The 62,609-nt window shown below is 37.2% G+C and overlaps 5 protein-coding genes across 8 annotated transcripts; 3 read left to right on the top strand and 2 right to left on the bottom strand.

Moving 5' to 3' along the window:
- Window positions 1–12,551: 12,551 nt before the first annotated feature.
- On the top strand, window positions 12,552–34,296 carry LOC149015173 (alpha/beta-Hydrolases superfamily protein). 4 transcript variants are annotated; one of them, XR_016173388.1, is made up of 11 exons: window positions 12,554–13,364; window positions 16,226–16,293; window positions 19,398–19,468; window positions 19,682–19,951; window positions 28,262–28,422; window positions 28,548–28,603; window positions 29,128–29,180; window positions 29,390–29,519; window positions 32,133–32,230; window positions 33,454–33,589; window positions 33,822–34,293. XR_016173388.1 is itself a non-coding variant. In XM_089154913.1 (10 exons), the coding sequence occupies exons 1-10, from the start codon at window positions 12,859–12,861 to the stop codon at window positions 33,523–33,525; spliced, it is 1,485 nt and encodes a 494-aa protein (XP_089011039.1). In that variant the 5' UTR covers window positions 12,554–12,858; the 3' UTR covers window positions 33,526–34,295. The 4 variants fall into 4 exon arrangements, 2 of the variants coding, with proteins under 2 accessions (XP_089011040.1, XP_089011039.1); XR_016173387.1 differs by having other exon boundaries at window positions 33,814–34,293; XM_089154913.1 differs by having other exon boundaries at window positions 33,454–34,295.
- Window positions 34,297–40,112: 5,816 nt separating this feature from the next.
- Window positions 40,113–42,308, top strand: LOC149015172 (EPIDERMAL PATTERNING FACTOR-like protein 2). The gene is made up of 3 exons (XM_089156217.1): window positions 40,113–41,246; window positions 41,335–41,369; window positions 41,466–42,308. The coding sequence occupies exons 1-3, from the start codon at window positions 41,132–41,134 to the stop codon at window positions 41,712–41,714; spliced, it is 399 nt and encodes a 132-aa protein (XP_089012343.1). The 5' UTR covers window positions 40,113–41,131; the 3' UTR covers window positions 41,715–42,308.
- Window positions 42,309–48,059: 5,751 nt separating this feature from the next.
- LOC149015171 (cysteine desulfurase, mitochondrial-like) lies at window positions 48,060–50,104 on the bottom strand. The gene has a single exon (XM_089156230.1). It carries the CDS (start codon window positions 49,976–49,978, stop codon window positions 48,572–48,574), a length of 1,407 nt encoding a protein of 468 aa, XP_089012356.1. The 5' UTR covers window positions 49,979–50,104; the 3' UTR covers window positions 48,060–48,571.
- Window positions 50,105–51,688: 1,584 nt separating this feature from the next.
- LOC149015170 (uncharacterized) lies at window positions 51,689–54,850 on the top strand. The gene is made up of 2 exons (XM_089157069.1): window positions 51,689–52,131; window positions 53,102–54,850. The coding sequence occupies exon 2, from the start codon at window positions 53,141–53,143 to the stop codon at window positions 54,617–54,619; it is 1,479 nt and encodes a 492-aa protein (XP_089013195.1). The 5' UTR covers window positions 51,689–52,131; window positions 53,102–53,140; the 3' UTR covers window positions 54,620–54,850.
- Window positions 54,851–55,923: 1,073 nt separating this feature from the next.
- Window positions 55,924–60,906, bottom strand: LOC149015169 (cytochrome c oxidase subunit 6a, mitochondrial-like). Its single transcript, XM_089157130.1, has 5 exons — window positions 60,588–60,906; window positions 60,195–60,301; window positions 60,008–60,050; window positions 58,408–58,487; window positions 55,924–57,016 (listed from the first exon to the last, which is right to left on the bottom strand). Exons 1-4 carry the CDS (start codon window positions 60,694–60,696, stop codon window positions 58,447–58,449), a joined length of 300 nt encoding a protein of 99 aa, XP_089013256.1. The 5' UTR covers window positions 60,697–60,906; the 3' UTR covers window positions 55,924–57,016; window positions 58,408–58,446.
- Window positions 60,907–62,609: the final 1,703 nt, after the last annotated feature.

Raw genomic sequence — 62,609 nt, 5'->3', positions numbered from 1 at the left:
AACTGAAAAAGAAAAAGGAAAAAAAAAAAAAAAAATGAATCTCGTCTGAAATTCTCCTCTGTTTCTAAAAAAAAAAACAATGAATCTCATCTGAAATCCTCCTCTGTTTCTATCTCTCTTCGTCACGCACAAGTGAAGAACTAAAACTAAAAAAAAAAAGGAAAAAAATAAACAATGAATCTCATATGAAATCCTCCTCTGTTTCTATCTCTCTTCTTCACGCACAATTGAAGAATTGAAACTGAAAAAGAAAAAGGAAAAAAAAAACAATGAATCTCATATGAAATCCTCCTCTGTTTCTATCTCTCTTCTTCACGCACAATTGAAGAAGTGAAACTGAAAAAATAAAAAGGAAGAAAAAAACAATGAATCTCATATGAAATCCTCCTCTGTTTCTATCTCTCTTCTTCACGCACAATTGAAGAATTGAAAAAGAAAAAGAAAAAGGAAGAAAAAAACAGTGAATCTCATCTGATCTACCATCTGAAATCCTCTCTCTTTCTATCTCTCTTCTTCACGCACAATTGAAGAATTGAAACTGAAAAAAAAATCTTTTATTGATTTCAATTTTGGGCGGCCAGCGACAACGATTAATCTCCATCGCAGAAAAGAAATACCTAAACTAAAAGAGGAAAAGGGAAAGAAAAAAAGAAAAAAAAAAAGAAAAAAAAACAAAAAAAACAAGAAACGGGAAAGTTCGAATGATCAGAAGAAGAAACAGGAAAGTGCTACTGATTAGAATCGGAAGCTTAACAAATTTGGTCTCATCTTGTATCAATAGGATTTACAATGCAATTTTTTTTTCTTCTTACAACTTGCTTTGGATTCTCAAAGAGCTATGGTTTTGATTTTCAGTTCAGATTTTGAGAAGATGAATGGAGAGGTAAAAAGACATTGCAGGTTTTGAGAAGATGAATGGTTTTGATTTTTAGTTCAGAGTTTATTTTTCTTTCTCAGATTTTAGTAAGGACAATTTTGGAATTCAAAAAAAATAAACAGTGGGTTAACAGTTTACTAACCAGAATGGACTAATGTGTTTAATGAACTTGGGTGTCTGTGTTTTTTAAACATAAAGTGGGGTGTCAGTGCATTTAGGCTTCTATTTTGGGGTGTCAGTGCAATTTGCTCATTATTTTATGGTTTCAACTTCTCCTTGATTTGGGCTCTTAAATATGATTTTCCTAATATTTTCTTGGTAACCCAAGACGTTTTCAAATCTATGGGAAACAACCCCATGCTTATATTATATTTAGAGTCAATTGTATTAAAATAGAGGCCTTGCCCACTTTATATTTAAAAAGTACAGAAACCCCAAAATTAGATTTTTATGGGATATATTTGTCAAATTTATCACTGAAAACAATTAAATCACTAGACAATCTTGACCAATTTTAAGGACAAATTATCGTTTCTATGACCAATTGACCCTTAAATCTTCTTTTTTTGGGTAATTTTCATCTGGAACCCCCTAAGGTATGGTTCACGTCATGTTTAATAAAAAAAAAACAGAGACTTTGCATTTGTCTCCCCTGTACTATAGAAAATGTCAATTTAAGGACAAATTATCATTTTTATGACCAATTTGCTCTTTCTTTTTTTTTACATACACACCCCCACCTGCTATGAAACTCGTAACTCCTTTTTTAGTCCATAAATTATAGAAATGTCCTAGAATTCAAATAAAATTTAAAATATGACCAAAATAACCTTATGTGTTAAAATGACTCAATTACCACTTAGCTTAAACCTTATTTACAAAGATTAACCTTAAATGAAAATGGGTGTTTGCTCCTTGATTGAGTTGAACAAATGGAAAATGAAGATGGGTGAAGGGGGAATCTTCAACCATCTTGGCTAAAATTCTACTTTGCAAATATGGTTTAAGCTAATGGGTACTTGAGTCATTTTAACATATAAGGGTATTTTGATCATATTTTAAAGTTTATTTGAACTTTAGGACTTCTCTATAATTTTTGGATTAAAAAGGGAGTCACAAGTTTCAAGGCAGATGGGGGGTGTGTATGTAAAAAAAATTAAATGAAAAAATAAAGGGGCAAATTGGTCATAAAAGTAATAATTTATCTTTAAATTGACTTTTTTTATAGCACAGGAGAGACTAATGCAAAGTCTCAATTTTTTTGGATTAAAATTGACATAAACCAAACTTCAAGAGGTCCAGATGAAAATTACCCAAAAAAATAATAATAATAAGGGCAAATTGGTCATAGAAGTGATAATTTGTCTTTAAATTGACTTTTTCTATAGCACAAGGGAGGCAGATGCAAAGTCTCGATTTTTTTGGACTAAAAATGACATAGAACAAACCTCAGGGGATCTAGATGAAAATTACCCTTACTTTAAAAAAATCCCTGTAATAAACCATGTTTGAAATGTTTTAAATGACAAATTAGACAAATATATTCAATAAAAATTTAATTTTGGGATCTTGTACTTCTTAAACATAAAGTGGGGTGTCAATGCTTTAAGGCTTCCATTTTGAGGTGCCAATGCAATTTGCTCTTATATTTATTTATAAAATGCGTAGACATTAACATTAACACAATCAAAATATACATATTTCTTAACACCCCGAAAAAAAAATGTATGTCTTTCAACAAAAAAAAACACTATATACCTATAGGTACTCAGAAAAGATCCATTCTTAAACATTCCAGGCTTTGAAGTCACGATCAGGCTTGAACATTAGTTACTCTCAAAATACTCCATGGTATTGTTTCATGTTCTCATTATTCCTAAGTATCATTTACGTATTTAGATGATTTTTTTTACATGACATGAGTCCCTTTTATTTCCATTAGAAAAAAAAGCGTACCTCCCTCAATATCAAAAGACCTCTTCCAATTTTAATTTTAAATATGATTATACATTTATACCTTTACTTAATAAAATCATTTTAAAATCATGTGTTAAATTATCAATATACTTCATGAGAAGATTTAATATCCAAGATTAGATCAAGTGAATATTCTTCATAGTAAGGAACTTGATTACTACCAACGGGGATTGGTCCAAGTGGTAAGCAAGGTTCCGGTATTGAAACCTTGTGGATGCAAAAAATCCCTACTGTGAGACTCACCCACCACAGTCAGGTGTGCGACCCGGGTTGAACACTGGATTAGTCAGGGCAAAGCCTTGAAACTGGGGTTGGCGACCAAAATAGAAAAAAAGGAACTTGACTACTTAACCTAAAAAAGTTAAAATCATCTTTTGATGTACTCATCATCGACTACCGCTAATATTGCTCGCTTCAAATGCCTTGTGATCAGAGCACTTCTTGGAGACACACCCTAGTGAGCCACCCAGTGGCGGAGCCACGTAGGGACCGAAGGGGACCATGGCCCCCCCTGGATTTTTGAAAAATTAAAAATACCTACATATTTTCATAATTTTTCTCACCTTATGTGTGAAATACCACTATTTGGCCCCCCTCCAAAAATTAAAATAAAAATCTAAAATATAGATGATGGGTACAAATGCCATTCTTAATCATAATCAAATGGTTATCATTAAACCCCTAGTTTTAAGGAATAAAGGGTTAAATTCTAATTAAAAACTAACTCACGATCCATGAATTTCTCCCTATATCTCTCATATTTTCATTTCTATTTATTCTCTAATGAATCTCCTCTTTTATTCCTATTTCTTCTCTCTTTTTTTCTCACAGTCTCACAAAATATTGGAGTAGTTAGCAGACATTGGAATTTTTCGAAATCTCCTCCACAGTTATTAGTATTCACTCTCTCTTTCTCAAATTATTCCTCTCTCTCTCTCTCTCACATTCACCACGATTTTTCTAATATTCATTTAATAAATTATAATTTTTTTTTTTATTTAGTTGTTCTATCTTTCTCCTAAAATTTGATTCTACTAATAGCAATTTGAGTCTCGTTAAAATTCAGCCATAAATTTTATCAGATCTAATCATAATCATTGATTTTTTTTTTAATCCTTTAATTTTTTTCTAAAATTTCATTCATATTAATGGAAATTCAAATCTCACTTAGAATTTTAGCTTAATTTACCTAAATTTTTAATATAGGCCCCACATGTCAAAATATAATACAATTTTATGAGATGGGACCCACGGTGGGTCCCGCATTGGCCCAGGCATATTCGCCCCCCCCCAAATATTCAATCCTGGCTCCGCCCCTGGAGCCACCCAACTCAAAATTCTAACCATTGAACACTGGATCAATGTTGGCGAGAATCCCCCTAGTTAAGACCAAGGCTGAGTCAAGATTAAGTGTTTAACGAAGGCCAGTTCACCAAACCTGACTTGACCAGACCCTACCCTACCACCTTCTTTATTCCTGTAGGTAAAATTAGGGCAACACTATTAAATCATGCATTCTTTTTTTTTATTTTTCTTTTTCTTTTTTTCTACCATATATGATTTCAATTGCTTAGCCAATTAATTATATTAGCCCACATACGTAAGAAACAAAGTTTTCATCCAATCACAAACTCAAGATTATTTCTAAGTTCTATCTAATTTATTAAACTCGCTTTAACTAATTATAGATTCTTATACAAACTCAAACTCTTTAGATGATTTAAATTTTCAAATTTGAATTTAAACCTTGTTCAATTCTATAGAGTTGTACGTGATCGGAATAGTATGGATATCCCTATTAGATCTCTTCTCGCTTATTATTAGTCGTTGGATCCAAAAAATACCACGTGTCATGACTGAAAACTGCATAGATATATTGTAGGGTATTGAAATATTACCCGTTTGAATTTGAAATTCTCTCATTGAAACTAATTAGTAACAGACTTTAATACTACTTCTCTTAAACCCTACTCAGAAAATTCTGGATCTCGGTAGTTTACGAACAATTTGTGTTCTTCTCGACCACCCACTAGAGTTGAGGAGATTGAATGAAACTGGTCGAGAAGGAGGAATGGATCAGATCGGACAAGAAGGAGCGAAACAAGCAACAACTGCAACTGAAATTCATGAGGGATCAGTTTATGATAATGATGATAACATTACTATCTTCGACCTCATGCCTCCAGGTTTCAGGTTTTGCCCTCCTGATGAGAAGCTTCTCGATTCGTATCTCAAAAGGAAAATCATGAATCAACCACTACCCATGAACCAAATCCATGAGGTCGAACTCTACAAGTATAACCCTGATGATCTTACGGGTACGTTAATCTCACTTTGCATTATTATCAAGAATTGCTGAAGAAACAATTCGTGAATTATTTCAAATTGTTCATATGATTTTAAAGTTAAATTTCTGTTGTGATTGTGATTTTTCCTTTGTTCATATTGTTTTAATTATGATAACATATTCATTATTTTGTTTTTTCAATTCATTGATAGAGAAGTACACACCATATGATGGAGAGAACAACTGGTATTTCTTTAGTCCTAGAGATCGTAAGTATAAAAATGGAAGTCGACCAAATCGAGCAGCTGGAAATGGTTATTGGAAAGCCAGTGGAAAAGCTATAGAAATTAAAATCGATGAGGAAACTACTGGTTTTAGAACTACATTAGTTTTCTATATAGGAAAGGCTCCCAAAGGTGAAAAATCTATTTGGAGCATGCATGAATATCTGATCGGAAATTCATTAGCTACTTCCAGAACTAATAAAGAACCGAAAGATATGAAGGTAACAGAATTGCATTTTTTCCCTTTTTTTTGCTTTATTTTTTATTATAGCTGAAGTGTATTTTTTCCCTTAAAAAGATTGTTTTCAAGCACTAATACTTAATTGGTTCTTTTTTTTGGTTATTTTTTATTATAGCTGGATGATTGGGTTTTATGCCAACTGTACAAGCAACAAGAGAGAAGACAAGTTCATGATGCAAAAGCTCAAGTAGATGGTGTAATTGCTGAGGATTCTAAAAAGAGGAAGCTTCATCATACAGAAGCTCAGGTACAGGGTGGTGTAATTGCTGAAGATTCTAAAAAAAGGCGAGTTCATCATACAAAAGCTCAATTACAGAGTGGTGTAATTGCTGAAGATTCTATAAAAAGGCAAATTCTGGACCAAAGGATTCCACAGAAGATCAATGTTTGCTCTCCAACCTTACCTCAGGAATATCTGCAAGGAAACCATGTTGAGACTCCTAACAATCCCAATTCACCAGTGCAGGTAAATGGATCTGAAGACATTGGTCAGGTGAATAACTTCAAATGGATCAACTCATCTGGTGGGAGAAGTGTATTTTCATATGGCTATTCTCAGAACCCTAGCCTCATTCATGAATATAGAGATCCTAATTCAGTTGAAGCAGTTTCTACCAATTCTAACGAGCCTAGCACCATTTTTGATTATAGATATCCTACTTCAGTTCAGCCGGCTTCCATCAATTCATCTACACAATATTTTACAGACACTCTGCATCAACCAACTGGGTATAGAGATCCTACTTCAGTTAATTCAGCTCTCATCAATTCATCTATGAATTTTACAAACACTGTGCATCAACAAACTGGGTATAGAGATCCTACATCAGTTCAGCCGGCTTCCATCAATTCATCTACACAATATCTTACAAACACTGTGCATCAACAAACTGGGTATAGAGATCCTACTTCAGTTAATTCGGCTCTCATCAATTCATCTATGAATTTTACAAACACTGTGCATCAACAAACTGGGTATAGAGATCCTACTTCAGTTCAGCCGGCTTCCATCAATTCATCTACTCAATATCTTACAAACACTGTGCATCAACCAACTGGGTATAGAGATCCTACTTCAGGTAATTCTGCTTTCATCAATTCATCTATTCATTTTACAAACAATGTGCATCAACAAACTGGGTATAGAGATCCTACTTCAGTTCAGCCGGCTTCCATCAATTCATCTACCCAATATTTTACAAACACTCTGCATCAACCAACTGGGTATAGAGATCCTACTTCGGCTCTCATCAATTCATCTATGCATTTTACAAACACTGTGCATCAACAAACTGGGTATAGAGATCCTACTTCAGTTCAGCCGGCTTCCATCAATTCATCTACACAATATCTTACAAACACTCTGCATCAACCAACTGGGTATAGAGATCCTACTTCAGTTAATTCGGCTTTCGTCAATTCATCTATGCATTTTACAAACACTGCGCAACAACAAACTGGGCATAGAGATCCTACTTCAGTTCAGCCGGCTTCCACCAATTTACCTATGCATCAACAAAATGAGTATGCTTCTAATGATCCTTGGGACTTGAATTTAGAGATGTATTACAATCCCAACTGCAACTTTGGGCCACCATGAACCAGAGATAATCTGGCGAAGTGCAATAGAGAAACAAGTTACTCCTCTTTTTTCTAAAGAAGATTATGCACAACTGGATGTTAATCTGGCGGTAAGCCAAGATGTTTTGCAATTCTTTTAGTGTTTTTTTTTCCCTTCATAGAGTTGTAATTCTCTGAATTACAAATTTTGTTGTTTTCATTGAAAAAGAAATTATCATGAAAGTTTTTGTTATGGTAAAACATTTCGACAAATTTTGTTGAGTTAGGTGGATAGCAAAATAAAAGAGGGAGCCAAACACGACATTTGCCAAATATCGTCATTAGCAAACCGGAGAAATACAAGCTTGACCAAAATATCACGAAAATTGAGATCCATACATCCAGTCGCCTGAATCTTTGCCTTAATCACCAAATTCTTTCCTGATGCTCCTTCCTTTCTCTCTCCATGAGATATCTAGTGGATTTCCAAAGGGGTTGTTGCCTCTCTATGCATAAGAAGAATCCATTGAAACGCCCCTGAAGAAAACCTTACGAGGTTCACTTGCAATAGCAGATTTTGATTAGTAGCCTGAAAAGTGCAGTGATTGCCGTAGACAGAAAATTGCTGGAATAAAACTAGATGATAACTTCTGTGAGAGCAAAGAGAAGAAGCATGAAGAACTAGGCTGCCCAAAGTGGTTGTTGCCGCTGCTATTGTTGTTGCAGTTGTGCTCACCACTCTTGCTGCCCATGTCTTTGTTTTCATTCTCCTCCAAATGCTCAAAACCCCACTGCATCCCATTAAAAGCACCTTGGTTGAAATGTGGTTCGCCAAACTTTCATTAAAAAAAACTTGGTTGTTGTGTGTAAAAGATAGAGACCATTGTATCTTTTATATTTGTAAGCCCATAACATATATTGTTGTATACTTGGTTCTTGCTCTAATTTGGTTTGACTTTTGAATCTTTAATCTTAAAATTTTCCTTAAGATTAATAACGTGATCTTCAAGAGTCACAAAGACCCCTTGCCTGGAAGAAGGTTACTCTCGAAGGTCTACTGTTATGGTAGAGGCCCCACATGTTTAGGCATAGGTTTGACCTATAAAGGTGTGAGGATGGTAGATCTGAAATCTTTACCGAACTCAATTAACTGGATCAAAATCAACTCAAATTAATTCAGATTTTCTATTACAATCTTAATGGGTTTGGTCAAATCTCATTTAAAGATTAGAGAAGCTGGTTTTAATTGAAACCAGTTTGAATCATTGAATTAATTTAATAAATTCCTCAGTTTTTTTCTTTCTAGAAGTCTGCTTGATTCTTTTCATATTTTAATTAAAAAATAATAATTCAAAGACATCCTTAGATAATTGGTAGAAAACACAACACACTTTAAAATTATGTTAAATTGACTATTGCCCCTTTTTTTGTTAGAATGTTGGTTGATCAATTGCCTAAATCCTACTATTTGTGTCATCCATCGATCATCAACCTTTCGAAGCTAGAAACACCAGAAACTGTTTTTTGATAAATTATCAAACAGGTCATTTTGTTTACTTTACACTTATTACTGTAAAGGTTTTTGTCATTTTTTTCCCATGATCTTACTTTTAGGATAGGAAAAGTGTGACCATTCCAAGGAGTAGGCTAAGCGTGGCAAAACTATGGGAGTGAATGAACCGTCTTCTCGCCCTTTGTTCTGCTCTCAAGTCTCTGAACTTATAAAGTCTCATTTATGTAGTAAACCAGTTTGTTGACATATTATATATCGAGCCATTTTTTATTATAGTTTTTTACATGAGCCCCCTCCATTTCAATTGAAAACTCAATGCACTTCCTTAAAAATTGAAACCTTACAAAGCCTCCCTCCACATTTAACACTGTCAATTTTCCTTTTGTTTCAAATTTGCTTTTACAACTTTATCCTCACTTTTATAAATTTATTTGAAATCCTAAAAAAAAATATTTGTAATAATTCTTTTACATGAACCCCCTTCATTTCCATTGAAAACATGGTGCACCTCTTCCAAAATCAAAACCTTACAATGCACCTTCACACTTCACACCATTAGTGAAGGTACATAGTAAACTAATTAAAGTCAATTTAAGTTGTTTATATGACCATATTGGCCATAGAGTAATAAAATAATCATGCAAGAATTTATTTTTATTTTGAGGACAATTTTGGTCATATAATTTGGGGTAATATGGTGACATCAAAAATATAGTTTAGGATTTTAAAATAAAATATATTAAAAATATTATTTATGCTTTTATATGAATTTACTAAGTGTGGGTAAAAAAGTAAAACATATTACCGTTTAAAGAAAGGGCTTCTAATATTTTGATTTTGAGGAGGTGTTGAGTGTTTCAAATTGAAATGGAGGGGACTTGTAGAGAGGACTTGTATAAAAACATTTTAGGATTTTAAATAAATTTATTCAAATGAGGGAAAAATTGTCAAATTAAAGTTAAAATTAACAAATATCCTTTGTCCTTCATTAAATTAAGAAATCAGAGGCGAGGCTCCCCCATTTATAAAAACCAAATTAAATTCAATTTTACCCTAGCTTCATTTATTTTGAGTTAAAAAAATATTGGTTTTCCACCTTCATGGAACTTATGGATTTTGAATTCATGAAATTGACAAAATTCAATTCGATTTCCACTCTCCCTAACATAATGATATCGAACCTTTTTTTTTTGTGGGCTTTTTAAATATTGGAAACGAAACGTAACACCTCCCATGGGAGTTTAGACTTTTAACCGCTTTACTAACCCACCATTGACGAAACCACAAAATCTTGCCGCAGAAGGAATGCGAAGTAGGTGATATTCTTTCCAAATTTGAGTTGACTATATCTTCCTCCTCTTGGTTTCTATTTAATTTTACCAATTTATTATTTGGTTTAGATCAAAATTGATTACTTTTTTTAAGCCCCTTCTGCCCCATATGAAAAAAAAGAATTTTGATTTTAGAAACTCTGGAGATCCACATCTCTTAAATCACATCTTCTTCCTGGGGGCATTAGTATAGCAAAGAAAGGTGGATACCATTCTGGTAATTTCTCCAATCTATACATTAGTAATAATGATGAGCAATTTATCCCAATAAATTTATTCAAATGGGGTAAAATTGTCAAATTAAATTTAAAACTAACGGCTTGTTTGGTTTGATGCAAAGTGGGGTGGGAATAAGTGAAACATCTAGATATTTCAAATGTATAGAGTTTGAAAAGTGATGGGGTGGGTTATAATTTTCATAAAATTAGATGTTTGGTTTTGGAATGAAATTGACGCTGTGGATTTATCCTAAAAATCTATTGATCGACAAGCAACCAAACACTCTTGTGACCATTTTAGGTAAAGCAAATGTATAACTTTCTTTTTCAAGAGGGAGTGCACTAAGTTTCCAATGGAAATGGATGGAGTTCATTTAAAACATTCTTTTTATTAACATAATAATTGTGGGAAAAAAAAAAAATCTTCTGCTGTGCACATCTCTCTACTGTGCATGTGCACAGCAATGTGGCGCTAAAATGCAACACTTGTAAAATATCAATTTAAAGGTTGAGATCAAAATTGATAATTTTTTAAGTGTAAAAGCCCCTAGAAAAAACCCATTTAACCCCTTGCATGCCCCATATGAAAAAACCCGCATGATTAGAAACTCTGAAAATTCCACAAGTGAGAATCCGAGTTTACACCACTCTTCAACAAATGCCCATGAACTGCCATTCTATCAACAAGAAACCCTTTTAGAACACAATTATGTAGAAACCCATAATACCTTTTCAGCATCTGCTCATCTGAAACCACAACTTTGTTCTTAGGGAGCCCACCTAAAGTCCTTCCAGCTCCCCTGGTGAATCAGTTTCAATCACGACAGCAACTGGAATTATTCTTCCCCTTCTTTGAGGCCTCCTAGCAGTCTAAAGAAGCGAAACTTGACGATGGGCTAGTATGTACCAAAAGACTAGGAACTGCCATACCTTCTAAAGGGAAAAATGGGTTAATTGGGTTTGTCTTTGGTTTTCAGAGTTGTTAACAATATATCGGTTAGATTGGAGAAAGCCGAGAATGGAGAAAGGAAGAAGACGATTTCAGAGATGGGATTTGAGGTGGGATTTTCAGAGTTTTTAATCATTCGAGTTTTTTCATATGGGGCAAAGGTATGGATTAAATGGGTTTTTCTCAGGGGCTTTTACAATTAAAAATTATAAATTTTGATATCAACCATTAAACTAGTATTTTACACGTGTCGCAATTTAGTGCCACACTGTGCACAAGAGTGAGATTGGCACAATAGACGATTTTTTTCCCTAATTGTGGCCGATGCTACTAAATCAATTTTTTTTTAAAACCAACTATTAAGATTTTTATATTAGCTAATTCGGCAGATACAAACTACCATATACATGTATGTACCAACTGTTTTGCTTTTTTTTTTTTTTTTTGGTAAGACCAACCAAAGTATAAAGTATCGGTATCGAGTATTGTATCGTATCGGTCAAGTGATTTTAAGAGACGTATCGTTCTGTATCGAGTATTATATTATTCTAATTAATGTATTTTAGTGTAATTCAATAGAGAGACGTATCGAGATGTATTGTATCGGTTTGATCAAATATGGATATGTATTGGCTAGTATTGTATGGTATTATGGGATACTTTAAACATTGTGACCAGTTATTTTGCTTAAGTCTTTATAAAGTTGTTTTTTACTATTAAAAAAAAATATATTTTAGGCTATGTTTGTTTGCTGGAATATAGATGGGGTGGGAAAAAAGGGATGGGAAAATTCTTGAAAAAAATGTAGATTTATTATTTTTCCCTTAAATCCTAAAATGGTAGATTGTTTAGTTTCTTGGGGTGGGAAAGTGAGAGATAAGTTTATTTGAATCAAGTAAACTTGTCTGGTGATGTGGCACCCAACTTTTCCACCCCCAAACTATTTTAAAACCCCACATATTTGGTTGGACTTTGTAAGAAAGTTGAAAAAAATAAAAAGTGGGACCCACCACTATTATTTTTTCATAAAATCCTTTCATTTTTTTTTCATCTTTTTTAACCCCCAATACATATGGGTCTTACATGTTTAATTTTCCCACCCTTTGTTTTTCAATTATTAAGATTTTTTTTTTGTTAGATAAAAACTAAAATCTAACAACCTCGGAGATGTTTATAAGAGAAAACTAATACATGCTCACCGATTTTTTTTTTTTTTTAAAGGTAAAAACTAAACTCTAACAACGAGGTGCTTATCCAGAAAACTAATACCTCGGTTGTGAGGGTGGATGGTCACCGAACGTGGAAATCCTTCAAACCTTAGAAACGTCGGGTTTATGGAAATTTGAAAGCCTAAGAACGAAAAAAACCTTACAATTTGCAAAATCGAATCTATCGAAATTTAAAAAGTAGAAACTAAAAAACCTAAAAATGAAGAAATACTAAGATAGCATTTTTAAAGGAACTTGCACGCAGAGGCATTGACGGTAGCAGCCAAACAAAGAAAGAGATCCGAGTAAGAGTAAATAGATGGAAAGCCAAGGGCAAATGTTGAAGTTGCTTCACATAGCAGAAGCTAGTAGAAACAACGACGTTGAAGCCATCCATCGTGGTCGTTCACAGTATGCTGTTGGTCAATCAACCAACAGGAACTGCTGGAATACGACCTCAACTGGTTTTTGACTGCGAGAATCGTCGACACCATAGCCATAGCCATAGCTACAGACCAGAGCCAGACCCAGAGTCTCCCATTTCAAAATTCCCCACTTATCGTTGTCGCTTGCTCAGCGAAGAACACCCTAACCAGATCGTCTCGTCTGGTCAGAATTGTGATATATCACTCCTATTAAAAATGGCGTCCCTGGAAAAGCAGAGCACGCCCGTAACAATCAATGGAACCAAAACCGATGTATTGCCAGTTGATTCAAGCGAGAAGAATGCGAAGAAGAAGAAGAAGAAGAATAAAAGCAAGTTGTACGTCTGGAGAAGGGGTTGTTTCAGATCAGAACTTGACTACCCTACTGCCCATGAACAGTATGGAGATCAGGGCCCGGAGACCGAGCCTGGAACTACGGGAGACTTGAGCGGTCCGCCTCACCTTGTTGTCATGGTGAATGGCCTCATAGGAAGGTTTGTTCATCACATTCCTTTACTTTCTACTCACCTTTTCGTATTCTATTAATTATAGCCGAATTGCTGGTCCATGTTGTAAAACATTTGGATCGTAGATCAGTTCTGTCGTGTTACACGATTTTCGCATATATTCTTGAGAATTCAACTTCTTTAGACCTAGAATTTGTTCAGCCAAAGTTTAGAACACAAAATGCTTAGTGACAGTTGGACCTCGAATTTCCTGTTGCTTAGTGTCCACTTTGATTGTAGAAAAGTGAGCACTCCAAAAACAAGTTCTCCCGTGGGGATCACAAGAGCAAAAGATTAAACGGTCGAATTGTCATGGGGTTTATATTTGAGCTGTTATCACTTTAAACATGTTGAAACTTCGGAAAGGTTATTTTTTAATCATTTGGATCAATATCTTAAGTTTGGTCTTTTATTAGGTTTTCTTGGAACTTGGAAGTTTCATATTGTTTTCCGAGGTGGGTTGAACACTTGAACCATGTTGAAACGTGAGAATTTTCTCCTGCCCAAATTCGATAAGTAGTTTCAGCCCCAAATGATGTTTTTAGACCTGATTATTCGCTTACTGCTCCATTCCCTAATTCTATACACATTGAATGAGTTAGTTGCTCAAAAAATCAATGAAAATTGTAGTCTTGATCTGCACCCCATGTTTACAATGTAGGTTGGAATTTTCAATTATAGGATGTTGCTAACCAAGGGTAAAAATGCAAATCCAAGCAGGAGACCTGGCCTCTAGCATATATTAATAAATCCCTTCACTCAATGGGGAGACGCAGTTCAGATTATTGAGTAATAAAGTTGCCATTCGAGACTGTGTGTTTTAGTATTGAATTAGTCATTTAGTTTGAGGATTCAAGTAGTAGCAGGTCTGCTTCTATGAGTAAGCTTGAAGAATCAACTCTAAGAAGGTTATAAGTGAAGTCCATCTCAGATCCTTGACGGTAGCTGTAGGAGACAGCCTTCAACCACCATCTACAGTACCATTCCAAGCTTCAGCCAGGCTTCAATTAAGGTCCTAAACAGGTACTACTGGAAGCCTCCTTAGTCCCTTCCCAAGAGCTCTCAGTTGCCGTTATAAAACCCTAACACTTCCGCACTTTCTCCCTCCCACCTAAGCCGTGATTCTGTCCCATCTCCCTAATGTATCCCCTGTTTGGCACCATATTTTAACTCAGACCCCCATCATCCCTCTCACCTTCAATCCAAATTTCAGCCCTAATTGACCAAGTAAAACCTAGATCTGTCCATCCTTATTATTATCACCCTATTTTCCCTCCAAAATCAATAAACCAATGTCTTCCAATCCACCCATCCAAAATCATTAACACTAGAAGAGATTATCCTAAGGAACAAAGTATAAATTCCTTTCAAGTTTTATCCCATTCCCCTAAGTTTTCACCCATCTGAATGTGAGACCCAGCACACCAAGGTTAACCATCAAAATTCCATCAAACAAACCAAACCCAAACCGGGGAATTAGAATAGAATTATTAGGAACCAATTTGGGGAGTCACTTGTTAAAACCAAAATACACTCTAACTGAAACTGTAGTTTTGGGCCTGGAATTCAAGTCTAACCCTAAAATCCTTGAAGCAATAGGCCTGTTCAAGTAAGGCTGAATCACAACTGAGTTTTGATTCCATGCTTCAACCTTCCCAAAAAGGAAAGAGGTCCTTTGTTTCATTGTTGTTGCAAACATAGTCTGCCACCTCCTCTTCTAGTGGTTGACTTCTAGAAATGAACATCTTAGGCTGCCATCAGGTCCTGCATCTTCTTTATTGTTGACTGTTTACTCTTACCTGGCCAATTTCTTTGATGTTGCAGCATCTCCTGATGTGGTTCTTCTGCCTGTGTCTGGTCTACGAGCATAAGATTTTGTCCATACTCTGTAAAGGGGGGGGCCCCCCCCCCCCGCCATTTGACCCAACCGATACAAATCGTCGTATCTCCATGAAATTCACTAAATATATTAGTCGCGTCATCTCGATACGATCACACGTTCAGGAAGTGGCCTTGGTTAGGAACATGCAATTCCTGTGCAAATCTAACAGTGGTTAGTTAGTCCTCTCCTTTTGCAGTACAACTTCCATCAAATGTGATGGCTGAGTTTTTGCACTTACTTGAGATATGTAGGGTCAATCCTGGTAACAGTTGGCATCTTTTTGTATTGTGAAACCACTAATACATTTGTGCTTGTGGTTGAGTACTATATTGCGTACTTGCAAACCATTGGAGATAGGTTGTGGGTTGTAGGAGGAATCCTACTTTTAAGGATAAGAAATTGGTATCTTGATCTTTGGCCTTACAGAAATGCGAGGGATTAGCTCCAGGACTTTCACAATTGGGTGGGCAGTGTTATACAATAGCTCTCAAGCCCATACACACACACACACACACACACACACACACAAGGAAGAAAAAAAAAATCCAAGATATACCGAGATCTTGCCATGATATCAAGATGTTACCGATATTTCATTGAGATTTACATAGATACATCCAAGAGATGACCACGGTAACTGAAATACGACCTAAATATCCAAGTTCTTGATCAAGATTTGTTTATGTTTTTGTTTTCCTTTCCTCTCCACTTGTAACATTTCAATTTCTTGAACCATGCTTGTTAGGAGCCCATGGTTCTATTCTTTTGATTTACCATTTGTCATTGTCAAGGAATCATTTTGAGAAGTGAAAAGTCAATTTGGAAAAGGAGTAAAGGTTCTTACATTTTTTGCACAAAACAGTTGGTTTTTGGTGACTTCCATTTGCCAAGTCAGTTTGATATGCTTTCTCTATCCCCATGTCCTTTGTTAGCTTTTAATCCCATTTTCTTTTCTTTTAATTTGTAGGTCGGATGATTGGAAATTTGCTGCAAAGAAGTTTTTGGAGAGATACCCCCAAGATCTTATTGTGCACTGTGAGTTTTCTTGAACCTTCAATTTCTCCATTACTGCATTCATGATATTGAGATTGATAATAGCCGTGGTTAATGCAAATTGAGCATATTTGTGTATTTTGTTTAAATTTTTTAAGTTATTGAGATTTAACAGCTTATGGCATGGAGTTGCATTTGTGTGTTGAGAGGAAACTCCGTTGCAGCATCTTACAATCTGAATCCAAGACATTGATTTTACTCCTTTACTCTCATGGTGTAACTTATAAGTACATCGATGTTGTCATGTGTAGTTGTGAACTATTGAACATGTTTGATATACACTTGTTTTTTCACAAATCTAAGGTCACCATTGTGTTTAGAAGGCCTAAAATAGGATAAATATCAACTTCTAACCCAAAATGAGCCCTAATACCCACTGAGATGGGCCTCAAGTTGGGTCGAGTTGACTGAGGATTTTTACCAGATCTCTGCTTAGATCTTATGCGATTTTAGTTCTGTGAGGGACCGGGATCTTTATCGAGATCAAGATCTCAAATTATGCCATCTAGTATATTTCTACAATAAGGGGATGTCATGATATCTCCAAACCAATCTGTGATGGAGTGTAACCATGTTGTTTTTAACGAAACAAATGGAAAAAATACATTTTTGGTCATTGTTAAAATCTCCAAATGGAAGAAAGAGACCATATTACGTAATGTCCATATTCTTTGGACTAGAGCTTTTGGATTAAAGTCCATAACTAAGATTATTATTTATTTCTTGGTGGAGTCGGGACTAAAAATGTTATGCTATTGAAGCTTCATTTTGTATGGAGACATAATTAAGGATATGTATGATGGTTCGGTGACAAGTGTAAAAACTGTGGGGGGACAAAGTAATGAATTCCCAATTACAGTTGAGCTACATCGAGGGTCAACTTTAAGCCCATTTTTATTTGCACTTGTAATGGATGAATTAACCAAAGACATTCAAGATGAGGTCCCATGGTATATGGTTTTTGTGGATGATATTGTATTGTTGGATGAGACTCAAGTGGGGATTAATACCAAATTAGAATCATGGAGAACAACTTTGGAATCAAGAGGCTTTAAACTAAGTAGAACGAAGATAGAATATCTAGTTTGTAACTTTAGTCATGATTGGGCAGACGATGAGGTGGTGATACTTGACAATAAGGAGATTCCTCAGAATGATTGTTTTAAATACCTAGGTTCAATAAAAAATAAAAAAGGTGACATAGAGGATGATGTTTCCAAAGAATTAAAATAGGGTGGATTTAGTGGAGAGGTGCGTCTCGGGTCTTGTGTGATTGGCATATTCCATTAAAACTTAAAGAAAAATTTTATAGGACCGTTGTTCGACATTCGACTAGCTATGATGTACGATGTAGAATGTTGAGCTATTAAAAAGAATCATATAGATAAACTCAGTGTAGCAGAAATGAGGATGCTAAGATAGAGGAGTAACAAAACTAGGATGGATAAGATTAGGAATGATCATATCAGAGTTGGTTTGGAAGTTGTTCCCATAAGTGATAAGCTTCGAGAAAGTTGTTTGAGGGGGCATGACCACGTTCAATGGAGACCTATAAATGCCCTTGTACAGAGAAGTGATATAATCTAGATTGAAGGGACTAGAAGAGCTAGGGTAGACCTAAGATAACCTTAAGGGAAGTGGTGAGAAAGAATATGCATATCTTAGGCCTTGTATCTAGCATGACCTCAAATAGAACTTATTGGAAGACAAGAATCCATGTAGCCAACCCCATTTAGTTGGGTTAAGGCTTATTGTTGTTGTTGTTCGTCTTCATTGTTGAAGATGCTATAATGATTGAGGACATTAGCTGAAGAGGAGCTTATCAATTTTTTATTTAATAAAATTAAATGGTGGGTTCTTTTAGTGCCTGTTTGGTTACATGAATCCAGAGATTTATACCCGTTTGGTTGTGAAAATCCCTAGATTCATGAAATCTATAGATTCATCTTTTTACACTAAAAACGTGAATCTGTAGATTTATGGGTATGAGGTGAAATCTAGAGATTTCATCATTACTATAAAACGCTAAACATTTTTGTATTCACAAAAATTACAGATGAATCCACAGATTTCATTCCACGTGTTTAGTTAACCAAATATTTAACTTTATGAATTATAACTACATAGATTTGAAATCTCTAGACTTGAAATTTCTAGATAATTGAAATCTCCAGACTCATGTAACCAAACAGGCCCTTACTGGTTTTATTGGAGAGAGGCTTGAACAGGCATTGGGGAAGGACAGGATAATATCTCAAAATTTAAATTGATATTGGACTGCATGGTGGACAGAAAAGGTCCATTTTTTGGTGTGAAATTGATAGATAATATAAGATTAGTGCAGTGGAGTGAAATATTTGTCTCAGCATGGTTGACCATGAGAGGATAAAGGGGTGAATGAGCTTAGAGCCTGAGACTGTACCAGTTTTCAAGTAATGCTACACATGTAGAGACATGCCTATTCAAATGTATAACACTATTTTGTGGAAAACATAACAAATGAATTTTTATATTTTAGAATTGTTGAAGGGTTGTAAACAGTGCGGGTCCTTGTAGACTCTGGGAGGCATGTATAGAAGACATCCCTAACTGTTGGCATTTTGCATAAGTGGCTGCTTTTGGACTTCACCAGTGTCTTCATGCTGGATTGACTGCAGTAAAGGGAATGACTTGGTTCCCCTCTATTTTTGGGTCTAAAACTAAATCAGTTTAACTACTAGCTGTGTTCTGAACTTCATAAGTTGAGGAACCACATTTACTGTAGTGAACTTCTATGCCATTGCAGAAAGGGGCAGTTGTTTCCTCAACTAAGTCATCAGGAAGGAAAATAAACACTGGCATTTTCAGGCTGATGAGCCTTTCATGAGTAATTAATTCCATTTGTATATTATTGAAAATTTCCTCCACTTTCTATTTCTTCTTCACTTTGTATGTGGCTTATGTTCTAAACCTTTTTAAATAGCTTGTGAGGCCTCTTCCATACCCTCTTTCTTTTCCAGATTTAGTTTTTTAATTATCATATTTTAAACTTGGATATGTCTTCAGTTACTGACTTGAATGACATTTCATTATGACATGATATGCAGGCAGCGAGCGTAATCACTCAAGTTTGACTCTTGAAGGTGTTGACGTTATGGGGGAGAGATTAGCAGAAGAGGTGCATAGTGGTTCCCTCATTCTATGTCATGATTAATAGTTATATTTGCTTCTTTACAATTGAAGATGTATCCCAGTTTAATTAGTCAAACAAAATTGATAGTGGAAATTGCTTAGTTCCATAGCTTCTGTGTGAGTAGCAATTGGAGTCATATAATATTCTCTTGATCCGATTTTGCCATGTTAATTAACAATTGAGTACTGTGCTTTTCAGGTTATATCCATTGTTAGGCATAGACCATACCTTCAAAAGATTTCGTTTATAGGCCATTCGTTAGGTGGTTTGATTACCAGATATGCTATCGGTAGGCTTTATGGACAGAATTCAAAGAAACAGACTTCAGATGAAGATGCCATTGGCACAGTTAATGAGTCTGGAATTCAATGCATGGAAGAGAAATCAAAGGGAAAAATTGCTGAATTGGAACCCATGAATTTCATTACTGTTGCAACACCACACCTGGGTTCAAGATGGAATAAACAAGTGAGTTCATTTACAAACAAGTGCAGCAATCCTTAATCTGTCGAATGCTTATCTAAAAATATATTATTCTTCATGTTACTCCCTCTCCCTCTCTGCCCCCACCCCCCTCCTTCAGGAGAAGTTAAAAAGGAAAATTATCATTATTACTATCCTTAGTGAAAGATTGTTCCATTATCATATCGCTGTGATTCACACAGCTGACTAGTACCTATCGACTTCCTTATTGGATGTCTTTTCTTTTGTCTTGGACCTGGTGCTTTTATGATGAACGACACCCCCCTGAGTTACCCCCTAATATTGATACCACCTCAAAATAAATCAAAATATTAGGTAGAACCCCTATTAACAAGTTCTTTAGAAGGGGAAAAAAAGAAAAAGGAAAAGAAAAGACAAAATGCCCATCCAATAATGTGAAGCATCTATTACACCCTTCTTATTTATAGTACCAAGAAGAAAATGCAAATGTGAATAGTATTAACCCTAAAACCAAGTAAAATTGTGGCAATCATTCCTTGGTCAAACTCTCAGCTGGTTGATTTCATGTTCATTTGATTGGTTTGCTTAAGTAAAGGGATACAATAGTCATAGACACTGCACATTATTGGAGATGTGTTTTGTGACTTTTGTCATTGTAAAAAATATCTTGTTGATAGGGGGTCTATCTAAAATTTTGATTTGTTTTGGGATGGCATTAATATTATGGGGTAACTTAGAGGGTGGCGCTAATAATTTCCTTAAAAAAATTCTTTATGGAAATGATGGAGTATCATTAGAGAAATAGCACTGGAAGGAAAAGTAAAAGCCCTACATGATACTCCTAGTAACCTTCATTATTATCAGTTATCTGCGCAGTTGTCTTTACACTTCAGATATAAGGGTTCTAGAAAATAGGCCTTTCTAATGAGACAAGACAATTTTCGGGTGTTTTATGCTGAGTAGCAACCACCCTTAACATTGAGGCTGAATATCCTCCCGCCAAACACCCCAACGAAAAATTTATGGGTGAAACAAGTCTACAATCTTAAGGCCCAGTATGTATCCCAACAGCTTTGAGTCACATCTGAATGAAACTTCCTGCTTTGTTTCCATTAGAACACAAACATTGCTTCCTTAGCTTTATGGGAGGGCTTCTATAGGTGTGGTTTTTATGTTAAAACATGTGAAAATTTACGGAATGGAGCTTGGCTTGAAATAGTAGATCAACTGTTAGTGCTGGTCATTTACAGTTATTCACTGTTATAATGAATATAAATGTTAGCTTTTTATAATGTTTTATTATTATTAGTATTCTTTTGCTTTTTTAATTCGGTGTTTACTCCCTCTATTTTGTGATACTTATTGTAAAGAATTCCTTGGTCAGAAGTCATTATGATGTGAACAAGCTGATTGTTTGGGAGGCATGATGCTAGAAATAAACATGAGGAGGCGGCTGGTTCACTTAATCCACTGGTGACCGGCTTCTTGAGACATAGGGCCAGCCAGCCTTGAGCTGGGCCAATGCATCAGTATATGCCTCGATCAACAAGTGACCCTGAGGAGGAAAGAGAACAGCTTTCCTGGGGGCCGACTTCAGACGTCTCAATATCCTATATGCTGCTTCTAGGTGAGTGGAGTGAGGATCATGCATGCTGTTGCGATTCTTATGTAGTAGAAAAGGAAAGTAAGGAGTCATGGAGAGCAAGCAATCTGGCCCTGCTACAGAATTAGAAAGTTTAGGTGATCTGCCAAATTAGAAAGTGTAGATTCTGTTACTAATTTTCTTGCAAGTTGTGTTTCCTTTTCTAGAACAGTTTTAGAATCTTAGAACATTGGTGTTTGTTTTTGGAATGTATTCAGAATTAGTTAGTTGGATTCCAGTCATGATGTGAACCTGAATCTAGGGCTAGGGGTAGTTTGGTAATTTCCCTAGATTTAGGGGCTGGCCAGGAAATCCAGCAAGTAAGGATACTAATTTAGGGTACTCTTGAAGCTCTAAAACTCTGCTGTAGAAGGTGATTCAGGTCTGAATTTGAGAACTTAGGGTTTTATGGAAATTAAAAGTTCTGCAGAATTCCTTAAGGAAGAAGATGAAGTGCAGAGATTTCAAAAACTGAGAAACAGAATCTAACTTAGAGTTTAACTGCAGGATTAATATCACAAGGGAGGGGTGACCTGAGGGAAGAGGGAAGGAGGCTAAAGAGGAAGGAAATTAAGGGAAATTAACTCAAAATGAAATAAGACCTCAACCCTAGTTTTGGAATCTACTAAATACACATGCTTAATTAAACTTTAAGTTAAGAAGGATATGCTAATTAAGATAACTTAGTCAAGCAAACAACTCCCAATCAAAATAAAACTCTTAAATAACTCACAAACTAGGACTCTTTGGTTAGTAGAAACGGAATTCATAAAATTAGCTGGACTTATTCCAACAAAATGGGACTTGAACCAGGGGTGGATAATGACCAAAATAACCCCATATTGGTTCAGCGCGGTCTGGGCTTGCCACAAACTGCTAGTGGGCCTTGGCCCTCTTTTGGCCCTTCTTGGGCTGTCCCTAGCTAGTTACGTCGCATAGATTTTGGGACTGGTTTAGAGCTGTAATGTTCAACTATAAGTAAAGGTATTAGAGGGCAGAGACAACACTACTGCAGAATCGTCTCTACCCCTTCTTCTTCTCTTCCCTTTTCTTCTTTTCTAGCTCACTGTTTTCTTCTTCTAACCTGCAGCTGCACCATTAGTAAGAGACTCTGGTTTGTTACATGGTATCAGAGCCAATCTACTAAGGTTGTGTTCTCTGAGTTTCAATCTGTTAATTTTTTTTTTTGTGTGATTCGTGTGTGGCAGCAGCAGCCTTAAGCTGCAACAGTAATTGTGATATTCACATGAATTAAATTCTAAGAAGACAATTACGTCTTCTATGTTCGTAGTCATTCGTATTGTCTGTAATTAGTATTGTAAGCTTCCGCAATGGCTGATTCTTCAAAAATTCTGTCCAAAGAAGGTATACCCTTCCAAATTACAAGTATTAAGTTGAAAGGAGCCGAAAATTATTTTCTTTGGGCAAAGGCGACGTATGCATTTATCCATGCCCAAGGAAAATCAAAGTACTTGAAAGAAGATTGTCCCAAGGTTGATTCGAAGGATGCATCTGCTGTTTCCACGCATGAAATGTGGACTCGTGAAGATGTTGTGATTAAGATATGGATTTGGAATAGTGTTGATTCTCCTATTGCAAATAATATTTTGTTTTATGACACATCTAAGTAGATATGGGAGGACTTGCACGATTCTTTTGGTTAAGGAAAAAAATATTTTTTGTGTTTATGAACTATATGATTGGATGTTCAATTACTCTCAGAATGGTCGCTCATTGATGGAGTATTATAGTGGATTTAAATGATTTGTTGAAGAGTTGCAGCAACATCAGCCCCTTACTACCAATCTGGAAACCTTAAAGACCCAAAGGGCGGAATTCTATGTTTCAAAATTCCTGTCTGGTTTAGATCCAGAGTTGTCTACCAATGGAATTCAAATTTTGACATCTGAAACTGTTCTTACTTTGAGTGATGTTTTCTATATATTGTCACATATTAGTGGGTAGAAAAGTACTCAAGGAAGCAAAGAGAATGCAGCAATGGTTGCTGGCTGGGCCGTGGCTCTTATCCATCACGCGGAAGGGGCAATGGCCCAGGAAGAGGTAGGGGAGGAGGTCGGATTCCCCCTCCAAATTTATCTAGAGGAAATTGGTTGTGTTCTTACTGTGGTAAACAAAATCACACAGGAGATAGTTGTTGGGACAAACATGGCCATCCTGAGTGAGCAGAAAATTATGTTAATATGAGAACATCCACTGGGGAAAACACCACTGACAACACGTTTGAGTCTACTCTTGTGGCGCCTACAATCTCCATGATTCCTCACTTTCCTTTTCTACTACATAAGAATCGCAATCTCCATGACCTCTCACTTTCCTTTTGTACTAGATAAGAATCGCAACACATGTAATAACACAACTCTAAGTCACTAACTGAAAAAGCATATATCAGTCCATGTGGGAGTGATGTAGGAACTTTCCTTTTCTACTACATAAGAATCGCAATGTTCATGTCCTCTCACTTTCCTTTTCTACTACATAAAAATCGCAACACATGTAATAGCACAACTCTAAGTCACTAACAGAAAAAGCATATATCAGTCCATGTGGGAGTGACGTAGGATGACCTTAGAAACTAGGGTATTCTACAAGAAACAGGATCCTAAGCCAAATAAGACACTATAAGGGATGAGGGGAGGGGTTTGCACAGCACATAATTGAATACACTTAGAGAACAATTCGAATTAAAGTTCAATAAGCAAGATTATAGGTAATGTGCAAATATTAAGACTCAAGAGAAAAATTTTAGAATCCTTATATGATTGATCCATGCTACCAGGCAAGGGGGTTAGGGGCATTACATTCAAAGAAATAAAGAAAATTCCAGCAAGCCATAATGCGATCAACTTTATTCAATATAGGTGCAAGTTTACATCCAATGTAGAAAGAGAAGAAAAATCATACTCCTAAATCCAAACCAACATATAACCAAGCACCAAACAGGATCTAAAGAACAGAAAATAAACAAACTAGCAGTCTAAGAAGTAAATGCAGCAATGGAACTAACTACAAAGGGATGGAAAGGTTGAAGAAAAACTCTGGCAGAAAGGGTACTGCTGTAGGGATGAAGAGAAGAACAGAGAAATAAAATAGAAAAATAGAGGCTGCCGAAGGGTTGGAGAAGAAGGGAAAATTAGGAAACAAGAGAACAAGTTTTCTGCAGAAAACAGAACAGTGGTGAGTTTCAGGAGAAGATGAGAAAATTTTCCAGGGCAACAAAACAAGGCTTTTTTGAGAAAAGAAGGGTAGGACTAGATAGAGGAGAGAATAGGGGAATTTTGTAGATAAGAATAGGGGAAAAGGAGGAGAGAACTGACCTGTGGAAGGAGGAAGGAGGCTCCACATGAAAGAAAGGAGAGAGACTGGCTGGTTTTCTTTTTGTAATTCTTCATAATCATGCAATGTTGGTGGTTACCATATTAAAAGGGAAAAAAATTATTCAGTCTCCTAAAATAACCCCAATAAAATAAAGGAAATAGGCTAAAATTCTACGACTTCAAGATAAACCCCCCCTCTCAACTACCCTTACAAAAAAGAAGAGAAGGTCGTGTGGGAGTGATGAGAACATCAGTGAGTAGTTCCGAGATTACTGGCGACGCCGACGTAGAGATCATCCCATGATAGCATTTATGTATATGGATGGATGATGAGTTCAAGGGGTATCCGATTGCTAGGATCCTATGGTACGATGAGAAACACTGCTCATAGGCAGTTTGTCAAGTTATTTTTCTTAGTCTCAGTGGGTTGGGTAGTAGTTTACTATTGAAATATTTTAATTTCATGTTTGAGTCTTTATGGGCTGGGCCTAGAGTTTGTTTTGGCCCAATTTTGAATTATTTTGGGTTTGGGTTATATGTACAACTTAAGTTGGGGTAATTTTGGGAATTAAACATGTAGGGTTGGGAGGGATTAATTTTTTTATTTAAACCTTGTATGGAATTCGTTTTTGGCAATGAATGAATGAATGCAAAAATTAAAAGATTCCTCTCTCTTGTGCGACTCTCTTTCTTGGGGTGGATTTTTTAAGTTGGGGTTATTTTGGGAATTAAACATGTAAGGTTGGGAGGGATTAATTTTTTTTATTTAAACCTTGTATGGAATTCGTTTTTGGCAATGAATGAATGAATGCAAAAATTAAAAGATTCCTCTCTCTTGTGCGACTCTCTTTCTTGGCGTGGATTTCTAGTAAGTTCTTCTTCTTCTCCTCTTCTACCTTTCCTCTCTTACGTGGATCAATTTCCTCTCTTCTTCTTTTCTTTTCTCTGCATAATTGTTCTTTTCTCTCTTTCCTTTTTCCTTTCTATTGATTTTTTCTAACCCTCTTCTCTCAGTTTTTTTTTTCTTTTCTTTTTTCTTCCTTCTTTCTCTTTCCCTGGCTATCCGTCGAATTGTCTTTCTTCTCTCGTACCTTCTTTTTTTTTTTATTTCTTCTTTTCTTTCTGTCCTTCTCTTTTATCACCTCTAGTACCGCAGTCTTGCTGTGGTTCTCCATTCTAACCCTACTCTCCTTTCCTAGGATTCACCATTACTTCAAAATATTTATTTTTTCTCTTATTTCTGTTCCTAGATGTTTTCTAACTCTTGTTTTGCAGCCAGGATCACCAGGTAACATTATCTCTCCCTAAATATTTCTCATTTATTCTTTAACAATAGTTTACTTTAAAACAAAACTTCCTAAAACTCCCTTTACATTGTTAATTGCTGAATTCCTTGTTAGAAATTTGATATTGATTAGGACAACTCTATTTCCTTTAAGTTTCTTAATCCCCTTGCATTCAATTTAGTGTTATGGTGCTAAGATCCCCATTTCCTTGTTTCCCTATGGATTCTTGTTTAGTTGAGCTTATCAGTTAGGCCTTATTGTGTTTCTTTCTCTACTTTTGCTGTCTTATATGCATGATTAATCAGAATTCAAGTGTTGCAATTCATTTTCTTTACTATCTATCAAGAATAGGTGTTTCCTTCTAAGAGTCTAGTAGCCCACTTTGTAGGTCCCATAGTTTCTAGGGTTTCTCCTACATCAGGGAGGTCACCGTTGCTATCTGATCGGTCAGAGGTTCATTCTCTATGAAACCCAATAACTATTAATACTAATGTGTAAAAATAAGCGTGGTCTCGAGACTTTGGACCATAGTCCTAAGGGTCCATATGACCCTTTCTAGTAGCCGAACCAAAGTGAAAGGTTCCGTCGCATCCACCTCTGGTAGTAACGGGTGGTGGATGGTCTTGGTGTGATGTCCCCATCAGGGAGATAGGCATATCAACTAGCGAAGTATCTCTGATAACTGCCTCTATCCACTAGATCTCCATCTTTATTTTTTTTATGAGCATTTGATTCCGGGAGGTACTCGCAGGTTTTCTATACCTCAATCTTCCCGTTTCAGATAACAGGTACCGTGTATGTTTGACAGAAACATACCTTGAGCAGAATAAGCAACCTCCTTCCCAAGGAAATATCTGGGTTGATGTCTTAGGCTCTTAGGTCCTTGATATCAAATTCATTCCCCAATAAGTCTTCAACTTCTTTATCTCAGCAACATCAACCCCAATAATGATGTTGGCATGTACAAAAATTATCAGCACAGTGATGAGCTGATATTGCTTCTTGATAAACAAAGTCGGATCAATGTTGGTTTGTTTATGGTAATTGACACCGTTGCTCTATGAAATAGCCCAACCCAGGCTCTTGGAGACTGTTTTAAATAGTATAAGTGCTACTTGAGATGACACTTTTCCTTGTTCCGATATCAATAAATTCAGCTAATTGTCCATATAAACCTCCTCTTCAAGTTACCCGTAGGGAAAAGCATTCTTCACATATGGTTGTTGAAGATCCCATCCTTGATTGGCTGCACATGAGATTATGACTTTGATGGTATTCATCTATGCAACTTAAGCTAGGGTCTTCTAATAGTCGACCCCATGAATTCCCCCTTCAACCACTCTCACGTTATATTGCTCCAAATCTCATCAGCCTTGTGTTTGAAAGTGAAGATACATTTACAGCTGACTGAATTCTTTCCTGCAAGAAGAAGATTCACCACATTCCATGTATCATTTTTTCCTAATTTCATAAATCTTAATAGGAAGCATTGCTAAAAACCAAAAGTGCATTAAAATATTCATATGTTTTGATTTTTAATTTTCCCCCCTTCTAAATTAAGGTTGAGTGAAACATAACTTCAATATAAATCAGATTTGAGTGATCTTATATTTGTTGGAAAGGTTTCAAACAAATGCAAGATTACTTATTCTGATTTGTAGTGAAGGAATTATGTTCCATTCAAACCTTATTTGATATCATGTCCAAGAACAATATACAGTATCAAACTTGGGTAACAAACACAATGATTATTTTGAGTGTTATGTATGATGCATGGATTGGGTTCAAAATGTCAAAAGTAGCAGTACAACAAGAATCAGGGGAAAAGAAATCTGGGCCCCAAAACCATCATTTGGGTCAGCCTGGAGAAATTTCCTGGTTTTAGCTGACATATGGTTGAAACAAGACAATCTCAGCTTCTAGCTGGTCAAAATCCAAGTTTTAGGACATTGGTTATACCTGTGATGTACAACCCATCTTTTACCGAATATTACATCATTTATACCTAATGCTCGATGATTTCTTCTCTTCTTTCTGGCTATTATAAAGATTACTAAATGGAAATTTTCAGGTCCCAATGTTTTGTGGCCTTCATATTGTGGAAAAGATGGCTGCCCGTGCATCATGGATGATTGGAAGAACTGGGAAGCATCTATTCTTGACTGACAGTGATGACACAAAGCTTCCTCTTCTTCTTCAAATGGTTGATGACTGTGGAGATCTTCACTTCATGTTGGGAATCATTTATCTCACCTTATGATTTTCTTTTTCTTTTTCTTATTTTCATTAAATGAGAGTGAATTTCTCTTTGGATGTGTGGTATAATGTATCACTGTCAAGTCTTTGATACTCTGTAGGTCTGCGTTGCAATCATTCAAGCGTCGTGTTGCATATGCAAATGCTTGCTACGACCGTATCCTTTTTTTTTTCCTTTAAAAGAAGATCTTCTCTCTTCATTCTACTTCAGTGAAACAGGAAGGAATATTTGGATCTGAGGTGCATAAGATCTCATTTCCAACTGATTCCTCATAATGTATTATCCTCCATGACATAGTACTAGATATGGTAAAGGGAAGGCATACTGATTACTGACCCTCGTTTTCTATTCTAAAGTATTTCCACTTGACAATGACAACAACAAAGACAAGCCTTTTCCTAACTAAATGGGGTCGGCTACATGGATCCTTGGCTTCCAATCAGCTCTATTTGAGGCCATACTTGATACAGAACTTAACCTATGCATATTCTTTCTCACCGCTTCTCTTAAGGTTATCTTAGGACTGCCCCTAGTGCTTCTAATTTCATCATTGTGGATTAAATAGCTTCTCCGCATGGTGGCATTAAAGGCCTGCATCGAATGTGGCCATGCCACCTTAAATTACTTTCTATCTATTTCATTTCCACTTGGCTATGACAATAATTTAACTCAGTCCAAAGACATTGTTGGGTGGAGTACATCGTCAATACGTCGAAGAGATGAGCTCCCAAAGGTAAAGCTTTCTGATTATATCACAGTTTTCAAAGTCTCTCCTAAGTGTTCTGGCCACTTTTTTTGACGGACGCTTTCTTGATGTCGCCTTATTTATTTTTTCCCCCTCCTCCAAAGCCACCTTGGTTCGCCTAGAACTTTGACTATTATGATTTTATGGAACTGGCGTAATATTTGTTCTAAATTTCAGATTCTGTGGTTCTCTTTCAGAGGAAGGATCTATTGAGGAATGAAAATTACCCACACATAATAAATGTGGAAACACCCAAGATTACAAATCCGCAGCAAGAAGTTCTTTCAGAGGCAAAAGTTGAGGAAGGCAACACTATGGACATGGAAGGTATGCCATTGGTCTTCACCGTTCTTTTATTTCCACCTCCGCAAGAGGTCCTTCCAGATGAAAAATCAAATGATCGCAGAGGTGCCGAACAATTTTTTTTTTTTTTTGAATAAATTCTTTTATAATATCTTTTTCCCTTTTAGTTATATTAGGACTATAGGAGAGATTTAACCTAATTGGTCATTTGGGGGTTGTCTTTCATCTCTTTCCTTTTTTTTGATGGGTGACTGGGGGTTGTTCATGCTTCCCTGTTGTGAGTAGGGTGATATCTGACCTGAACATTTCATCGTTAGGAAACCCCTAGGAAGGTAAAGAACACAACATGGAACGTTTACTGAATGGATCATGTTCAGGTTAGCATGAGTGCACGACACAACTTCAAATGACTCTTTATGTAGTTTGCACATGAGATGATATGTAAAGGTTTGGCTGGTTGGACATGAAGTGATCTTTGTGCTTAATACCTAGTTTGGTTGGACCAGGTCTGAGTACCTGGAAGTATCAACCCAAGCATATGCATGTGATAGGTCTACTTTTATTGTGCATGACTACCTGTCTTAATTGATTTCCTTCCTTTCTAAGATTAGATGATACTTGCCCCTAGCTTGATTATTGATATTCCCTGCAAAGATGGTGTTATAGAGTTAGTCATGGTTTTGGTGTGTCGTTTTGGTTATATGTGTATAAAATTAGTCTTAGTTTTATGTACTTGTGTTTTAAGGCTGTCATAATTTTATGCAAATGTTTTAGGTGCTGAAGGAGCCTGTAGTTTAAGTCGGCGGACTAAATGGAATAAGTAGTATTTGTTTTTTTTATATATATATGTATAATCCTCAGTTTTAACACCCCCCACCCTCAGGTAGTTTGAATAGGCAGTTCACAACTCAATTCACTCTTTTATTCTCTTCCTTTTGCATGACTGTTGGTTGCTAGCCTTGCAAGGTTCTAAGTGTTGGATTCGAGGCTGGGTTACTTTGGCCAAGGCCTTTTCAGGTTTTGACTGAAACATAATTTTTTCTGGGCAAAACTGGATATGTCATTGGGTGGTTAGAACAGTTTAAAACTACTGGAGCTGGTCAAAATTGGTTGAAACTACTTAAATATGTGAATTATGGTGAAAACTTGGTTTCATTTTGCTTTTGTCGAAACCAAGACATGCAGTTTTAACAAGATTGAACAATGATGCCTTGATCATGTCACATGGTGTCAGAGCATAAGATCTAGTAGTAGCTTTAATGTTCCATAATGTGAGTCCCTTTCCTACTGCCATTTAGATCTCACTACACCACCATCTGATGATTTACTTCCATGGCAGCTCCCGATACCCTGTTTTGGAAGACTTTTAGAGAATTTTTGTGATATTATTGCTTTTAATCTACCAGTCTGATCGACTCAACAATTTAGAACATTAAGGCCCTCTCTGGATTCGCCTGTCTATCTTGATATGAAGCTTATCCAAGCAATCACTATGGAGAAATTTATAATCTCCTATGTGATTCCTCCAGATCTGCCCCATGGAATCTAACTGAAATTTGATGTCATTGAAGGCCACCGTGAAACCTTCTTTTGATCTTACCAGTGCTCCAGGGAACAATCTTATCTATAACCGTCATGGTCATACTAGTATATCACTATATTGTTAACTTTGATGCAAGATTGGATGGTTGCTGATGGTGATCAGAGGTCCACTAAGGCTATTGTACCTTCTCTGGTTGAAATCTTGTTATGTGGAGGAGTAAGAAAAAAACCAACATGGCCCATTTACATGCTAAAGATGAGTATAGAGCTATAGATTGTACTACAACTGAGTTGATGTGCTTCAGGTCTTGGTTCAGGAGCTTAGTTATTTGGTTAGTAACAGATGAAGATTTTGTGATAACCAGGAATCTATTTACATTTTACACTGCTAATAATCTGGTTTTCCATGAGTAGCCCTATCTTTTTGAAGTAGACTGTCTTTGTTTGGATGCAACGATGACGAAGTTGATTTCCACTTCGTATGTAGTTCCCATAGTCAACTTGGATATTGGTTCACTAAATTTTTGTTTCACAAAATTTTGAAACGCGGTATTCCAATTTGGGCATGGGTGAGTTGAGCTTTAGTCTTGGAGTGTTAAGGAGCCAGTCATAATTTTTGTGTAGTGTTAGGTTACATGTGTTAAAAGTTTACCTTACTTTGTGTTTAAGTTAGTCAGCATTTTGGTATAGTGTCAGGTTTCAAGTTTTAAGAGTTAAACGTTGCCTTTATGCGTTAAATGTTTCGAGTGTGAAGGGGAGTACTTTGTTTAAGTCGGCTGGCAAAGTTGTATTTGGTTGTTAAAATGTAACGCTCAGACCTGTGGTTTGAGTATGTTCACAACAGAAATCATGGACAGTGTTCTTTTCTTCCTTGGCATCTCTCTGCCCCCCCCCCCCCCTCCTCTTCCTTTCCATTAGCTGTGATATTGTCACAGATGGAATCATCATGAAGTCTTTAGTCTGCCTCTGAAGAGTTCATTTTATCTCATTTTCTTTTGTATGATTTATGTGGACTGATAATTTGGTTTTCATTTGAAGAGCCTGATGATTAATTCTTCTACTTATTACTCCTTTTGTTTGTTGCAACAATGGCAGAAAAAATGATTAGAGGTCTGACCAAAGTGGGATGGGAACGGGTTGATGTCAGCTTCAGCAAAAGTAAACAAAGGATATTTGCTCACAACACAATCCAGGCATGGTTATGCTTTCTCCTAATTACCATAGTAGACAAAAACAACCTTCTTCTATGCATATTAGGAACCTCTGCGCATCTCATAATTTTCCTGCTTCTCAAGCAAATTGATCACTCTAGCAAACTCATTCTAATACTGTTTTGCACTGGTAATTATTTTGTACTGAGCTCATAGTTTGTTGTTTCTAAATAATAAAAGATACCTGGTCAAAATGGTAAATGAAAGAAATATGGGAGACAAGGAGAAAGGCTTTGAGATTGACATTTTTTCATTCTTTTATTGTTGGTTTTAATTCCACAGAATAGTTTAGTTTGAGATATAATGGAATAAGTTGGCTTGTCTCCTGATTCCTTATCTATTTCTGATCTCATTTCTTGAATTTCTCCTTTCAAATTCTGAATTTCTTTGAGAAAATTTGTAATTTACCTCATGTGGTTCTACCTTCTCCTATAAACAGTTGGGTGATCATACTATGGCTGATTTATAGTGGGGGGGGGGGGGGGGGACCTTTCAATCTATTATGCCTTGCATTCATGAAAACAGATATAAAATATTTTGTCCATGCAACTCTTGTAGAGAAGTATACCTTTTTCCTAACAGGGGATAGATTAGAGGAGAAAGAAGGATAAAGAAGTTAGGGGGGAAAAGGAGAAGAGGGAGAAGAATACTCATAAGAAGAAGAAGAGAAGAGGAGAAAAACTGTAGGGGGTGCAAACGAACAAAGCTAAGCTTTAATTCATATTTTTCCATTCCATTCTCAATAAGCTGATTACAAGTGCTTAAATAATCAGAGAGACATTCTTTAATATGAAAACAACCATAGTAGGACTTTTGGTAATTTAAAACTAGCAAAAACATCGATCATCCTAGGACTCGTAAGAATTTAAAACTAACTAAAAAACTGATCCTAGATATCCTACCTGAATTAAAAATTTAAGTACATAATTATCCCAATAAAAAATAACAAAATCCTAAGGTATCTCTACAAACTCTCATGAAAAGAGTTCCTACTTCATCTCGTTGCAGGCTGGACTTGGGGCCCACCAAATACGAAGAATTATCTCTTGGGTTACTGTTCACGTTACTGTAGCGTGAACGGTAACTTTTGGTTGTGCTGCATCACTTTTTCTCCTATCTTCATACTCCTCTCTTCTCTCTGAGCTTAACAATGGAACCAAGTAGCGTTGATGACACCTAAAGTTTTTCCCTTCGTCTGTTTTCAGGTAAACAGGTACTGCATTAACTATGATGGTGAAGATGTGATTCTCCACATGGTCGACAATTTTCTCCCATAACATGGACCAACACGAATCTTATTCAGAGAGAAGGAAAGCTAAGCAACGGCCATTTTTTGCACTTGTAAGCATAAACAAAACTTTCCTTTACAAGTGTTAATCTCAATGCAATTCAGAAAGGATGTTTCTAACATGGAAATCCCCTGCCCAACCATGCATGATATATATATTGCTGTAAGTTGTGCCGCTTAATGAAGAAAGAAGAATGAGTTTACCATTACATATGTATGGAATTTGTTAAATTTTCACTGTTAATTTATTGAAGTGATTGACCAACGAGTGTTGCAGGGATACAGGTTATTTTTATGGCTTTTGTGATGGCAGGCTCGCGATGCAATGTTCAGGTATTGAAAGCAAGAGTAACTACTAGGTGGGGGTAGAACACATGATTGTATTAAACAGGTTAGAATAATCAACCATAAAAAATTTAGGTCAGCAGGAGAAACACTTATTAAGAAGTATGTTCACTAAGCTTACGCCTTTGAAGGTAATAAAAAATCGCATTTAAACTGTATTTACAAGTTGAAGGGGAATTTTTGCATTTGCTAGTAGTTTATGGTCCAGAAGCCTAGTTTATGTCACATGCATTTATCTCTTTATTCCTCAAAATAAGGAGGAAATGGTATGCTTTACTTTTATAAAGGCAAGAATGAGAGACTCAAAAGGCATGCCACATTCTCAGACATAATTCTGTTTCCACTTTAATTGGAGTTCGACTTCAGTGCTGTGCATTAATTGAATACTATGCTGTGAACTGTCGAGATAGAGATTTGGAGCGAGATTTCGATTTGGACTGTCCATTTCTCAAAAGTGTGAAAACATAGTTTTTCAAAATGGACGGTCGAGATCTTGACCGTTCATTGCATGTGCTACGCATTAATTATATAGCACCCAAGTAATTTCCCCTTAATTGGGATTTAGTTTTCCTGTTTGGAGTTAAGTATTGGCCTTAACCCGCATAACTATGCCTCTGTTTCTGAAAATATTGTTCTCTTTTCCTTTTCCTTTGGATAGAAAATAGAAAGATTGCACGCTTTAGTCTCTTACAAAAAAACCAAAACTTTTTCTGGATTTAAGAAGAAACCACCGTGTGCATCATCAATATAGTATAGAATATAAGTACCTGTTGCAAGTGATCATATGTTTAGGGGGAATGATTTTTATTTGCAGCAGCCGCTAGTTGCTATCATGTATGCAAAATAGGATCCCAAACTCCTGATTTTATCAAATGCTAATTATTCATCGCCAACCCTAGATCGAGTTTGATTCTTTACCCCTATCAGAAATCCTGCAAAATATAAAATGAATAACCTTTGAATGGTGAAGATTGAGAACATGAAGCTGCTGAAGAATTGAACAAAGAAACTGATAACATGGGAATCCTTTTACCCTTTCATACCCAATTTTATTGGCGGAGCGAATATCCAAGGCAGTGGATGAAGCAAAGTTGTTCAAATGGGGAGTGCATCTAAGTAGGTTGGCATGCTAACGGTCTCTCCCAAATGCTCCGTTCCACTTGTCGTTTGGCCACCTCCAACCCTTCTCTCTATGAATGCTCCCTCCGACGTATTGTCGCCGATGTGACAAAGAATTTGGACTGAGCCCTAACCCTAATCTACAAGTGTAAGCATCGCGGCGTTCTTCATCGGGTCTTCACGATTATCAGATACACAACCGAATCTTCAAGTGTATTCCATTGAAAGATGGATTATAATGAACATAAACGGAGTAAAACATTTCATATCCTTTAAAGTATTTCTCCCAAACAAGAGCAAACAACAAAGGTCCTTATGTTATTTTTTCCCTATGTCATCAGTTTCTTTGTTCGATTCTTTAGCAGTTTCATCTTCTCGCTCTTTACCATTCAAAAGTTATTCATTTTACAGGATTTCTGATAGGGGTGAAGAATCGAACTCGATCTAGGGTTTGTGATGAACGATTAGTGTTTGATAAAATCAGGGGTTTGGATTTGTAAATTTTACAAATATAAGACCCTTCAATATAAAACTAAGTAAAATATATTTACAATTAAACCCCGCATTTTTAGTAGATATTATTCTATCATATTTTGTATACGTGGCAAAATCTGGACCAACGGCCACAAATAAAAAGCCTAGAGGAAATCGAAATCCTCATAAGCCTCTTTTTCTTTTCTTTTCTTTCTTTTATTTTTTTTTTATTTTTGTTTGGTGATAAACTAAACCCTCAGGAACCTTGGAGGCAGGCATCGATTACCACGCCCTCCCACGAGCTCTGTCCTTTCAATTTTCTATTTGGTGTTTGGTGTTTGCGCGTGCGTGTGAGAGATGTTATTTTCATGGATCTTTCTTGGTGAATAAGATCTTCATCGATAGAGCAGGGAAGAAAAAGAAAAAACCAGACACAAGTGGGAATCAAGAGTGAGGAGATTCGTTACTTTTATCTTCTTCTTGTGTGTATGTGCAACTGTGAGACCTGACGAAACTGGATTTCTTTCTTTCTTGTTCTTCATTTATTGATTAATGATCGCAATAGGAGCACCAGACACAAAGTGAAGCCCCCAACACTATTTCAAATATAGCAAATATGAGCAGCTAGATATTGTGAATCTCTATCAGTTCCAATCACTTTGATGAAGAGGAATATCAGTCAGGTAATGCTAATAAAAATGTATCAGATCTTCTTCTCTATACATAATTTTCATCTTTAGTAATCACATTACTATTTTCTGACTCTGTACTGTATCAAAACTTTTTGGAACTGTCTTACCTAAAGATTTCACTTACAAAACTGAGTTACAAATTAGCTTTTAAGTTCATATTTACTTGCATTTTTGTGGATGATTTGATCAAAGATATTTAAGATAGGGTTATTTGCTGGATATTTTTTTGCCAATGATATTGTATTAGCAGATGAGACAAGCAATGAAATGATCAATACTAAGTTTAAACAAGAAAGAAAGAATCTTTGGAATTGAAAGGTTTCAATTAAGTAGAACGGAGGAATATCTATGTTAATTTGTAACTATCATGAAGGGTGATGCTTCACAGATAATTAAATTGTAATAGATAAAGTGAAAAGTTGTGGTTGAGGTTTTGTGAGAGATGTATTCATCTCAAGTTCAAAGGAAAATTTTATAAGACTTTTGTATGACTAATTATTATATCTACAACAGAGTTTTAACATCATATTAATATATTTAATGTAAGCAGAAAAGATGTAAAATGAACGAGTGGCAAAAGTATTTGTTTAGGAGTAACTTTTTAATATAATAAAATAATAAATGTTACATTTCATTGGATTTATAAGTGCGTAAAACTTTCCTTTATTTATTTTAGGAAAATGTTTTTTGTTTAGTCCCATATTGAAAAACGAGAAATCAAAATCCAAGTTAATTAATAGGTACGGCGTATTAACTATGATTTATAATTATAAGACACGCCTATACATGTGCAATATACAAGCGATGGTGGTGTACCATCCATGCGTGGCATGGGCAGTGGGCTGTTTAGGCGCTTTTGGAGCACGCTTCGAGCGAGACCAGATCTGAGCCTTGTATTTTGATCAACAACAGATATAGGCGATGGAAGTAGATCCATACATATCTATCGCGCCTAGAAGTTTTAGCTTTAACACAATGATCTCGTGCTCCTATTACTTGAAAATTTTCTACAGCTTCAATAAAAGAAATGCGCATTTCAACTACATCAAAAAGATGTAAATGGATGAGTGGCAAAAGTATTTGTCTAGGAGTAGCTTCAATAAAAGATATGTGCACCTCGACTACAACCTCATGTTAGCTTTTTATATATAATCTAAATTTATGACATGATTTTCCTATAGTCCTAAGGATTTGATGATCCTTAACCTCATGCCATGAGACATTGATGTTTTTGTTGTGTCTCAGATCTAATCTTAGTCCTGACTCAGTTGGATTGACTTCCGAGCGATCTCCCGAGGAGGAAGATGGTAAAACCTGCAAAAGAGGTTAGACTTGGGCCGGCTAAGATGCCAGACAACGACCTCCGATGGCTAGGTCACTCAGGGATTAGATTAAGGTCTCGAGCGAGAGCTGCTTAGGGATTCACTAGAAAAATGTTTGTGTCTTACCCCAGGGGCGAGTCCTCGTTAAATAGTGCATGGTTACCTTATTTAGAATCGACAGGGTCCCGACTATGGGCTCAATTACAGGCACGCCCGGTTGTCTCCGAGATAGACTTGCTACATATGTCGTCCTTACCTTCGGGTGACTAAAGCGCTATATTCATCCGATGTGATTGAGTCGAATCTCTGATATCATGACCGGGTATCTGGTCGGGTGAACATCCTGAGAAAGGACCCGACCGGAACAAATGCATGTGTAGAGCGCATGCATGCCTCCCGTAACAATTTTATTAGAGGTCAACTTATGGGTTCTCGGATTTTTATTGTTTTCATTTATTTAGTTTTTATAACATTAGTTTAAAGGCTACAAATTATGTTGGATCAGTAGCATTTGCTCTTCCAAACTATGTTGGATCACACTTTCTATTACCTTCTTCATTTCATAAGAAAGCTCGCCAAAAGGCTACAAATTTTTTTTGGGGAGAAAAGGAAGGAAAGAATAAACTTCATTGGGTAAGCTGGGAGAGACTTAGCAAATCCAAGGAGAAAGGGGGGGGGTTTGGGATTCAGAGACTCGAAATTACAGAACATGGCCTTTTTGATGAAACTGACTTGGAAACTTTTTCAGACTCCGGATTCTTACTGGTCTAAGTTGATGAAAGGGATTTACTATCCAAACTCGGATTTTTTATCTGCACGGTTGGGGGGAAACCCTTCATGGGCGTGGAGAGGGATTATCCACGCAAGGAACATGCTTTTAAAAGGACTTAGATGGAGAGTGGGAGATGGGGTCAATATAAAGGTGTGGGAAGATCCATGGATTCCAGTGGAAGGGAGGAGAGTTTCTTTGGAGATCAAGCGGCCATCTGGGTGTTCAATTGAACGTGTCTCAGAACTGATTGATCAAGATCATAGATGTTGGAAGATCGATCTACTCAACTCACTCTTTTCTCCAGAGGAAAGTACAACAATTCAAGGAATTCAGCTGAGCATATTCCATCGAGATGACCAGTTGGTGTGGGGGGCAGCAAAGAATGGGCTTTTCTCGTGTAAATCCGCATATCATCTATTAAAAAATCTTGAGGAGGAAAAGCTAGAAAACCAACCGAGCACATCTAGAAGTCGAAGACAAGTTGAAGATGTTGTATGGAAAAATATTTGGAGCTGCCAGACACTTCCAAAGATTTGAAATTTCCTATGGAGAGCATGTGCACGGGGGTAGCAACGGGTGAAGAGTCGGTTAGAAGGCAGATTCAAATTGATCCTTCATGTTCATACTATGGGTGCAGTCTGGAAACTATGGATCACATTATTTTTGAGTGTCCGATTGCAAAGCAAGTATGGTTTGGTAGCTCACTTACATACATTCCACCTGAGGAAGCACCATTACTAACAGAATGGATCAAAAGTTGGTCTGCTGTAAAAGGGATTGGAAAGGAGGTAAGCAAATCGATACTCAACCTATGTTCCTTCATTGTTTGGCACCTTTGGATTGCAAGAAATAACAGGATTTTTGGGAGAAAACAAACTACCCCAAAAGAAATTATTGAGGCAGCTCAAAAAGAACATTCTGAATTTGAGGTAATCAAGACAACAGGAGGTGAGGAAGTGCTAAATAATGCTCAACCTGATGAAAATCAACAGAAATGGGAACCTCCGCCTCAAGGTAAATTAAAGTTGAATTCAGACGTGTCTTGGTGTAAAGGAAGTGACAAAGGTGGTGTCGGTTATGCTCTGCGAAATCATAAAGGAGAAATTTTACAGGCAGTCTCTGAACCGGTACTATGCAACTCAGTGTTGGAAGGGGAAGCTATCGCCATGAGAGCTGGATTGATATTTGCACTTTCAGAAGATTGTAATCATCTTCTCGTAGAGTCAGATTGTAAAATACTGGTCCAATACATAAACAATGCTTCCAGCTCCCCTCCCCTATGCTTAGCTCCTCTGGTGGAGGATATTAGGGAGTTATGCTCATCTTTCCTCTCGTGCTCATTCTGTTTTGTTCCAAGAGCAATAAACGCAGTTGCGGATCCTCTTGCAAGGAGGGCCCTGTGGATCCCGTGTACGACGGTTTGGCCTATTTCCGTTCCTTGGCTTCAGGAGTTATGCTCTCCAGTTGCCTAGGCTGTTTCACGGGTTGTTTTTTCTTTCAGTTAATGGAAATTTCTTACCAAAAAAAAAAAAAAAAGTTTAAACACCCACACGGGCTATGAGTGTCTCCTATCCTTGTTCAAAATTAACTTCAAGCACAGTCCTTTTCTTGGGTAGCAGAAAGAAATAAATGCATTCTCTCTCCTGTCTTCCTAACACATGATGCATTTGATTCTGGAATATCTTGGTACGTATGCCATTTTTATTTTTATTTTTAAAAAAATTAATGCAATCTCCCCCCTTGGTTCTCTCTCATGATTTAATGTAACCTCTTCAATCAGAGAGTAAACCAGAAAGAGAGAAAAATTGAACCCATAACGGTCTGCAGAGTCTGAACCTCCACCGACCTCTCTCTCTTTCTCTGAGAAGTCCCCTCATATGTCTGATCTGCTACTTTCTTCCTCATTTCAAATGAGATTGCGTGGCTTAACTGGTAAAGCAGCTGCCGCCCCCACCATCTCCTTTCACCTTCCATTTCTGTTCACCCAGATAGCTAATTCTCCATGACATCTTCCTCTCAAAACCATCCTCCTTGGGAAAATTAATGTATTCAATCCTAAACACACAGTCAGAGACAGAGAGAGGGAGACATAACAACGTTTGTAATACCCAATTCACAAAAGATTAGGAAGATTTTGATAGTTGCTGTGGTTATGTGATCAGAATCGAATGACATCGATCGTATATATATTCCTTTCCTTCAATTCTTTTCATGGAGAGAGATGGTCGGTGGTGTGGGCACTTGGCGTGTTGAGTTGGGAGTGCTCAGACCAACCTTCACAAGATAACACAAATGTAAGCGTTGAGGGCAAATATGAGAAGGGGTAGGAAAGCGAAAACCCAAAACCCACAGCTGTGTTCTTGTGTCCTTTTGTAACAACTCTTCACTCTCTCACATCTGGGTTCTTTTCGATTTTGCTTTTTCAGGTCGCTCTCTATTTATTTCTTTCAACCTTCACGGCTTAACCATTTTGCTTCTGTATTACTGCCTACTGCTGCTCTCTTTACTTCTATTATCATGGTTTGATTGGGGGCTCATAAACCGAGGCTCATCTTCTTTATTTGGGGTTATTTTCTCTCTGCCTTTCAGTCTCCTGCAATACTCTTTTGTCCTTTGATGTGCCACCATCTCATTAAACGTTTAACAATTTTATAGCCACTCAGAGAGACAAAGAGAGGGTCTTTTTTGAGTCACTGGTGCCATTCAATTACTGAACCCAATCTCCCTTTTTCAGTGAACTTCTCCTCCTTGCTTCTCCATTTAATATCTGTAGCTCCTCCATCCTTTCAACTCTGTAATCTCTGTGACTTGCAATCTTTTTCATTTTCTCTTTGCATTCTTCTCTCGTTCATTATTCACTCAGTCTCAGATATGGGCTCTAGTGAAGGCTACAGCATTTGCAGAAGACGTATTTGTCCCCATCTTATTATCCTTTTGTTCTTTATTCTGGTTTCGAGCTCGACCCAAGTGAGACTAATGGCAGAAGGTTAGTGGGTCTCAGTTAATTCTCGAATTTAGGTTCCTCATGGTTCATTTTGCAGCTAACTCTTTTCCTATACTTCTGAGTTGTACAGGTGGAGTGGGTTTGAAATTGATCGAGGTATCACAGGTATAAGTGACAGTTTCTTTTCTCCTTGGAAGAACAAAATTTAATCTTGTTTGACCAGGTTGGTGGTATTGATGCATAAGGTTGGTTGTTGTACAGGTGGGTAACGAAGAGAAGGCAGTGGTGAGAAGTCATATTGGTTCGAGGCCTCCAACATGCGAGAAGATGTGTAGCTCTTGTGGGCACTGTAAAGCAGTCCAGGTTCCTGCAGTTCCCCAACACAGAACCAGCATTAACAGTAAACATTCCTCTAGTGTGTCAACCATAGCCTACTCCAGAGAAGATAACTCAAACTACAAGCCCATGAGTTGGAAGTGCAAGTGTGGAAATATGTTGTTCAATCCATGATTGAAGAAAACTGTAATTCTTATCAGGAATCCATTCTGGATTGTGGACATGAATGGCACCTCAACCAACATTCTTTACTTCCTCTTGTATCCTTGGTTCTTCTTCTTTTCCTTTTCATTTTTTCTCTGTTAACCCTGTAAGTAATGTCCTTAAGTGTGGGAAGCTAGATAATTATGCTTTTAATTCATAATTTAGACACAGCTTCTTTGATTTTGAATGTTTAGTAGTGTTATAATCTATCTGACTGATTAAAGAGCAAGTGGGTTCTCTATTCTCCACCCCAACAGAGCTCCCTTTGGTTAGTACAGAGGCTCATCAAGTTGAAGATATGTGTGCACCAGAGAATCTTGGAACTTTTGTCAAATACGACCAGAGATTCTGTACTCAGATGTTGAAAAGGCTACACAACTGCATGCAAATATGGTATACGTGTGTTACGGCACACACGAACAAATTTGCAATTAGAGCTGAGAGGTTGAGGATCTCTCTCTCTCTCTCTCTTTCTTATTTTCTTTTTTCCTGTTGGGAGGGTAGGGGTTGTAAATGAGAGGATAAGTTTGGGTGTAATCATTTCATGTATCTGTTTGGGTAGAGCGCACGCCATAGTAACTTCCTAGAAGTGTCTTATCAGCTTGTCATGTGGAAAGGAGTTCACCTTGTACCATTCATTACTCTTAGTTCTATTATTGTCCCTTGTAAGAGATTATCACTCTCTCTCTCTCTCTCTCTCTCTCTCTCTCTCTCTCTCTCTCTCTCTCTCTCTCTCTCTCTCAAACACACTTCTCTCTGTCACAAACACATTAACTGCTTAAGCTGGTGAAAGTAGCACTGAGGTGCTGCCACATATTCCTTAATCCTAAAAGTGAGTTTATCCAGGTTTGAAAAATCAAAATCCAATGTGAGAAAAAATTAGTATGGAACCATCATCAAACTGCTCTTCGGATTGAAGTCTTTTTGCTCTGTTAACTTGATTTGCACCAATACCCAGCATTAATCCTTCCTTCTCTTCCCCAGACATCTTAACTTAAGCCACCAAATTACCAAAAAAAAAAAAAAAAACTTAAGCCACCACTGAAGGGTCCAATTCCAAGCAGCAGTGTCCGTGAGTGGACCTCACAGCAGGCCCCAGGGCAGAAATTACCCATTACATGCTTCTCTCCAAATAGGCAAAAAACCAAACATGTAAAGCGATAAAAGATTATACACCTCTCCATCTTCCTTGGGCATGTCACTGGTGCTATAGCATCAGAGATTTGGCTTCATCTACTTGCTTCAAAGTATCATATTTTAAAGCACACTGCACGGAGTTGCAGTTGCGGTTGCATGGAATTTGTTTTACTTCCTGTCATGTAGTGGAGCATTCTTAACCCACCAGCCTCTACCCAGTGACCCAGAGGTGGGGGACCCTATAAAAACCCAAGAATGGCATAACTTCACTCTCTGTTCATCTCTCATTTGGTTCAAACCAGAATTGATTGCTTTGAACTTTGAAAATTAGAATCTGGTAGAAAGAAAACCACATACAGCAGATCTTCTCACCAGAGATAGGTTCATTATTTTTTTGTATGGTCATTATTTCTAATTCAATTTCTGAAACCATAGGTCCCCAGAAGGTTAGGCACATTTATAATCCTCATTACATGCATGGACCACAATGGGGCCCTTGTCTGGCTCTCATCTCTAGCATTTCTGGTCTAAGCTCTACACATCCACCAGCATCAGTACAAAATTAATGAAGAGGATGCCCTTCAACTTTCTTGAACTCCCTAACAAACAAACCCTATTGAATCTTGGGCTGTGAGGGGGAAGTGCATGTTTTTGAAGGGTCTTGCCTTCGCTTGGCCACTGTACTTTATCACCTATTATGTGCCAGCGATATCTTTATATTTATGAATGATCCCAACTCTCAATCAAGTATGTTAAGAGCTTGAAATATTTTATTTCAGAGTATTACCCAAAATTTTTTTTTTAATTTTAAAATTAGTTTGGAGAAAAATAACTTGCCTTTTGGGTATATTCTCCTTCCTAGAAGACAACAGATTTCTACAGTCTGGAAGTATCATCTCTACAATTTCCATTCAGTACTCAGGGGTAAAAGCATTTAAACAGAGGCTTGAGACAAAGGGATTTTACCCGAAGGTATCAAGTGAAAATTTTACAGATGAAAAACCAGAAGTCAAATGTCATCTAACACTCTTCATGCTTGAGAAGGTAGAAATACACTCCTATATGTAAATGTATTGTTCATGTAAACTCTATTGCAACCTGTCTCTAGAGTTCACTATAGGGCAAGAGCACATACATTGATCAAACAATGACCATAAAAGAGAGAAAACAATAAAACAAGAGACATGCTTTGAGAAGCATAGCTCAATACTGACCATAAAAGAAAGAGAGAAAGAAGACAGGAGACGTATTTTCAGAAGCATGGCTGTTCTCACTACTCATCCATGATCCCAATATGTAGCAAGGTATCTTGAATTGATCATCACCTCTGAAGAGAATAAGGAAAGTAGCAGAAAGACACCAAATTGAACTGAAATTTTTGCATCACAGTCGTGCAATTTTAGGTAACAGACCCAGAGAGAGAGGTGGAAACTACTAGTTTGGTGTCTAGGGTATGATTTGTGTTCCTTTTGACCTAGTTGAGATTAGACTGAGTTGTTCTTTATGTATTTATATTCTGCATTGTCTATTCTGTAAATGTCATTTGTACAAATGTAACTTCTGTCTCAGAGTCAGTGAGCATAATATTCTCACAGGAAGAAGAAAGAGAAAGTCATCTCAGAGAGAGAGAGCTCAGGTGCATTGCTTTGGATGGCCGAAGTACTTTATTATTTAGAAAGTGAAGACACACTCCATGGACTTCCCAATACATAGCTGAACTGAATTAACAAGATACCATTTTGTAACAGCTTATACATGATCATAGCATCAACTCTCACTTTCAGAAACAAACCTAGAGATACAGATACAACAAATAAAACTGACACAACCTTGAAGCAAACCCAATCCAAAAGTCCATGAAGCAGTTCAGATTTCAAAGTTTGACATCCTGTGTCCTTGCAAGGAGAAGCTTAAGTTGGACTTGGGGCCTAAAGAAAACCCACTTTTCATAATTTTACCACCATAGTCCATGCCAAATAAAGATCATGGAAAGGGATTCAAAATACACATATTTCTTCTCAAAATATTGCATTGCAATGTGCAAGTCCTTCAGAACAACTGGTTCCAATAATATAAGATACATGGATCATAGAAAGGCACCAAAATTTCCTTGGCAATCAAGAAGAGCAAGAGGAAAGGAGAAGAAATGGAAAGAATTTGGAGGACAACATAGTGCTATATTCTGATAAGAAGAACTCAGCAAAAGGATAAGCAGTAATTCTGATGGGGATCACTCTTCAACTTCAGCTGTTCGTAAATGTTTTAAGCAGAACCATAGTTATAATACTGAAAGTTAATTGAACCCATAAGGCCAAATTGAATTCAATCGTGAGTCATAGGATATTTTCCAAAATAACAGGAAAAAAAAAAGAAAGTATAAAAATAAAAATAAAAATAACAAAAGAAAGATCATCCATCTAATTCATCAAATTAAATCAAAATTGTACTGTTTCAAATCATACATCTATCCTAACACATTTCCAAGATTGTCACTATCTTTTTAACATCAAGTCTCCAAACATGAGTAATAATCACACACTTGTAGCCCTTAGTATCCCACCCCCTCAACCGCAAAAAATTCATTATCAAAGAGACCTACTGGTTGAACAGATAGCATCCTTCAAATAAGACAGGTGATGTCACAATGTTTGGAATAGAAGGATAAAAGACCAAAAACGTCGGAGCAGAAAGATGAAAAAGACCAAAACTCCATAGATGTTAAACATAGGAAATCAAAGAAGCAAACGGAGCCTACTCAGACCATTAAACAAGAATAAGAAAAGTTTAAGAATAAAATATCTAGCAAAAAAGTTGGTTACAATCCAAAATACCACAAGAATCTAACAAATGGAATTCTGACTCAATACTGAATTGCGCCAAAATTCATAAGACTCTCCCCAAAGCATCAGATTTAACCTTGAGACCTAGGGCATAAAAACATAGACCATAACCATACTGAGAACCTAATATGAAGTTAATAGGATTTATTAACCTAACAGAATATCCCAGGCTAATCTCTCTGACTCTGGAGAGCTCATCCTCTGCAAGCTCCCTCACTCTGCATCAAATGGTTACTCTTCAGCAATACGTTGACAGAGATAGAAACTTCTTTCCCAGTCAGGTACTTTTTGTATTTCTTGCTGGCATGGTCCATTATGGCTGCTTGATTTTGGGGCTGCACCATATGACAAGTGTATTGATCTTTTGCAGTTACCTTGAGTTTGGGGTGCTCAATCAAAGTCCAATATATATTTGTTTGTCAATTCAGACAACCAGTAGGCCGATATATGTACTAAGGGGTTGAATTGTAAGGTGTTCCTTCACCCTACTATCTGCAAGTTGGGGCATATATAATATATTTGCACCAACTAGAGGGGGAGTGGTGAAAGAACTAAGCCCAATCATAATTGAGGAACCTATGAGATTATTCTGTGACACAAGGCTGTCATACAATTTCCCACAACCCACTTCAGCATGATAAAGCTAAGCACGTTGAGATCAACAGGCATTTAATCAAGAAAATGCTCATTATACGTTAGTCTATATTCTGCTCATCACTTCTGACAACCAGTTGGCTGTATAATGTAATAAAGGGTTGATTCATATAGTGTTTCATCCTATTATCTGCAAGTTGGACATATATAATATCTTTGCCCCAACTTAAGGAGGAGTAACAAAAAAATATTACCAGACAAGGTTGAGGAAATTATAAGACTAGTCTGACAACCAGTTGGCTGTATAATGTAATAAAGGGTTGATTCATATAGTGTTTCATCCTATTATCTGCAAGTTGGACATATATAATATCTTTGCCCCAACTTAAGGAGGAGTAACAAAAAAAATATTACCAGACAAGGTTGAGGAAATTATAAGACTAGTCTGTGACAACAAGGCTGCCATTGCCATTGCCCATAACCCTGTCTAACATGATAAGGGCAAGCACATCAAGACTAGTAGGCACTTCATCAAAAAAATTCTCGATCAAAGTCTAGCCAATATTCTGTTTGTCACTTCTGAGAACTAGTTGGCAGTGTACGTGCTAAGGGTTAAATTGTAAGGTATTTCACTGTATTATCTGCAAGTTGGGCATATATAATATCTTTGCACCAACTTCAGGGGGAGTGGTGAAAGAACTATGATGCCCAGTATTTGTTTAGTCATCATATAGAGTACTAGTCATAGGGGTGGGTCTTGGGCCTTGGCACAATGGTTGGTGGACCACAGATGTAGCCTGAACTCCAGGCATCAAGACAGCCTCTTAGCAAAATTTGCTGGGTAAGGCTGCATAAGAAAGTTCCGTCCAGGACTCTGCTTGTGTGGAAGCCCTTGGCTCCGATTTTGCCCTTCATATAGTAACAGTCATAGACATCTTACTTTCCTATCCATTTCTCTTATGATCCCATATATAAATAAGGGGCCTCTGTCATTGTTGACAAGTCAAATCATTCAACTAGTCCCCCATTCTGTTGAAACATAGGCAAAGAAATCCAATGAAGTATATCCCAAGACAACCAGAAGTACAGTGTCCAACCATTTCTCTATGAGGATCCATCCACCTCAAGAGTTTAAAGCCCATCTCATTTGATAGCGAGCAATATCTGAAACCGATCTTGAAAATATAATGAGCTTCATCTTCAATTGACCTTCAAAAAAATCATGGAACCAGTTTTTGATAATGTGATAAAACTCCATAAAGCTTTTCTAAGACTAACTCTAAAATGCGCAAACTGATGATTCTTCATATGAGAGGATTTTAAAATATACAAACTGATCATCCCCAGAAACCATAAACAGAAAATTTGAGTTCATGCTCACCCCCATTTTCATGGTTAAAATCAGAATAATGTCGCAGGGTGAAAATCTACACAATCCTTGAACTGACTCTTGAAAGTTCTGCTCAACTCACTAAAACCATACTAAGAACTTATTTTCCCATTATGTGTTTCATGATTAATTTAGGTTAGTATGACATAGAAAACTATTCAATTCTTTCAAGAGAATAGATCAGGTTATCAATTTAGAAGAAAACATGTCAAAAAGTTACCAAAAAAAAAAAAAAGGATAGCAGAACATGGAAACCATTTCCTGATTTCAGGAGAAAGAAAAAAAAATATAAAACTATTTAACAATCAAAAGATAAAACAACCAAGGTCTCCAAGTCATAGTATGCAATCCAACTGATCCAAAATATATGTCACCATATTCATTGCTGACTTTATCTGGACAATTTGCATTCGTTCCATTCTGATCCAGAGGTTGTTTACAGGAAAAAATAAATCCCTGATGTTTACAAGATATCTGTCATACTTGACAAAATCCCCATAAAGCTTCAGCAAAACAGCCACACTGATAATTCTAGAGTCAGCAAATTACAGTTCATATCTGTAGCCAAATAAAAACCTAACATAATGCACGTAGAAAGCAATAAATGGTAAAATTATGCAAATAAATATCAACTTCTAAAAATCTCTAGGAGAACAAAACTTACTACGACAAGTTCTAAGAGGCATATACAAGGATTGCTTGATCGAAATCTCAAAAATAGAATACATGAAAGCTCAAAGCAGCCCCAGATGGAAGGTCTCTCTTCTCTTGTGTATTTTTATTGTACACGTTAGCAGGTCGAATATCTCCCCTCTTCCCCAGTCGAATACAGAATCCCTCTGATGTTAAAATCTGAAGGTGATCAATCAATGCTGTGCCCATTGAATATTCTTAATGTCAATTCCTTCCTTAACCATCTCGTAAAGAGGGCTCATCTCTCTCAACTTCTCCACCTGCCTCACGGTGAGCTCAACTGCACGATCAATCTCAGCCTCTGTAGTGAACCTCCCAATCCCAAACCTAATGGAAGTGTGAGCCATGTCTTCGTCCACTCCCAGCGCCCTCAGAACATACGAAGGCTCTAAGCTGGCACTCGTGCAAGCACTGCCACTAGAAACTGCAACTTCCTTCAAGCCCATGAGCAAACTTTCCCCTTCAACGTAAGCAAAGGAAATATTTAGATTCCCCGCATACCTCCTCTCGCTGCATCCATTAACAACTATACCATCAAGCTTAGCCTTGAGTCCATCGAGCAGGCGTTTCTGCAAGGAAGAGATTCGCTTGTCGTCGTATTCCATCTCCTTCATTGCAACCTCACAAGCAGCCCCCATGCCAACAACCAACGGGGTCGGAACAGTCCCGCTGCGAATCCCTCTCTCTTGGCCACCGCCGTTCATCTGGGGTTCCACTCTGATTCTCGGCCTCCGCCTCATATAGAGGGCTCCAACCCCTTTGGGTCCGTAAATCTTGTGACCGCTCAACGACATTAAGCTCACATTCATCTTCTCAACGTCAACAGGAATCTTACCCAGAGCTTGAGCCGCATCAGTGTGGAAAGGGATGTTCCGTTCTTTGCATATTTGGCCGATTTCTTCCATGGGTTGAATGACGCCGATCTCGTTATTGACCATCATGACAGACACAAGGCCTGTATCAGGACGAATAGAGGAACGAAGGAGGTCGAGGTCGACGATGCCGTCGGAGCCAACAGGGAGATAGGTGATATCGTAGCCCTCTTGCTGGAGATGACGGCAAGAATCGAGAACGCACTTGTGCTCGGTCTGGGTGGTGATGACATGACGCTTCTTATCCTTGTAGAAATGCATCAAACCCTTCACAGAGATGTTATTGGACTCGGTAGCGCCGGAGGTGAAGATAATCTCCTTGGGAGAAGCGTTGATTAAGGCGGCGATTTGGGCTCTGGCTTTCTCGACGGCTTGGTCAGATTCCCAACCGTAGAGATGAGTGCGAGAATGTGGGTTGCCGTAGCGAGAGAGGTAAAAGGGGAGCATGGCGTCCAAAACCCTAGGATCGACTGGGGAAGTAGCTTGAACATCCAGATAGAGAGGTCTTCCAGATATCTTCACGCCTTTCATGGTGATTCCTTCCTCCTTATCCCCATATTGTTCCAGCTGAACAGGCGATGATGGTTCTGCCCTGGCCGCAGCGGCGGCGGCAGTGGAGAGCGCTCGGAAGCGAGTAGGGTAACCCCTGCTGATGCTGCTGCTGCTGCAGATTTCCCAGAGCTTCGAAGCCAGAAGCCTTGTGGCCATTGTTGTTTCCTTTCCCAATCGCTGTGGATTGGATTCGAATTAACGTTTCGGTGAAGGAAGAATGGAAGATAGAAAACGAACGGGGTATGCAGGTTTACGTGTTGCGATCGTTTCCTGATAAATTGGAAGGTTTTTTCTTTTTGTTTGGCTCGCCGAGTTCGATCCGGGTTCGAGTCGAGTAAGAACTCGGATGCCAGCATTCCCAACCTGGCGTTGGACCACGAAAGTTTAATTAATTGTCCACTAGCCCCCAGAAAATGGCAATTATTATTTGTCCCCTCCGAGTTAATTAGGGTTTTTGAAGGACTTGTTTGAGAAAAACAATGATAAGGAGGTGTTGGTTTGAGGTTACTTCTGTCAACGGAGATGATCTCGACTGTTGGCAGCAAGGGTTGCGCATGAAATGCGCATCATTCAAGTCTGTCTCACTAGTTTAACATATTTCTCCACATCGTTTCAATTAAGGCCGGCATAATGTCATTATCAAACATCTAAAAAGGAGGTAGTTCTCAACTTCTCTTACCCAGCAAAAAGAAATTAATTAAAAATTTAAAAATAAATTTGAAGGAGTTCACTCTGCCCGCGAGGGTAGAGAATCATACTCCCCTCACAAGTCATATCCTTCAATCATATATTTAGAAGGGAATTAAACTTTAATCCATTCGTTCAATGCTCAAAGATAAACCACTTCTTAAATATGTGATAAAGAGGTTCGAAAAAAATGTCATCCTCTACTTATTAATTTACTATCTATTCTTCTTCTCTTCACATATTAGACTTGGTATATTTTCATATTGTTAAAGGCAAAGGATAAATTAATTAATTTTTTAAAATTCAATGGCTCTAAAAATATCAAATCAATCATAAAATTGACTGAATAATCTTTTATTTTTTATATTTTTTTAGTATTTTTTTTATAAATTGATTAGTTCCATCAATTCAGAGTTTTATAACCTTGGGATATTGATTGATTAACTTCTTTTTTTTGGGTAAGAATTGATTGATCAATTAATCAAGTAATCAACCAAATAATTTATTAGTTAATCAATTAATATTGATTGATTTTCTTGGGGGTAAATCCTACTGTTTAATCTCAAGGTTTGAAAATTAAGCTTCAGAATTTTGGATTCTATATTTCTGTATCCCATTCTACTCTATAAACGATTTTATAATTTTATGGACTTAATTTTAAAGATGAAATATCTTAAAAATACGTTAAAAAAATTATTCATACAAAAATACAAAGAAATATCAATTGAACACTGATATAAGTTTCTACAACTTCTATGATTCAGAAATGCTGATTCATTTTTTCTGGTAGGATTGTTGATCTATTCTGAAACGGGTTCTTATTTATTTCAGGATTCAATGTCAAAAGAATAGAGACAGATAAATAAAGAAGTTTTATCATATTTTTTGTTTTGATAAATTATTTTTTTATTCAAGGAGCTATTCCAAACAACGGCATGTTTGAAGTCATAACTCAAAACCAAGAATTGCACATATACCAAACCTTCAAAAGCTCTACAGGAGTCAGGAAGAGCAAATCTGAATAAAAAATCTGCCAAAGAATTGGAGTTGCTTGAAATGAAATATTTTTTTTGGTAGAAAATATTATCATACTCGTGCAGACCTTTTGGAAAAGCAGTTTTCACTGGTTCTTGGCTTACCTGGATCAGAATGATTCATTCGATTCACTTCGTTGGTCTTATTTTTGTATCTGCCCCCCACAATGGCCTACCCCAAGTGGCTATCTCCCATTCTCCCCCATATATTTTCGGCTTTTCCTGTCTCTCTCTCTCACACTCACACACATACAAACACAGAGACGCTCAAAGAGACTCAAGAGTAGCAGTTCCAGAGGCTTCATGTGAGATCTCATCCAGAATACTACTCTTACTCGCAGGATCCAAGCTTTTTCGCTCTTACACACTTTGAGGCTTCAATTCTTTTCTCTTCAACACAGGACCCCACACACAACATTGGTGCCTGCCAACAACCTTGTCAGTTCCTCACTCGGCTCCTTGAAGATGGAGGACTACAGGGTCGTAGTCCGTTTCCTGTAGAACGGCATTAGAGTCGGAAAAGGTGTAAGGCTTCTTCTTCTTCATCATTCCTGTTGAAGATATACAAAACCCTTTTCCTTTGTGAAGGTTTGTTTCTATTATTTCGCTTTTATTTATTTTCATCATTCCATGTATGTGTCTAAATAGAGTTCTATTTTGGATTTGGGTTTAAATTTTGTGGGTGCTGGCTTTACCAGTAATTTTGCTACAAGAGATTTGTTGGTCTTCGGCGTCTCTTCCACTACTGTAGTTAAAATGACTCCTCAGCATTTGCAGAGGTTAAGACATGCTTTTTCTTGTATAATGAGGGTTTGGTTGAGAAATCAGCTTCTTGGTTACTGATTGTCTGGGTTTTCTTTTTGGCTTCTTGTCGTCTTTGCCGCATTATTTCCTCTCCTGCAGATTGAATTTGCGATTTTAACTTATGGGTTGTCTTACTGATCTCTGACCAACTCTTACTTTAGTCTGTTGTCGTCTTAGGGTTTCGCCTTCTTGAGTGTAGCCTGCCAATTGTTGATTGTTAGATAACTCCCAGCATCTGCTGTTTGCGTTTTTTGGTCTTCTTTTCTGCTGCAGGATTTTTCTTTTCTTTTTTCTGTTGGGTGTTTGGTCCCTTTTTCTAGGGTTGGGTGTGTGTGTGTCTTTGACAGGGGAAGGATTGGGATTTCGAAATTGCAGGATATGTTGAACCCGTATCATTTGATGGACGGTATTTTATTTTGGGCACTGGTGGTTGAATGGTTCAATCTGAAATTGTCAATTCTGGTTTATTTATTCATCGGGTTTCTCTACACCAAGAGTTGCAATAAGGTGTCTTGCTCATACATTTTATAATCTGAGCCCTGCATTATGAGTTACTATTTTGTGACTGGATCAATGTTTGGTTTTGGTAAGAGCTGTCTGACCTATTTTAAAATAGGAATAGGAATTGTTGTTAGGGTGTTCTTTTCTTCTGTTAAATGTCATTGTCAACTATTTAGTCAAAACAGCATTGTTGATCTGCTGGAGAAACTTATTTGTTTTGATTCCTTTCCATGCTGTTCTTTGGCTTGAGCAGAGACCAGGCTTCCACAGCTGAGGAGCTATCAAAACAAACATGTTCAGGCAATCACCAAGTAGGAATCAGAGGACGAAAAGGCTCAAAGTTAAACACGTCCTTCAAATATTTATATTGCTTGCCATTGGTATCTGGCTGCTTTACCAAGTCAAACACTCCCATGATAAGAAAAAGGAATTTGAAAACACTAGAAAAATCTCAGAAAAGGTAGAGAGTGAGGATGAAAGAATCAAACTTGGAAGAAAGGACCTTCCGCATGGGGAGGAATCAGCTTCCGAGACAGAGACACAAAATGAAGAAGAAACAGAAGAAGAAGATGAAAGCAAACCTGAAGAAACTGAAGAAGGACGAGGGGTTGGAGATGACGAGATTGATGAGCATGATCAAGAGAGAGAAGATGAGGAAGCTGAACGTGGAGAAGATTTCTTTGACGAAGAAGAGAAGGACAGAGAAGAGAAAGATAATGAGAAAGAAGGGCAGAATGATGGTGGTAGTTCATCAGAGGATCAGGATCCTGATGGAGGGGACAAGACTACGCAGGAAGCGCGAGAGGAGATTTATAAGGGTGATGACGCTTCTAGTGCTGTTGTCCGGGATACCCATGAAATTCAAGATTCAGGGGGCTCAAACATGGAAGGGCATATAGCAAATGCGGGAAACAATCAATCAGAGCATGAAAATACATCCCATGGTATACAGGAAGCCACTGCCAATGAGAATGATTCAGACCCAAAAATGGGAGTAGATGAAAAAACTGTTGCTAATGCTAATCCTTCCGTAAATGCTACAGCGGCTGAAGAAAAGGTGGGAGAAGATGTAAAAGCTGAAGCCAACCTCTCTGCAAATGCTACTGCCACTGAAGAGAGAGATACTGAGAAGACCTTGACAGAATCCAAGCATGAATCTACTTCTAATTCTACACTTACAACAGAATCCAACAATTGGATTGAGATGAATGATTACTCGACAGCAGATGATGCAAAAACTCAAAGCTCATCCATACAGAATGGAACTGAGACCGTCATGGATTCAACTCAACATCAAAATGCATCAGAGGCAAGTGGAATACCTACTGGCTATAATTTGCAAACTGTTGTATCGGAGAAGATAAACTCCAGCACGGCAGATAGCAAGGAGAAATCAGAAGCCAATACAGAGGTAGCCCTGAGCATTGATGCTTCTGGTAATTCTAGTTCTGTTATTCCAGAATTGCAGGTCATGGAAGCTAATGCTACTGCTAGAGCAGAGGATGGATCATCATCTTTGACCACAAATGAGAATGCTGAAGTGGTTCATGGTGAGAAGTCTAACAAAACTACTGCGATGGAGGAAAATAAGGATGGCTCCACATCTTCAATGACTAATGAGAATGAGCATACTACAGCAAGTCAACAAGACACCATGAATGTTTCTGATTCATCTATCCCTGAAGAAGTCAAAGAAGCTCGGATAGATCTTGGGACCTTGCCAGATATCAAAACTGAAGGAACAAATCATGATGATGTGGCAACAGAATGACAATGTAACTAGCACCCATTTACTTTCTTTTTCTTACGAATTTGGATGAGAAAATGTAAGTTTGTTGTTTGTAATTTGTTCTCGGAACATTAACCAATGTTTCAGGAGGATGGGTAGGTTGTGTTTGTCAAGAGTGTAATTGTAAAATGCACTACTGTCCTGTAGTCTCTGTTACTGAATCTGAATGAATATGGGTATTCTTAATTCTGCTTGTATTTCTTTGTCATAGATCTCGGACCTGCACGGTTCTCATTTTCGCATGTATCAAGTAGCTTTTACTAGTCAACCCCTTGGCGGCATGAACTGATGGGTCTGGTTGTCTCTTCTTGTTGGTTTAATCAAAACCAGTTCATGACTACTAACGCAGCTCCATTGCATAACCTGGGCAAAAAGTTTATTTAGTCGCAATTTGTAATGTCTCATGCACAAGGACCTGAACACCACGTAAGGGTGGACAACTGGAAGACTTTCATTTTGGAATTGAGTTAGCCCGGATTCCTTTTTAACGTTTCAAAGCTATATAACGAAATAATTTTTTTTTCATTTTGGAATTTAGTTGTTCATGCCAGTTTGCTTCTACCTCAATTGATCTTCAGTGGTGAAAGATCCAGGGCCCAACAAGATTTGAACTTGTGAAAACTTTTTGACGTAAATGGATAAAAGCATGGCAAGCAAGTCAAGGTCAGTCACAATGGAGTGCCTCTTGAAGGCCAACAAGTTTGGTCACTCTTTGCTACAAACTACTTTTTCTTCTTCTTCTTTTCCCCCTTTTTGGTAAGCACTTTTTGCTGCTAGCTTATGGACTTCAGATGTGGCTTTCAAGGATCAAGCTTATCATCTAATGGATTCACAGAATGCAGCAAACGAAATTAAGTATAACCTTCTCTGGCATCTCAATGGGTTATGACAAATTTTTTGGAATAGGTTGTTTTTTTATAAATAAGGATGGGGACTATTACATATACTATAGGGAGACTTGGACCCGTGACCTCTTCAATAAGAAGTGCCGATATTACCATTTGAGCTATACCCTTCATGGTAGTGTTACGAAAAAATTGGTTCAATTACAATGGCATAACTCATGGCAGACCAGGGAAGAAGGCTTTTGAAATTTCCAGGAACCTAGACCAGTATACTTCATATTACTTTAATGAAGAGAAAGAACCGAGTTCTCTACCTGAAAATAAACTCATCAATTGGGAAGCTCCAAGAGAAGATTGGTTCAAATTCAATTTTGATGGCTCAAGACTTTTAAACAGCAACAACTCTTTTCAAGCAGGTTTCGGGGTTGTTCCAAGAGATAATCAGGGAATGATGGTCTTACATTTTTCCCCAAGGATGTAATGATCAATCAGCAATGGTGGCAGAAGCTTTGGCGGTGAAGAAGTTTGGTCACAGGACATGGGCATCTCAAAATGCATTATCGAGAAAGATTCCTGGAACATAATCGATCTAGTAAAGCACCCACACAGGCAGCCTCGCTGGAGAATCAAAACCATCATTCAAGACTCTAGAACTCTGGCTTCAGGCTTTGATAATCTGAGCTTCACTCACATCATCAGAGAACGGACAGGACTAGTGTTCTGAAAGAAGCAGTGATGCTTCACCCCCAAACATTTTCAAGAATAGAAGATCCATTCAATGGTTGGAATTCTGAGAATCGATCTCTTACTTTTGTTAATGTCAAGTCCAACAATTCCTTAAACAGAACTCGTCCAACTTGGACATTGGAAGAAGAACCAGAGTCAGATGCATCATCATTCTCCGCGGTGCCGTATATACATTCTACATAAGATCTTACAACAGATCCCAAAAGATTAGTTTGAGAATTCAGTGGATTTCTGAAATCTTTGGTGATGATTTTTCCTGACGTTTAGGTAGTGATTTCATCAGCTTGTCATACACCGCCCTCACTTCTATTGATCACCAGCGTAAGGTCCAAGACAGGAAACCCATTAAATCTTCATGCACTAGCTAGAGTATCAGTGACAATGGGGAAGAAGCACTCCACAAATCACATTGGAATGCAGGATAAATACTACCCATATACCGAATTAAAACAAAATGCATTGTCCACGCCTCGAAATAACAGTGTGAAGAAACTGCATAGATCAAGAGTGAACCCCTATTTACAGCACAAACCTGATGGCCAAGTACAGAGACAAGAGACACAACCTGACTTAAAATATTTACAACCAAACAGTGAGACAGTGTTACAGACAGATTAAATTAAATACCAAAGGGAAAAGCTCCCAACACTAATATGACCTGCCCTTATCGAACTATAAAACCAAATCTTCATCTCCACTCCAAACTTCTAATTCATTATAATTCCATCCCTAGTGCCAGTTGCAATCCCTGTTGAAGACCCCCTTGCCTCTGTTTCTTGAAGACAACCTGCCGGAAAAGAAAAAAAAACAAAAACCAGTGTCCAGACAGGCCATAACAAAATCACAAGGAAAAAAATATATACAAACCAGAAAGCAGAATCCACAGCAGACAGATCAAGGTGCCAAAAGTGATTAACTTCGGATGACCCTGCGTAGCTATAGGAAGGTAAATCCTTTAAAAGAAAAACAAGAAGCAGTCTGAACATTGGATTCAGCTTTCCACATATCCAAAGATGGGGATCCACAAACCATCTGTGGATGTCTCAAAGAATTGATAGTGTGTTTAGAATCAAACAAAAGAAATGGCACTAGTAATGTGATAACCATATAAATAACATTTGATAGCAGCAACAGTAAGTCCAAAATGCTTAAAAGTTTCTTATCGATTATGGTGAGAGGGATATCACAAAGGAAAGAATCAGAGATAAAGAGACGGGGCTTGAAAAGTCTAGAAAGATGCATGCCCAAAAATCATGCTAACCAAAGATGCTTAGAAAAACTGCATGATAAGGAAAATGGGAAAAGAATCAGAGACAATGTCTTTCAACAACTATAGTAGAAGTTTTGGCCAACCAGCGATATCACACTAAAGCTCAAAGTTTCCAATAAAGACTTGGAGAGACTCCTAGACAACCCCCCTTCTCCTGAAGATGATTTAGGGTCTGAACAACAAAACCCTAGTTCTTTATTTTGAATAATGATTCACACCTTGCAGACATGAATTGGGTAGAGGTGGAGACAATCAACGCCTTCATCTGTGAACAATGTTTCTTCCACACTAGGTCTTGCTTAAAACCCTAATGAGGTTGGTAGTCTTCTGAGAGAAAGACTTTGAAATGAGCTACCTCATTATGATATTTGCTCTTCTGCTTCATCAATCAGAAGAAAGCACTCGAACTTCCGTACATCATCCCATCCTTGACGAGATGTGTGATATGATATGGTTCATAGAAGCGACTAAGACTCGCTAATGAGCATGTTGTGCCAGGATCTATATTTATCTAATGAACTAGAAAGAATAAGAAAAATGAGAAAAGAACAACAATAGATGGAGAAGAGAAGACATGATTCACACCTAACAAGTTCCACTCAAAATTAGCACATGGATGAGAGAAGAGGATCTTATTAATCAGGACTATTGACACCATTGCAGGTAAGCAACAATCTACAAACCTCTATCCGATTCCAATTGGTCAATTTTGACGAGATACATCTATATGAAACAGGGACTAAAAAGAAGAAGACTACAAATTGAATAATTGGTTCTAAACTGAACTGAAAGAGTGTTCCAATTTATCAAAACTACAGCAGGATAAATTTTAAAATTACAATCAATAAATAACCCTAATGAACCCTACACACAACTGCATCACTAAGGAAGCAAGGGAATGCTCTTACCATATCTTAAGTTTAAAGCAAATCTACTAGGGCTGCCGATCAATGGTCTTTATGTTTCTTCTCAAAAAGGCCATGGTCACCTGTGCCATAAAATTCCAGCAAGAAAAATTGTCAATAGCTTTACAAACATGCATGAATCCCCTAACATTGAACATAATCAATGTGACTGGCTATTCAATCATCCCAAAGAGTCTCAGAAATTCAACCCAAAGGATGGAAACAGCTTGATCATAGATCAGCAACATCTAATTTTTACATGGTTGAACCCATATAAGAAATTTTTAATGCAATTCCAGTAGGGAAATTCAATTAAAGTTGGAAGGTTCTAAGGTTTGGAACACAGGCCAGAGATACCTCTGAATCAATGACAAAGGATATTAGTATATGCTGCCAAAGGGGCTAAGCAGCATACCACACGAAAATAAAGCTAAGCACTATAAGTCAATCATGAAACTGTATACACAACTGATTATAGGTCACTGATGTACCTTCTCACAGAATTGAGAACTTCAAATAGTTGCACATAAGCCCTTAACTGCAATATCTTTAATAATTTAAGATAACATTAATATTAGAATGTTCATTTTTTATGCTATATTAATGCATTGCTATTTTTTGGAAAATATTTCATGCATGTGTCTGAATGACTAGTGTCTGTACGTTAATACAATGTTCCTGATAGTTAATTTAAAAAGGTAAAAAAATAAAGTTGATTATCCATCAAACACCACAAAGATCTTTGTCCACTTACCATCTGATGAATATTTTCCATCTACAGCTACATTCTTTATCAGTCATCAAAGTATGACATTGCTAGAAACTAAGCACAGCTTCAATTAAAAAGCATTGGTTTAGCAACATGTGGTTGCTGGAATGAGATGCAGTTTTTACATGGTTGTTTAGGGTTATTTAAGTTCTCAGATTGCATTTTCCTTTTCGTTCTGCCAGTCTACTTCCTGGGTGTCTACAAGACCTAAGGTTTCATTTGGTTGCAATGAGAATTTAACGGAAGGGAAGAAAAATTTTCATACTTCAAATAAAAACTTTCATAATTATTTTGTATTTATTACTTTATTACATGACTAACTCCAAATCATTCCATATTGGTCATCAAATTTTGCTTTACTATGCATCCAGTTCGGTTTGTTTTTACAAATAAATAGAGATTTCCATGTAAGACAATCCCTGTTTTGGGCTGGAATTGTAACTTGACCAGTGAAATGATGCCAGGAACTCTTATGATATGAACCAATTCATGTATCTGACGTGGTGGATCATGAAGGATTCACAATGTCACAAGCAGATTATTATGAATATCATGACCTGTTGAATATACCCACACCATAAATTCAGCCAGTTCACAAGCATGACAATAAGATCTAAGAGCATAACCATACTTCAACACATAATGGCAGGTTAACTCGCACTATAGCAATAAAACAACACAACAAGAATAACAATCAATTAAATGCTTCACAAAGGGAGATAGATCGGGGTGGAAGATTTCCAAAAAGAAAATAGGTATTCACATGAAGTATTACAATCCACTGAAAAATGCAAGACCCTCAGAAAAAGTATATTCAGAAGGACTGAAACTCACCCCATGGAAACTCCTTGTTTCGGATGTGCAAATATGGGTATGGCTGCAGAAAAAAAAAGCACAACTGTTAGCGAAAACAGTCAGAGAGAGAAAATTTTACATTTTTTTCCCTGAAAAGTGAACCAGTGAACCAGGCATCTGGGCAGCAAAAGAAAGGAACCCTGAGTAGAGGCAAAGAAAAACTTACAGGAGGCTCTTCATAGTGTGGATGTGGCTTCGACAAGTTGTATACAGCCAAAATTGCGCACACTGCTATGCCAGCATAAGTTATCTTTTCCCATTTATCTGCTTCTTCTGAACAAACGATATTCACATTCAAATTGAGTGATGCAACTACAAATATAATAACCCAAAACAAGGAAAACAAAATAACGAACAGGAAGCAAATAAAAATCTTAGCTCAGGAAAGAAAACAATGGCCTCAAATTTATATATAATTGGGAGAAGAAGAAAAAAAAATCTTATGAAATCTTGTGGAGATACCATCCCTCTTTTGGAAATGAAACATTTTTGATAAACAAAAATCAAGTTACAATCTTTTTCCTAACAGAGTGAATTAAGGAGAGGTTAGAGGTCTCACGGGCATCATCATGTTGAGCAGACGATGCGAAGCTCCTCTTAAAAGGAGCTGCCCTTGTACCTCTGCGGAGAGCTGCTTGAAGTCCAGGTCTGATCATCGACATCGCCATCTCTGGTTGTCTTCTTCTCCAACGATCACGTTGCCCAGCAGTAGTAGGAATTCTAAGAAATTTATTGAGGAGTTCATGCTGTATTGTCCTCCTCGCCACCGATCACTTTCCTTCACTCCAGAGAATTCCAGAACCCATTCCACAGTTCCAGTATTCCAGAGAGTGAGGACGAATGAGAAGTGAGTCAGGCGATAATGGCTCATTCGAACACCTCGAATTGATAGACGGGCTATGGTTTACCTGGTTACAAGTTACAACTATTCACACGAGTTCCGCTGTCGCTTTGGTGGACCGCGTCAAGTCAAACATCTTGCGCCGTCAGATTGAAATTTCGATCTTGACCATTGAAATTCAACGAAGGATCTGAGATCAACGGACCAACATAAAAGTTCTAAATTACTTTAGGAATGCGCAATTAGAGAGACCCTAAAATAAGTAGCAAAAATTATATCCAATAAAAATTATAGCAAAAATGAATATATCCAGTGTGAATGCTTTCAGCAAAAGCAAATAAAAACCTCATAATTTAATTATTATTCTTGTATTTCTCAAGACTGGCATAGTCTTCTTCTAGTCTCTCAATAAAAAGTGTAAGAAAATCCTCTCTCATCGACCTATCCAAATGATGAACTACTTAGATCATCTTTCTGTTAATAGGTGCCATAAGAGCACTCTATGCACTAACATGAGGCTTTGTATTGTGCAACACCAATTTTCATTGTCGTCTCCACAATGTCTTCATTGGAGTTCTCCCATAAATAGGATACTTCTCCTGCTTCTGTATAATCATTTGAAGAAAAATATAGACAATCCCATATACAAATCGACATCGCAAACGCATCATGAGTAAAATAAAAAAGTGATAAGCAACAGTATGAATTCATCTAACAATTAACCATACAAGTCTCTAATAAGGTAAACATGCTTTAAGATATAACACCAGCCTTTCTCTAGGTAGGTCTCGTCTCTCTAATCCCTCACGGATTGGCTACCTCAGTTGGGATCCCAAACAAGGGGGTACGGACCACGTCAATCAACCTTGGTTGGGGTTTAGGTCCACACTCTTTCACCATAACCATTAGCATGAGTATTAGTGCATGTCAGGGATTCTAGCCCAATGTAAGGTCTTACGATAACATACTACATGTGATTCAGATACATCCCCTATGGCACCATGCAACTCGATTTAATATCCTTCTCCACCTAGGAATGAGAATCATCACGAACTGATTACCTCTGTTGGACTCCATTCCCTAACCCTATGGTCATCCACATATCGTTGGGGCAGATGCTTTAATATCCCCTTATGACTCTCAAGCAACCTATTGGGCACCTATGAACCCAACCCTACAATTGCATGATCAAGAGTGGACCACAGAATCTCCTCACAGCTACCGTTATTGAATGAACAAAGTCACGTCACCATTATCACAGGTCATTCAACTTCAATATCCCTGCTGAAAGGGTAATAGTATGTGAGGATATCTAACCATGCAATCTAGACCTCCTACGTATGTAAATCAGTAACCATGATAGTGCTAGGGGCATCAGAGAATAGTGTCTCATACCACAATCCTTGATATCTCAAACTAGGAATACCCAACAAGAATAATCATCAATCATAGTCGCATCAAACATGTCATTCTACATCAAGGAATAAATTAAATACATCTAACATTATCCATAACATTTCATCATCAAATAAACATATTTAGCTACTGTTACAGCAGGTAATGAGGCTACATTACATACATGTTCATAGTGATAGGCAAATCATCAACATCATGTCAATCATACATGCAATTGTAACCTTATCTATCTTAGTGGAAATATAATAGAAAAGTGTATTAAGTCTCTCCAATAATCACTCCAACAGACTTGAAAGATCACCTAGATTAAGGTTAAGAAGTTTT

This window comes from Hakea prostrata, chromosome 5 (assembly GCF_041222555.1).
Source record: "Hakea prostrata isolate BN-2017 chromosome 5, UWA_Hpros_2, whole genome shotgun sequence".
In the NCBI taxonomy this organism is placed as follows: domain Eukaryota; kingdom Viridiplantae; phylum Streptophyta; class Magnoliopsida; order Proteales; family Proteaceae; genus Hakea; species Hakea prostrata.
This window is presented reverse-complemented; position numbering and strand designations above follow the sequence as displayed.

Excerpts from the sequence above, each read along its gene's own strand:
- LOC149015173 (XM_089154913.1), top strand. The coding sequence starts at position 12,859 with ATGCTGTTGGTCAATCAACCAACAGGAACTGCTGGAATACGACCTCAA. Across the intron at positions 29,181-29,389 it reads GAAGAGATGAGCTCCCAAAG|AGGAAGGATCTATTGAGGAA; the intron begins GTAAAGCTTTCT and ends GTTCTCTTTCAG. Across the intron at positions 32,231-33,453 it reads TTGCTCACAACACAATCCAG|GTAAACAGGTACTGCATTAA; the intron begins GCATGGTTATGC and ends GTCTGTTTTCAG.
- LOC149015170 (XM_089157069.1), top strand. The coding sequence starts at position 53,141 with ATGTTCAGGCAATCACCAAGTAGGAATCAGAGGACGAAAAGGCTCAAA.
- LOC149015172 (XM_089156217.1), top strand. The coding sequence starts at position 41,132 with ATGGGCTCTAGTGAAGGCTACAGCATTTGCAGAAGACGTATTTGTCCC. Across the intron at positions 41,247-41,334 it reads AGTGAGACTAATGGCAGAAG|GTGGAGTGGGTTTGAAATTG; the intron begins GTTAGTGGGTCT and ends TGAGTTGTACAG. Across the intron at positions 41,370-41,465 it reads AATTGATCGAGGTATCACAG|GTGGGTAACGAAGAGAAGGC; the intron begins GTATAAGTGACA and ends GTTGTTGTACAG.
- LOC149015171 (XM_089156230.1), bottom strand. The coding sequence starts at position 49,978 with ATGGCCACAAGGCTTCTGGCTTCGAAGCTCTGGGAAATCTGCAGCAGC.
- LOC149015169 (XM_089157130.1), bottom strand. The coding sequence starts at position 60,696 with ATGGCGATGTCGATGATCAGACCTGGACTTCAAGCAGCTCTCCGCAGA. Across the intron at positions 60,051-60,194 it reads CACACTATGAAGAGCCTCCT|CCATACCCATATTTGCACAT; the intron begins GTAAGTTTTTCT and ends TTTTTTCTGCAG. Across the intron at positions 58,488-60,007 it reads AAACAAGGAGTTTCCATGGG|GTGACCATGGCCTTTTTGAG; the intron begins GTGAGTTTCAGT and ends TTTATGGCACAG.